General features: G+C 32.7%; 3 protein-coding genes across 4 annotated transcripts; all 3 read left to right on the top strand.

Moving 5' to 3' along the window:
* Positions 1-11,245: 11,245 nt before the first annotated feature.
* On the top strand, positions 11,246-16,091 carry LOC134717736 (carboxypeptidase A1-like). Its single transcript, XM_063580230.1, has 6 exons — positions 11,246-11,383; positions 12,511-12,592; positions 13,926-14,056; positions 14,623-14,704; positions 15,134-15,238; positions 16,074-16,091. Exons 1-6 carry the CDS (start codon positions 11,283-11,285, stop codon positions 16,089-16,091), a joined length of 519 nt encoding a protein of 172 aa, XP_063436300.1. The 5' UTR covers positions 11,246-11,282.
* A 965-nt stretch (positions 16,092-17,056) lies between these two features.
* Positions 17,057-29,457, top strand: LOC134718646 (carboxypeptidase A2-like). The gene is made up of 6 exons (XM_063581295.1): positions 17,057-17,206; positions 20,670-20,792; positions 21,557-21,644; positions 22,736-22,932; positions 23,475-23,559; positions 29,133-29,457. The coding sequence occupies exons 1-6, from the start codon at positions 17,075-17,077 to the stop codon at positions 29,342-29,344; spliced, it is 837 nt and encodes a 278-aa protein (XP_063437365.1). The 5' UTR covers positions 17,057-17,074; the 3' UTR covers positions 29,345-29,457.
* Positions 29,458-33,177: 3,720 nt separating this feature from the next.
* LOC134718645 (uncharacterized) lies at positions 33,178-49,134 on the top strand. 2 transcript variants are annotated; one of them, XM_063581293.1, is made up of 13 exons: positions 33,178-33,291; positions 36,660-36,909; positions 37,834-37,967; positions 38,539-38,619; positions 40,412-40,510; positions 41,438-41,683; positions 42,207-42,456; positions 43,748-43,878; positions 44,867-45,008; positions 46,372-46,590; positions 47,007-47,100; positions 47,951-48,017; positions 48,916-49,134. In XM_063581293.1, exons 2-13 carry the CDS (start codon positions 36,660-36,662, stop codon positions 49,006-49,008), a joined length of 1,806 nt encoding a protein of 601 aa, XP_063437363.1. In that variant the 5' UTR covers positions 33,178-33,291; the 3' UTR covers positions 49,009-49,134. The 2 variants fall into 2 exon arrangements, with proteins under 2 accessions (XP_063437363.1, XP_063437362.1); XM_063581292.1 differs by having other exon boundaries at positions 43,745-43,878.
* The last annotated feature ends 7,413 nt before the right edge of the window (positions 49,135-56,547 follow it).

Here is a 56,547-nt window from a genome sequence, read left to right as displayed (position 1 = left end):
GGAAGAGAGTAAAAAAAACTCAAGAGAACTTTTAATGTATTTTTGTTATAACGCAATTTTCATTTGTCTATTATACTGTACAATGTTTCATGTATGTTGCTTATACTATCATAATTGTATATGCCCCCTGTGGGACCTTGCTTTGAATAATAAAATATTTGATTTGAAAAAAAGTTAAAAAAAAAAAGTTAAAAAAAAAAAAAAAAAAGCAGCAATCCCATCAACGCTGCATATTATTGCAGATTAAATGACAACAATACAATAGATCCTATGATCATCCACTGTAAATATCAATGAATAATAAATGAACTTTTCCCCGTTCCCAGACACAAACGTTTCAAGTTTTTATTGGTATTTTACGCACGAGGTATAATACTTCGAGAAAAAGACACAAAATGATAACGTTAACAGAATATGAAATCAATCTGCCATTGCATAACATATTGTATATAAAAACTGATTCATACCAGCTAATATACTGATCTGATCCATAAGATGGACAATGTTTTAATACATGTATTCATTGTAAATTTCATACCTTGTGTACATGGCGCTTTGTCTGGTAAGTTCTTAATTATACAGTGAATCTGTTCTTGTTGTTGTTGGAATTACTGTAAACCAAGTTATTTTCGCGAGCGGTTTATTTTAGCGACTTTCGCGAGTAGAAAACTAACGCGAATATAAATCGTCGCGAATGTGTAAAACTTTGATCTTTCCATTTTAAACTACAACAAATAAATCACGTAATCGCGAAATTAAATAGCCGCGAAGTGGTCTTCACAGTTTAAAACGCGAAATAAAGTATCCGAGAAAATAAGTTGGTTTACACTATTTGAAAGGTTAAGAGGGGTAAAAGATATCAGGGGACTATCAAATTCATGGAATCGTTTGTTTAACAAAAGGACTTTCTGCTACTGTTTAACACACTTATTCATCTTGAAAGTCTAGCTGGTTTAGTACATCATATTTTTTAATCGGACCTGTGTTTTACACTCGTACAAATCGAAGTAATGATGAAAGAAAACGAATTGACGTTTGCTTCTGACCTGGGGTAATTATAAATGTAATGATAATTTCCTGTTATTAATTACACTTTATAATTAAAAAAGTAAAATCACAAAAATACTGAACTCCGTGGAAAATTCAATGAATGGACAACTGTCATATTCCTGACTTAGTACAGGCATTTTCAAATGTAGAAAATAGTGGATGAACCTGGTTTTATAGCACTTGTTTATCAAAGGTAGCAAGATTATAATTTAGTACACCAGAAGCGCTCAATTCAAAATAGTTAAGCCAAACAAGTACAAAGTTGGGAACCCAAAATTTCAAAAAAATGCCCCAAATACGGCTATGGTTATCAATTTCTGGTATAAGAAAATCCTTATTTTTTTTTCTCGAAAATTTCATAGTTTTGTAACAGGATATTTATAACAATGACCATATAATTGATATTCATGTCAACACTGAAGTGCAGACCACTGGGCTGGTGATACACTCGGGGATGAAACGTCCACCAGCAGTGGCATAAACGTTTATCTGACATAAGTTTTCATGAAAAACATTCAATGTAGATACCATAGTGTATTATCCCACAGCGGATATACAATAACGTTTTAATTGTTTTAACTGCGTCACCTAAATTTCATTGGGGTTTTATGAAGTCACGTCTACATTTAATTAGGAACTAATCTATTAATGTTGTGGTATTTCAGTCTTTTTTCTACAACATGTGTACAAAACGCAACAGGAAAAGTCCCGCGTGCGATAAATTCGTTATACGGTTCACTACTGACCCTATACGGACCATAAAGGGCAAGTGAAAGTCATAGGAGATTCAGCCTTTGGCATCACCCCCTTTGGATTTTACTAACCTTCTATTAAAGGATTCGTTTGGGGTCATTTGCGAATCATATAACTTATACTGTGTTTAGATAATTTCAAATTCTTTTTTTTTGTAGACCATTTGGAAAATGTTGCCCTTGGAAAGGAAAGCAGACAAAGTTCTATCCGATGGAATTCAAGCTTAAATGGACCTCTACAAGCAAATGATGGCAACAGAAACTCAAGATCTGTAGGCGGAGGGTGCTCCCATACAGAATTTGATACAAATAATTTTTGGTGGGCTGTCGACCTAGAAGTTGAATTTATTATAGAGATCGTTACAATCTACGGACGTACAGATTGCTGCAGTACGACACATGTTTAATATAACAAATACTGTGGATTAATTTTTTTTCGTGGGTATCAATGTTGGTGGATACAGTAAACATTACATTTTAGTGAATATTTGATTTCGTGGTTTTGACAAGGTCTGCTTCCTAGCTTATAGAACATTTGTATTTTGTTGAACATTTAAATTTGTGGTTCGCCTTTACCCACAAAATCCACGAAAAGTGATATGCTACGAATAATAATGAATCCACAGTATACACTGCTACTTTTGCATAGGTACTTTTTCTGTACAAAAAATCTGTGGTACTGGAAAATTACTTTTAAAATATGGTACTTTTTTAGTACCTTAAATTTATTGTAATATTTAGGTACCTGTTTTTTAAAGTACTTGATTTGTACCTAATATTTGAGGTACACATTTAGTACTACACAATTAAAGTACAAATTGAGTACTTAAAATTTGAAGTACAAATCAAGTACTGTAAAAAACAAGTACTTAAATATTACAATAAATTTAAAGTACTAAAAAAGTACTATATTTTAAAAGTAATTTTCCAGTACTACAGATTTTTTGTACAGAAAAAGTACCTATGCAAAATTAGCAGTGTATGTCTATATTGTAAGAAAATCTATCAACCTCCTTTCATAATGGTAATATGATTAAAATGTATTAACAAAATAGTCTACAAACGTTATTAAGTTCAAAATAACGGTGGTATTACATAAGCGAAGTTGTGGTGCATTAACAAATGAAAGCTCACAAAATAAGACAAGTCCTATATGGAAGAGACACATTCTCTATGTTAAAATAAAAATGCATGCATCTTTTGATATTTTTCCTCAATTGAAATTAATTAATATTTCATGCAATCGGTACCTGTAGTTACACTCTATAATTGATTAGTTAATCCTTATTCTGAATTATGAATGATTTTGGATCGCGCATGCGAAAAAGATACTCATAATGGTATAAAATTGGTTTAATTTTTGGAATTTTCATGTTGTAGTGACGCGTCCTACTCGCAACGAATTGCTATTTATCTTTTTATCTATAATGTGTGTACACTCCTCTCCGCTAAAGGGAAATTTGATAACATTTCAACACTTTTTGACCCAAGTATGCTACTCTAGTAAATATAGAATTTGGATGAACAATTGAAAAACCGATCATAAAAAATCGGAAACATACCTAGTAGCAACACAATTAAAAAAAACTTTACAGGACTCATAAATAGCATATAAACCATGTACAATGATTGGGAGTAATTTGGTCAACAATAAGACATTACAATATCATATAAATATCATTATATCACCATATGTCTCAGTCACAATCAAGGCCAAAACAAAACAAAATATCATATCAAAACAGTATCAAAGTCTGTTCTTCTTTATCAAAAGAACAACAACAAATGGAAGTATTTAACGACCTTGACTGGCTATAAAGCCCTTGCACGGTCGGTTAATCAAAAGAACTACCATTTTTTACACAAATAAGGCCGTTAGTTTTCTCGTTTGAATTGTTCAACATTGTCTTATTGGGGCCTTTTATAGCTGACTATGCGGTATGGGCTTTGCTCATTGTTGAAGGCCGTACGATTACCTTTAGTTGTTAATTTTTGTGTCATTTTGGTCTTTTGTGGATAGATGTCTCATTGGCAATAATACCACATCTTCTTTTTTATACCAATTAAATCACAATTATTTACCATAATAGGAAAGTCTTCTCATGTTTACACTCATACAAATTTGGAAGATTCAACTAAAATATCAAAGTTCCTACAAGTGCTAGAAGTATGCTAAAAAAATTCCCCCCTACAGTTATTATAAAAGGAGCTTTCGATTAAAAAATGACGATCATCTTCATCAAATGTACAATTGTACAGTCACTATCGAACCTTTATGAAACTCCTACGAGGTCGAATTATAGTAGGGTTAAAGCTGACCATACTCTATATGTTTTCTCATTATTGAAGGCCGTCTGTTACCCGATTATTGCTTACATTCACTTTGTTTGAACTTAAGGAAAGTTGTCTCCTTGCCAATCATACAACATCTTCTTATTTTCTATATTAACACCAACGACCAGTTTATCAACCATGTAGAAGTCGAGTGATCTATAAGTGTGGGCTTTTCTTACTCATTAAGTTGCAACTGATGCATTTTGTGCATTACAATTCCTATCCAAAGGCTCCTTTTAATGTCAACATGATAAAAAGACATTTTCATATGAGTTTATTTAAATTTTTCAGCTGAGCGACTTCGAGATTTTGATGTTCTATTGTACAATCCTATAGATGCATCGTGGGACGGATACGATCAGGGAACTTCAGAATTGTGTTATTGTCAAATCGGGGAAGCTCCGACAATTTTAAACGTTACTTGTCAGGATGTAAACAATAGGGGTCGATTTGTCAAGATTTATATGACAAAAAACAAAGATGTAGAAAACCATTGCCTTACATTGTGTGAAGTTGAAGTTTACGGTAGGCAAACAACTGGTGAGTTTAAAAATGTTCTCTAAAACTATTGTTAGTTTGATAATGTGTTCTGAAAATCTAAATACCGAACAGATTTTTTATCCAATGATAGATGAATACTCAAGTTTTAAATGTTCCTTGGAGTTCAGTTCTTTTGTGATTTTACTCTTTTTAAGTAAACCATACATATCTTCTCAGTTTAAAAACCGGTAGCTTAATCCTAATGGAATTGATGCATAAAAAAAATCGTAAAACCGCAGGATTCAAATTTCAAATCCAGTTACAAGAAGATATTGTTCATGATTTTTCTGCATATAGGGAGACGCCTAACAAGTTTAATTTTGAGGTGAACTAGCTTTAATTTAATCTGCTTCTTACATTTTCAGCTAATTTCTATTAAGAAAACATGATTTCATACTACCCATTTCTTAAATAGTCAAGCGGATCAGGCAAGAAACTCAATCTTATTTAGACGATCAACGATAATCTATAAATAACATCGACTCGTGTTTTTTTTTCTTTCATCAAAATGTACATGCATTTGTCTACTCTTTTTTTAAAATACGTATTGTTTTGCCAATATTAACTACCATTTTCCTTTCATGTATCATACATTTTTGTAACCTAGAAAAACCTGACTGTCCATGCTCGTGTGAAAACCAACAGACCAAACAACCCAATACTTCACAAGATATGCAAAAGCCCTCCAAAGAGGAATTGAGACAAATACTTCAACCACGACTTACTGGGCTACAGAATAAAATGAAACTGGATAAGAAAAATATCTCAAGATGGAAGCAGAACTATATATCTGTTGTCGACAAAAGGGAGAGTGCTAGATATATGGGAATTGTAGGAGTTGTCGTTCTGTGTGCTGTTGTTGGTACAGACATTCTGCTTGATTTACTTTCTCTCCAAAAACACATCAGGCAGATCAGAAGAATACGTGGTCAATGATTATATATATACTTTTTATTGTAGTTTTACAACACTGCATACAACATATTACACTCACAGTATACTTAGCTTGTAGGTTACGATACACCATTAGATCGTATGGGCGCAGCCATTTAGGAGATATTCAGAATTAAAAGTATGGCTAATCCTAATTGGTTGGTATGTGCGCCCGTTTTATTTTTATTCTTAGAGACGTCGATCGTGCATTCTGCATTATATGATAGACCAAACAAATTATTTTCCTTAACTTGTCGGAAATAGGATTTCTTTTCAACGCTAGGACGAGACACGTATTGTTAAGATTTCTTTTCAACACTAGGACGAGACACGTATTGTTAAGTGCAAAACTGGTAGGCATGAGAGATAAGTACAAAATACGTTAAGTAAAGCAAAAAATACTGTTCGAATAACTTTTCTGTAATTCTGGCAAGGTTTCGTTAAAAAATATCACTTTCTAAAGTCTTTATCTAAAAAAAGGCTATTATTGTAGCCTATGAGGAAAGATATGTTTATCTTAATCTGTAGTACTAAAAATTGAGCGTCATCGGTTAATCATACCATTTAACCTGAATATATTCCTATAAACTTAAAATATATTTGAATATGTCTTAAAATTGTTATGTCTATCCCTCTAAGCATGGTAAATGGCCCTTCACTTCTTCATTCTTTAAATTTTGAGACCATTTGTCTATTTTCTTTATTTATTTTGCTTATCATTTTCTGTTACTCATATTCGGCACCACAATATGTTATGTTCTATATTTGTGTCTTGCCTCTTGTTAACCGTTCGTTATTTTATTCTTGCAATTTATTCTTCCCTTTTAAGCACATTATTTTCTATCTAAACACATGCAAATGAACACTCCATTTACGATAGCAGATACTTTTTATTTCTCTTTGAATAAGGAAACTTATGAAACTTGACTAATGAGCTGTATTTAAAGGCCAATAAAGACGTTTGTATATACCTTTGGGTGTAAATTCCTCACAATCAGTTGCTTCTTTAACCGTAAAGGTATCCAACTTCATATAGTTAGGCTTTGTTGTTGCAACAAGATAGCTGTAACATTCATAACTTGAAAAAAATACCCAATACTGTGAATATGCAAACAACAAATCTAAAAAGTTTGATAAAGAAATTAAAATGGTATTATGATTTGTCTATGTAATGGGGACTTCCACTATAGTGTAAAAGTGATTTGATTTGTACGCAAATGAGACAATAACATAAACGTCTTAAAAAGAAACGATGTATAGAGGCCAAACGCATAGCAAAGGTTTGGATGGACACGACACCCACCTTTACCTCTCCTATCTTGAATTAAAATAATTACTGAAGGGTGAGAGGGTGGTACATCTATTGTATAGTTTAAACGAATGACTTGCATGCCCCAGTGTAAGTCACAGCTTTTTAACTGATAAACATGTCAGAGATGGGCCCTACATGCAACTTATTCTTCAAACGGGACGGAATGCTTCTTTGGTTTTAAGTATACAACTTTACACAAATAATACAGTCGTTATTTTTTGCCACTTCTGCGATGGCTTGCTTTGACCTTGTAACCAATTATATGTCACCGTACAATGAGAAGCCCACAACTCATAGTCAGCTATAAAAGGTCACGAAAAGACAAATCTTAAACAATTCAAACGGGAAACAAAACAAATATGACGTTAGAACGAACGACAACCACCTAATCACAGGCTCCTGAATTTTGACAGACCCTTGCAATTTGTGGAGAGGTTAAACATTTTTGAAAGCTCAAATCCTCCCCTTAACCTACGACAATGGTGCAGCGTCACAACACAAAAAACAAACTACGTAAAACAATAAACGATAATAATTTCATTTTTATTTTATATGAAAACAATGAATAAACGACAACCGTTAAATAATATGCTCGCGCCTTTAGACGTTTTATGTATATATTGAAAGATCTATCCATTTTTTTTATAGATAAGACCGTTTTTTTTTCGTTTGAATGAATTTACATTACTAATATGTGGGGTTTATAGCTTGCTGTTCGGTGTGAGGCAAGGCTCCATGTTGAAGACCGTTACTTGACCTATGATGATTTATTTTTATAAATTGTTATTTCACAAATTTGCATTCCAAAATCAGTATTTACTATTTTCTTGGTTCATTTTAACAATTTCAGTTTTATAAAATGAAAATGTTTTCGTACATTTAAATTTAAAATCTCATCCGGAATTACAATGCAATTTTTGTCACCATAAACTTTAAGCAAGCAAAAAATATTCGTATTTAAAACTCGGCTTCTGTTTAAACAGCATCCACATATAAATATATGAATTAAAATACAGGTCATGCGCAAGAGCTAAAATATTCACGATTTCATTGTTTTCTCTGCTAGAAACATCACGATCTTCCTAAGTATAACAAGTTTATAAAGTATTGTTGAAATAACAGTGAATGGCCTTTGATATGAATTTATTATTCATAAACTTTCAATAAATAACCGGTCATTTAAACACTACAGATAATACAGAATGACTTGCACACGAATAGTTACAAAAACAAATGGATCATATATCATCGTCTGTTTTCCCATGCTACTTGGTCTTTATTTCTCTGACAGATTTAGATAAGTTTCAGAAAACAATGGATTGTAAATAAGTGGGTTATAGAAAACACACTTCAAGATCCAAGGTACAATCTAAAAGGCACCTTGTGTTGCATATAGTAAAGGCACCTCTTTCGGGGATACAGTATTTTATAAACAGTTCGTTGTGTATCGTGAGAGTGTTTAGTAAATACAAAGTTTGGGTATAGTAGTTGTCGTTTGTTTATGTGGTTCATAAGTGTTTCTCGTTTCTGTTTTTTTATATATATTTTGGCATTGATTTTCCCTTTTGAACGGTTTTACAAGTTAGTAATCTTTTTGGTATCCTCTATAGCTTGCTGTTTGCTGTAAGTCAAGGCTCCTTGTTGAAGACCATACCTTGACCTATTATAATAACGTTTTACCTTTATAAATTGTGACTTGGATGGAGAGTTGTCTCATTGGCACTCATACCACATCTTCCTATATCTTTATAGTTAAGAAATCTTTTTGTGAATATTATATAATTATGCAGATAAGGGTATCACAAGGAGGCTTGATAAAATGATCGGGTCTTATTTAATTACGACATTTTATGGTATACGATAAAGACACATAACGAAGGTATCATGTAAAAAAAGTAGGGGTATCTAGTAAATACATCCTGTTTGGGGTCTGTATTACGTAAATCCATCGTGTGATAGTTGATAAATACAGCTTGAGGGTTCGTAAAGTATCGATACCTTGTGGATGTATTTAGTTAAGATAGCTCTTTGGTTTACGATACAGACAAATAGCGAAGGTATAAGGTAAATGATATTGGGTATCAGGCAAATAGTAGTTTCAAATTACTTATATTCTGGCACAGAATAAATTACGTTCATATTTGAAGAAGGAGAATATACATGTACCATATGGATGGAATCAAAAGGTATAAATCATAAACAAATAGACAATACCATGGCCAAACCAATAAACGACAAATAACAACCAGCAGTCCCCAACACGACACAGAAAACCAAAGATTGAGGAACCCAAACACTACTATAAAATTAAGGTGACATTTTTGTTTTTGATTTTGATTTTGAAATCGCTATTCTAACATTTAATAGGAAGTTTTTCACGGATCTAGTGTTTCGGTTGATGAATGAAATAGTGGTTCGTTGAAAGATACCACAAACAAAGGCAACAGTAGTATACCTATGTTCAAAACTCATAAATCGATAGCTAAAACACAATAGCACATACTTGTGTATATACATATGGTTATCACGGTAAAACATATAAAAATGGCGAGTAAGCTAGTAATTATCTATAACTTGCATGCTTACTCAAAGGATTCATTTTTAATTAAACGCACTCATATTACCAATATTGCAAAAAATCTACGACCAAATTTTCTAAAAATACAGTTGCGATCTGTTTTGACCTGTCCATGTATAATTTCTTATTCGTGCAAGTAATTATCGATCCTTCAAGTTGGTAACTATTGTTATTCTCCTACAATTACTAATGTTCATATACTACCTAACTCTAGACACATAACACTAATAAAAACCAAATTAAAGCACAAATTGAATATCCACACGATCATGTCATGGGCTGCTTTCAATTGCACATTATGATCCATAATATCGTGTCGACAAAATATAGTCAGTAATGTATAAATACTTCTGAAATCAAAACATTAAAATAACATCTAATACATTAACACAAGCAAGATTGCAATTTTAACTGGAAAACACGTCTAATCGAGTCGTCCCTGTCGTTTTGAAATATACCAAATGCTTATATCACTTGAGGCGCGGGAATACAAATAACGATCTATGAGCAGACATTTATTTCAATATTATTCAGTTCCTTCATACAGTTGATATTACATGTTGTTCGATTATAGCAAGCCGTCGCAAGCATTGAGGAAGTAATTATAAAATGTAAATTAATGACCTTGTGAAAGCTTTGAGGTTGACTTGATCCTTACTTGTAAGAAACATAATTTGGCTTGTTTTGTGGTCTTTAGACATGTTGTTTGTTATTCAATTCATGAATTAAATAGGGTAATAACAAATCCAAATTAAAGAGTTACAACTAAGCGATAACGTACATCGACCTCAAACAATGTGTTCAACTAGTCTGTCTCGTCGTGATAGATTTTTGGGTTGCATTGATTTAGTTTGGATACATTTATTTATAGTGGATAAGGAGACAAGTTATTGCGACTAATATTAATTCCTGTTCACTTTGCGGGTGCTAGAGCTGCCGTGTAGCGGCATTCGAAATCTACAAGGATGTCTTTTATATGCAGGATATATGGCTCTCTCTTAACACGAGTAAGCCATTTATTGTCGGATTATCATCGTTTCTCAATACCATACTTGCAAATGGCGGCAAGGGAGAGGCGAAAATTCAGTCCCTGAAATCATCATCCATGAATGGGAATCAAACCAGGAACCTTTGCAGTTCGAGGCACTAACAACTTCACCACGAAATCATTATCCATGAACGGGGATCAAACCAGGAACCTTTGCAGTTCGAGGCACTAACAACTTCACCACGACATTCCTTATTTTGTACTGTTTTTTTTTTTTAATCCGAAATAAATGGTAATATTATACCATTTTATGAGTACATGTAACAACTTATGCTTCGTTCACACGTACATTTAATTCGAATCGAATTCTCTAATCGCGGTCACACACTCTTCTATTTTAATTCGAATTGATTCGAATTGGCTAATCCGAATTATCTAAATCGCAAAGAAATACGCTTTTGTTAATACGAATTAAAAGTTAACGTCGTTTGGACAGTAAGCGAATTTGACGCGCATTACAATTCGAATTATAATTGACGTTTGGACGTAAAACGATTCGAATGCAATTAAACTAATTCGAATTATTTATTGCGAATCGAATTCGAATTACGTGTGAACTCAGCATAAGTAATCTTTGATGCCGACGTAGTTGTCCGCGTTATGTATGCGCAACAAACTGTCAACGTGTGTACTTTATGCATATCAAACGAAGGTTACAATTGAACGCAACTGTACTTAGAAATTCAGCTTTAAAACCGAAGAAGTTCTTGTCGGGAGTTCATTTATCTGGGAACGATGAAGGTTGTTATATTACTATGTGTCTTGATAGGAACTGTGTGTTGTAAATCTGTGAAAGAAAAAGAAAAAAGCAGACCACCAAGAGTTTCATATAGAGGGTATGCTAATCTATTACTATTTATCATTATATCAATTTATTCCTTGGATTGATAATTATTTACTCTTTTATTTATTTATCTTATACATTTATGTACTGTTAATTAACAAAAATGCAAGATTAGTTTTTGTGATTTCTGAAAAATTTGCGAAGTTTTATTTTTTCGATTATTACACATATTTATTCTGACCGTATTCCTATATTTTGAACTTTAAAGGTAAAATAGTAAAATTTTATGTTTGAGTTCCCAGAATTTTTATGTAAACAATGGGATTATGTAGGATAATGTTGTTCCAACACTAAACTAGTGAATCAAGTTAAATCTTGTGGAAAATGAAGAAAAACAATAGTTTCTTTTACGATATCTTATTAAAAAATTTCATAGCAAATTTTGTGTAACAAAGGTTCAAACTTTTTTAGAATCGAGCGTCACTGATGAGTCTTTTGTAGACGAAACGCGCGTCTGGCGTATATACTAAATTTAGTCCTGGTATCTATGATGAGTTTATTTATAGGCACATTGTTATTCACAAACAATTGAAATCATTGAGGTGAAAATATTGATATATACAAATAAATAATATTATTTTAAACTGTAGTAATTTTCTGTAAAACTTTAGTACTAAATTTGGAGTTACACTTCTACATATTCATTCGTACAAAACACAACGAAAATACACTAAATTGACTTGTAAACAGAGCACTAACACAGTAATACAATTTTAAAAAATGCAATTTTTCAGAATAATCTCCATGGAAATGGAATATGACAATGCATATACAACTGCATACCAAATATCATTGACCTAAGTTTCAAAGTCAATAGACCAGGACTGAGGTGGCAAGGCCTGAGATTCCCCATGGAAATGAGATTTGCTAATGCTGATACAACTGCATACCAAATATGATTGACCTATAATTACTTGTCACTATTAAATGGACCTTATTACAAACTAATACAATGTTGACTCCGCCGCCAATGCTGGAAAAATCATTCATGCGTCTTGCTTTTTGACAATGTCAACGCGAGACAAAACTCCTGCTTTCTTTGTAGCAATAGTTATCAGATTATTGCATCATTTTATAATCACCTCACATTATTTCAATTGTTATAACCTTGTTTTTCAGACACAAGTTATTGTCAGTGAAAGTACAAACACAACTCGAAGTTGAGTTTTTGCGGGAGCTTCAAAATGATCCGGACTTGGAGGTATATACACATTCATATCAATCATATGATCTTATGTCATTAATCCAATGATTGTACAAAATCACCAATTTCCACTAAAAATCATATTTGAAATTGATATTCAATGGTCAGATCAGTTTATCAAAAGCTGCCGCCGAACGTCTGTAATAATTTTTGCGCTCAAATGTTATGGCAAAGCGCAGAAGCGTAATTCCCTGATATTTACGGTTGAAATAGGTTCCGGTTTAGACCGGTTTCGGTATAAGTTGGTTTTGTATTTGAAATTTGAAATAAATGCTATCGACTATCGTGTCAGTGCTGTCGAAACGCAATAGTGGTGTATTGTACAAATTGTAGTTTTGTGAGATAAGAAAACAGATCTGTTTTCTTTTATAATTTTTTTTTTTATTTATCTTTGATCAGTTAGGTAAGGTACTTTCCATTTATACAGTTCAGATTTAATATTTTTTTTAATCATTTGTCATGTTTGTTGTTATTATAATTTGTGGTTTCTAAAATGAAAATCTAACTATAAGATTGATTTGTAAATATGTTTTTCTTTTCTTGAATTTTGGTTTTTAATTATTTAGTACTACATGTATTCATTACATCATTGATGACTTAAAATTTATTTATATTTTCAATAAACGCAACAACAAAAAAACACCATGATAATAAAATTAAAATCAGATTGACAGACGTTTATATATTTCTACGGAAGCCGGTTAGTGTCAGGATAGAGTTTTATTTTTAAGTCGTTATAACGACTTAGCATACTTGTTTAAACGACTTAGATAACTCGTTTAAACAACTTAGATAACTCGTTAAAACGACTTAGCTAGCTTGTGTTAACAACTTAGCTAACTTGTGTTAACAACTTAGCTAACTTGTTATAACGACTAAGCTAATTTAACTTGTTATAAAATCTTAGCTTGCTCGTTCTAACGACTTAGCTAAGTCGTTTAAACAACTTAGCTATCCCGTTTAAACAACTTAGCTAAGTTGTTTCAACGACTTAACTAACTCGTTTAAACAACATAGCTAACTTATTTAAAAAACTTAGCTTACTCGTCTAAACAACCTAGCTAACTTGTTAAACAAGTAAGTTAAGTCGTTAAAACAAGTAAGATAAGTTGCTATAACAGTATAAGTATGCTAAGTCGTTATTTCAACTAAGCTAAGTCGTTTAAACAAATTAAATATTATAAAACTCAACCCTGACACTAACCGGCTTCCGTATATTTCTTTTAAAGCTTCAATATTAAAATTAAAGCTTCAATATTAAAAATTAAAATATAAATAAGTGTGTACTACTTATTTCAGCTTGTACTAACGAATATTGATTTTATTTTAGCTTGATTTCTGGAAACAACCAATGAGGGGAGATGTTCATATACACATTGAACCAAAACATGAGAAGAAATGTATGGAGACACTTGAACGAGCAGGACTCAAATACTCCGTCTTACAAGAAGATATTCAACGGTGAGTTACTGAAATACTCAGTATAACAGTAAGTTATTCAACAGTAGGTCACTGAAATACACCGTCTTACAAGAAGATATTCAACGGTAGGCCACTAAGCACGAGATACGAAGGTCAAGATTGAGGGTCTTTCATTCTTTTTTTCTTTAACTTTTTATTTCATAATTCTCTACGCTTTATTTCTTCAACCATTATTTTCCATTCTTTTTATTTCAAAACCAATTATTCTCTTTTTTTCTTCTTTTTTTGACTTTTTATCTCATTTTTTAGGCTTTTCTATTCTGCACCGTCCATAAACTACATTGTTTTACTATCCCTATCATCTGCAAACCTGATCATAAGCTTAAAATTGAAGCGCCATCTTAGTAGTAACCGGAATCTATCATCTAACATCCGGCATAAAGATACACACTGCCTCACAAAATGTACAGGAATAAACTCTTAATCACCTGGAACGGGAAACAAGTGTGTGGGATTAGATTTATTACACTATCAAATTATAATTACTGTTGTATTAAACTATTTTACATAATATACGTTTTTATCATAAAACATTTCATTTGCAGCGGAATTGATACTGAGTGGCAATCTATATCTAGACATGCTGGATCAAGAGATTACACCCAAACCTACCTAGATTTAAATGGGGTGAGTTTTAAAAAAGTAACGGCTTATTTAATGGTTACCAGTGAAACAGCTACATGTACCAGTACAAGGACGCAAGCACATTCATGTCACCGTAAGATGCCAACGACACAAGTAATTCAAAACTGAAATATAAGGGAATAATTTTTTAGCAAAAGCGCAGATTGTTTTAAACATTTCACTATAGGTACATCATTCATGAAAAGTAGGGATCAGTACGGGGTTTGGAATCAACGCCTGATATTTAATAAATGTATTGCCGAACAGCAAAACACATTTTTCATTACATCAAATACCCGTCATTTCAACACACGGCTTTAACATGACTTTTCTGTTAAGTACAGTGGCAAGTATTCCAGAAATATTTACAAAGATACGTTTTTTGTTTTTGTCTTACATTGTGTAATTGAGTTCAATTGAACTTTGTTTTAGATAGATGATTTCCTTAGCACTTTGGAGGCAGAGGTTCCTCAACGATTGCAACGATTTAATCTAGGGGGAACAACTACAGAAGGACGACAAATATGGGCGGTTAAGGTAAATATACTAGTTCAATTTACAACATCTTAGACAATCAAATACAGGAACCAGTTGTTTCCCTAGTGAACTTATAAACTTAGTATTTATATGTTAATAGTTATCAGAAGTACCAGGATTTCAGTTTAGAACGCCAGACGCGCGTTCCGTCTACATAAGACTCATCAGTGACGCTCATATCAAAATATTTATAAAGCCAAACCAGTACAAAGTTGACAAGCATTGAGGACCCAAAATTCCAAAAAGTGGTGCCAAATACGGCTAGGGTAATCTATGCCTGGGAAAAGAAGATCCTTAGTTTTTTGAAAAATTCAAAGTTTTGTTAACACAAAATTGATAAAAAAAGACCAATGAAGGTTTCCTTACATTGTATTCTGTTCAATTGGTCATTAGTTATTTGTTCGACCACACACAGAAGAAGATATTGTGCATGAATACGGTTTTCTGAATTCAGAAGTCGAGAATCAAGTTCTGTGATCATTTGATCCATAAACGGATACTAGTAGTAGAGAGAAATTCGTCAGTAATCGTTCCAAACATTATCAGTATTTTGCTCGGAACGCAACATTCCAGTAACGGACTAGTACTGCGGAACTTGATAAAGTCTTGAAAGGCTATTTTATTTTATTCTTAATGCGCTAACGCCTTAATATTTCATCGACAGGAAGGTGTCAAAACAGAACAATGTAAAGTAGCCTTTCAAAACAATAACTTAAAGAGGGAATTCAGATTTGTATTTACCGTTATCTTAATTTACATATAAAAGAGAGGCGGAAGATAACAAAGGGACAGTCAAACTCATATAAAGTTCACTGTAATTCATTAAATTGTTCAGGGTCGGAAACAAAGTTGAGAGCTAAAAATGGAACAAAAGTCAATTAGTCATTTTTTGGCCCAAATAATTTACGAAATTAACAACCCTTATCTAAACAAAAACGTGGGTTTACAACCCCTACAGCCCTGCTAGTTCAGCGACGCGCATTATATATTTTTTAATGGAAATGGAGTTAATATACCTTGTCGGAAATTTGAACGTGTGGACATCTTTCCATTTGTCGGGCAAAAGTTGTAACTTTACATATTTTCCTAATGATTTCGAATCTTCTAACAAAGAAATATCTGGATGGATAAGATGGTCCCAGATGTTTTTGTATTGGCTTTGACAAGACAGTGGTGTGGCACTTAAGCCAAGTTCAATCATCGTCATTTTTTGACGTTTCAGGGATCTAAATTGTCCTGATTTGTTGATTGGTATGTTTCTGCATGACTATCACTGTTGGTAGTCATTTTTGTGAGAGAGAGACAAAAATGTTTACCGTTTGCCCTTTAGGCTTGTCACGCTTTGAATTGTTCATGTTTTATACGCTGCTTTTTACGACGAGTACCAGAAGAAATTCTCGCAAATAAACTAAAACGATTTCGGTCAGGGTTGATTTTACAGACGGAAATATTATTGTGTCGTTTATTAAAATAGTTAAACTGTATCATTTCCTACTTTGCTTGGCTAAGTTAGATTTAATATTTTTTACTCGTTCGTATTTTTATTTTATTTTTCGGTGTAAATTATTTTTTAGACCCCGCGATGTGGGTTTCCCATAAGAGTCTAAGAATAAGCAGTAACGTTCGAAAAAGGGCTAAAGCATAAAGTTGAAAAGCAATTAGGAATTAAATTTCAGAAAGGTTTTGAAAAGTACAGCACAGGTAAACAACAAGTTGAGACATCCCCTAATATCATAGTTCTTTGTCATCGCCTTCAAATCAATAGCATGCAGTACTTTGTTTGGATGATCAAGTCATATTTAAGGCTTTCAAAAGGGTCACACCGGTATTTGACAAATGTATTTTTCTAATACATTAAAGGTATCAACCGATTTAAATGGGAGTGGAAAGAAGGCTGTCTGGATAGAATGTGGTACACATGCCAGAGAATTCATCACAATCTCAACTTGCTTGGCAACAGCTAATAATGTGAGTAACCTTTAAAAATTATTATGGCATATTGTTATTCTAAATTATTTCCCAAAATTGATCGCCCTGAAGATCATAAAAAACATTTTATTAAAATTAAGTATGTCAACAAAGGCTTTGATTTTGTAAATATTGCCGGTATATTTAACGACCATTCTGTTAAAGAACAAATTCCTGGATATTTTGACAATAATGAGCTACCTCTTATTTGTTATATTTACAAGAAATCTACCCGGAAATTTGTGTTTAATTATAGTCAATTGTGTAAAGATGTTAATATCAGTGAAAATACACCTACTTCATGTAATTGCAGTAATTCCGAATATATTTATGGACCCATTTCCCATGTTATAACAGGAGATCTTAACATCGTTCAAGACCGAGAGTTAAAATCATTTCTCAGTAAAGGACCTAAATATCGTCCCCCGTCAATTATTAATTGGAATGAGTGTCGTAATATCATCCACGACTCACTCCTTACTTACTGTATGAAATGGATAAAACGGGAAAAAGCTGACAAAAAATCTTTGGACTCTTTTTTTAATTCAGTAATGAAGATAGTTGATATACGTATTCAACATTTTAAAGAACATTTTACTATTAACAATAACCACAATAAACCTATTTCTCGTATCAAACATAAACTAAAAGAACTAGCCAAGGAATTTGTTTTTGTCCCGGCCGATAAAGCTGCTAATAATATTATTATTGTTTGACGTAAATTTTACATCGAGGTTCTGAAAAAGGAAATCACCAATTCACCAACATTCCAACTGACTCCATTTTCAGAAAACGAAATCTGTAACAAACATAAACTTTTAGCCACCGCTTTACAAGCAGAGCCAAATACAATGAAAGTTCCAACTATGTATTGGCTTCCGAAGCTACACAAAACCCCTTACAAATATAGATTTATTTCGTCTTCAAGCCATTGTTCAACTACTAAATTGTCTATTATTCTTACCAGCACACTTGGTACAATTAAAAACCTTATAATAAATTGTTCAAATAAGGCCTTCGAAAATAGTGGAATAAATTACTTTTGGAGTGTCAAGAACTCGTTGGAAGTACTTGATAAATTGCATGCTTATATTGGTGATTTTGAATCTGTTCAAAGTTTTGATTTTCTACCCTGTATACCACATTGCCTCACATTCTCATTAAGAAAAAATTCACACATCTAATTAAATGGGCATTCAAAAAATCAGAATGTGAATATATATGTTCAAACTCTTTTAGGTCATTTTTTAGTAGCAATAAACAAAAAAACTATGTTAATTGGACATGCTTTGATACTATATATCCCCCTGAATTTTTACTAGATAACATTTTTGTTCGCTTTGGGGATTCCGTATATCGTCAGATTATCGGAATACCAATGGGGACTAACTGTGCACCACTTATTGCGGACCTCTTTTTGTATTGTTACGAGTTATAATTTATGACAAAAATAAGCAAAGACCCATCAAAACAACATCTGATAAACAAATTTAATAATACTTTTAGATATTTGGATGATATTTTGGCTCTCAATAATGACGACTTCAGTATGTATATTAATGAAATTTATCCTGGTGAACTCACTTTAAATAAAGCTAATACTAACAATGACCACTGCCCTTTCCTCGATCTTGATATCTATATCACTAACGGAAAGCTGAATACTAAAATTTATGATAAAAGGGATGATTTTTCATTTCCTATCGTTAATTATCCGTTTTTAGATGGTGACGTTCCCTTGTCACCATCTTACGGTGTTTATATATCTCAACTTGTACGATTCGCTCGTGTATGTAACAATGTTTTAGATTTTAACGAGAGAAATTTATGTATTACTGAAAAATTATTACACCAGGGTTTTCGATATCACAAACTAGTCAAAACATTTACTAAATTTTATCATCGGTATAAAGACATCATTCGTAAATATAGCTCAACATGCAGACTTTTTATACGTTCAGGTATTTCACATCCATTTTTTTATGGAAATATTCTTTATAAAGCACAAAGGTGTCAGTATTCACCTCATAAACTTACAAAACCTTTAAATAGACTTATTAAGAAGGGATATAATTACGATACTGTTGTCAAGTCATTAAAGATTGCATATTTTGGCGTTAATATTGAGTCACTGATAAGGTCTTTGCGTCGGAACTAAACACATTTATTCTAAAAACAGTTGTTGGCATGGCACGGGTTATGTTCTTCTCATATATGTTATGATGGTATGATACTAAACCCCTTACGGGAAGGATTGTGCCTGATGTTCATATGATGAAATCATAATCTTTCAGTCAGTTTAATTGAAGTCTGGAGCTGGCATGTCAGTTAACTGCTAGTAGTCTGTTGTTATTTATGTATTATTGTCATTTTGTTTATTTTCTTTGGTTACATCTTCTGACATCAGACTCGGACTTCTCTTGAACTGAATTTTAATGTGCGTATTGTTATGCTTTTACTTTTCTTCACTGGTTAGAGGTATAGGGGGAGGGTTGAGATCTCACAAACATGTTTAACCCCGCCGCATTTTTGCGCCTGTCCCAAGTCAGGAGCCTCTGGCCTTTGTTAGTCTTGTATTATTTAAATTTTAGTTTCTTGTGTACAATTTGGAAATTAGTATGGCGTTCATTATCACTGAACTAGTATATATTTGTTTAGGGGCCAGCTGAAGGACGCCTCCGGGTGCGGGAATTTCTCGCTACATTGAAGACCTGTTGGTGACCTTCTGCTGTTGTGTTTTTTTTATTTTGGTCGGGTTGTTGTCTCTTTGACACATTCCCCATTTCCATTCTCAATTTTATTTTATACGATAGTAATGCATGACAATTGATCAATGTTGTCACTAGAATAAAATCAGGCTGGGTATGGGAGAAAATTTATGTGATGATAGAACTGATTATGAATTAATAAAAACTGAGTTTAGGTTTTGTTGTTGCAGTAATGCAAACCTGAAAAGGATACCAAAAGAAAACAATAATTCGAAAGTCGAAGAGAACCCTAAATAAATCATGACAAAAACGGAAACAGAAACTATTAAATTATATTGATGTTGTTATTACAACGTTGATATCTGAGACCGTGAAAGAATTGTTTCAACGCATTTGCATTTGTACGTGTATTAATGCATTCTAATGATGATATTACTATAAAATCCCTTTTCATTGGGGCAAAGAAAACTTATATTTTAGGGAAATATTTTTGTAACAAAAAAGCGTATCTGCTGCAAAACTCATTGTTCATACAGTATAACTCGTACTTTACTAAAAAAAATACACACAAATGTGAACACAAACAAAATATTATGCGATTCAAAGCTTCACATTAGATGTTAATGAAATGATAATTTTGGTTATTGAAATTAAAATATTTTGGATCCTTTTATGCGGTAACGTGTAAACTCTTTCTGTTTTTATGCGGTAAACTCTTTCTGTTTTTAAATCTGTTTTTCTTCTTCAATCAACAGCTTGCAAGGTTATATGGTGGCTCCGGTGTCGTTGCTCAGAAAGCGACCGCCATGTTGGATCTTTACGACTATTACATTGTCCCTGTCCATAACCCCGATGGATATGACTACGCCTATTGGGTGGTAAGAATGAAACGAATAGTCATTAATAGGCCATTTCGCGATTAGTCAGGCCATATTGAGTAGGGCCAAATTTTTCGGAAGAGGTTCAAATATTATGAAGGAACGAAAAACCATATGCATGTTTCCAAGCAACTTCTGTTTAAATTATGTTTTCTCGTATTTATCAGACTATATTTAAGTCAAATTGAAAATCTGACCCCTATTCAATGTGGCCGAACTACCCCTGGAGTGTATATTAAAATGTTGTACAAGTGTTATCATTCGTTAAGTACGGAGTGCTTTGCAGTATTACAAAAGACATGCAGCAATAATTGTCAAAAGGAAATATAGAATACCAATATTGTAACTTTATTCATTGCATCTTTATTCACTTTTATTAAAGATATTCTCTTGTCCAGGACATGTTCCAAATTTACACTCATTTAGTTAATTGAACCATTCATGTATGCACTGTGAAATCATAATACAATACTATATGAACACCTAAGAAAAATGACGCATAGCAATGTTTGGGATGTAACTTGTACGTTTTTGAAATATTACTCAGAATGCGTTACACTCTAAACAAAGAATTAATTAAATCCTAACCCAGAACTCATTACTCTGAGATGGTCAATTGTTTATGAGATATAAGAAATAAAATAACATAAAGAGCTGTTATATAGAAAAGCACAAGATTTAAGAGCAATTAGCCTCATTATATAAACATTCAATGTTACTAGGAAAAAAGTTCGCTAAAATATCTGGTTTTTTTCAAATTCTAGTCAAGACTTTGGAGAAAGAACAGACGTCAAAACAATGGCATTTGTCTTGGGGTTGACTTGAACAGAAACTGGAATGCTAATTTTGGAGGTATTGTGGATATAAAATATTATAAACGAAACACAAAAATATGTCCATATTTAAAATTGTAACATAACCTAAATCTAAGTTGCAAAACTATTTATAGCGGTATTTGATTTTTTCGGAATTTAAAATTGCAAAGTCATGACAAATATATATTTGCCTGAAAATGTTGAGTCAGAGAGCTGTATGCAGGTTAGAAAATATCAATGCATAAGGTTTATCCATTGTTATCGGACAACTATTATAAGTTTTTCATCGCATATGGACTTTTTCAACTTTAGCCTGTAATTACTAGTACATAATATATTAGGTAGAAGTCGCCGACCCTCGTGAGCTTCGGTGAAGTATTATATCTCTATAGCGATGTTACAGTTATTAATTCGATTATTATTTTTATTTTACCAAAAAATATTTGAAATACACAATGATTCGCTTACATCAGGGAGTATTAAAGGTTTAAGAAGGTCCAGATTGAGTAAACATAATAGTGAATAATGGGCAAAATTTCTCGTTTTTTTATATAGATTAGACCGTTGGTTTTCCCGTTTGAATGGTTTTACGCTAGTAATTTTAGGGCACTTTATAGCTTGTTGTTTGGTGTGAGCCAAGGCTCTGTGTTGAAGGGCGTACATTGATGGTTTACTTTTTTAAAATTGTTATTTGGATAGAGAGTTGTCTTATTGGCACTAGCCCACATCTTCTTATATCTTAATAGTGCAAAATATTTTTTTTAAATATAAAATCTTTGATTATAGAAATAAGAAGTGTGCCAATAAATCATCTATCCATTCAAGTCCCAAAAACTGTGTAAAAAGTAAACAATTATAGGTCAAAGTACGACATTTAACACGGAACATTGGCTCAAACCAAACAGTAAGCTATCAATGTTTCCAAAATTATCAGACTGAGTGTAAACAATTCAAACATAAAAAATAATGAATATGAGAAACGAGAAATACTCATGAACCACATCAACAAACGACAACCACTGAACAACAATTTAATGACTTAGGACAGGTGCAAACAAATGCAGTGGTTTAAAACGTTTGAACAGGCACCAACATGTAAATGAAACAACTATTACTTTTGATTGTTAGGATCTGGTTCATCCGGACAGTCCTGCTCAGACACGTACCGTGGAAACAGTGCCCTCTCAGAACCGGAAACAGCAGCACTCAATGCAGCAGTCCAAACTACTAACAATGTAGCGTTTATATCAATTCACAGCTATTCTCAGTATATACTGTTGCCATGGGGATACCAGAGTTCCAAACCTAGTGATTATAACACATTGGTAAGACAATAATCATAAGAAGAAATCTACAAGCAGAGACTGGAATATCTGCAAACCAGTTAATAAACAAATGAACAAGTATATGTAATATGTAATCAGGTCACCAAAAATCAACAGAAAAAACAAGATTGTGTTCTAATAGGTTACATGTATATGATTATGTATTTTACAAAACAGTGGAGTATATCATTAAGCTCCGTCCGTATATCGTCGTCTGTGACGTTGATAATGTTTTCTTGTAACTGCCTCTCTTCTATTTTGGCAAATGTGCTGAAATTAATATGGAAAAACTGCAATATTGTTAGAGTTATCTATAGAGTTAATCAAAAATACTCAGTGTTTGTTGACATGAGGGTAATTACTATTTCCTTGACGTGAGGGTCATTACCTTTTCCATGACTTCATCGTCATTTCTTTTTCACCTAGATGAGGGACATCCACGATATTTTGTATTCACCAGACGTATCAATTCATCTTATTGTATCAAAAACGAGCACAGTAACTACATGTTGTTAAATTGTGTTTTAATATTTTTTGTTTAGTTAAGGATAGCTCGGAGTGCAGAGGCTGAACTGGAATCTTACTATAACACTGCCTACCTTGTTGGAACACCTCCAGATATACTGTGTAAGTGAAAAATAGATAGTGTAGGAAATAGCAGTAATTCAATCTTCGACAGTTGTCCTTTTGTAGCAATGCCCATATTACACCTTCTATATACCAATTCATAAGACTTGAGGCGCGCACACACACATTGTTTTCAGTTTGATAATAATTCCGTACAAACCATTCAATTGGCTGTAGTGACACTAAGACTTAAGGATGTACTTAGTTCAGGTTTTGGAATACGTTTGAAATGCTCGGACTCCTTGGTGTTTTTCCATAGATAATGTACAAGGTAAAATATTTCCCCCAATAACACCTATTAATCTTTCAACATAAGACTAAATAGCTCATAAAAAGGTTATTCGACAAAGTTTAAACAGATTCTTGATTTTCTTACTTTTGGTTTGAGACAATAATAGTACCAATGCAAACATAAGGTAGAAGTCCGAGTCGGTCTTTTCTCGTCATCTTTTATGAATCAATTATCTCGTAAAGGTGCTCCATGACCTATCAATATTTTAGCTTATTTTGATCATTAACTAATACTCTTCGGTCAGAAAGTATCAATTTAGAATTTTTTATTTAATTTTACCTTAGATCATTTAAGACAATCCTTAATAAAGACTATAGAATTGTTCTAGCAAAAACACAAGAACTCATTTGATTCCGGCTATTCACAAAATTATATTCTTCAAATAAAGACATCAAACGTCACTCAAGAGGTTACTCACTAATGATCGATTGATTGATTTTTGTAATTTAAACGTTCAGCGGCCAATATGTTCTGCATCTACAGGATAAGAACAAACTAACAAGCAGTATACTAGGCAGGTCCTGTAATAGGGTTGCAACCAGATAAAGGATGTGAATTTGGAAAAAAGTTAGATGCAGGAAGATGTGGCATAAGTGCCAATGAGACATCTCTCTATTCAAGTCACAATTTATAAAAAGTAAACCATTATAGGCCAAAGCACTGCATTCAACACGGCGCCTTAGCTTACACCAAAAACACCAAGATATTAACCCCCAAAACTACCAGTGTTAAACAATTCAAGCACGTATGAATCACACCAACAAAGGACAAACCCGGGACATGTGCAAACAAATTCAGCTAGTTAAACGTTTGTATAGGCGCCAACCTTAACTCAACCGAAAACAAAAATGAAACATAACTACAGTGGAGATCAGTTCTAACCTCTCATTAGAACTGTCAGAATAATCTGTCATAGAACTGTTCTAACCTGTCCTAGAACAGTTCTAGCTAGAACAGTTCTACCCTAGAACTGTTCTAGGTAGAACTGTCAGGATCAGTTCTAGGTAGAATTGACTAAATCAGTTCTAGGTAGAGCTGTCAGGATCAGTTCTAGGGTAGAACTGTCTAAAACTGTTCTAGGTAGAACTGACCAAATCAGTTCTAACTGTAGAACTGTCAGCAGAACTGACCAAATCAGTCAGGACTGAAGAACAGTTCTAAATGACGTCACTGCAGGAAGGGCACTTTAGAATTTAGAAGAAAGAATCAGTTCCAATTACTTTACTATATACAGAGACATATAATACATGTATTATATGTCTCTGCTATATATAATAGCGGATTTTTCTATATTTTTACTGATCAAAATTTACATACATGTACAAATATCGAAGTGGATAGGAGGTTATCCAACTCATCGGAGAAATATTTTTATAAGATTGCAAATGAAACATCATTATTTACGTTTCTTCGTTCCCCGTTTTTAACAGTCTCTTCATAAATATAACTCGGCATTTAATTCATGGAAAATTAATCTTAATTTACCTTGTTTGCCTTGGATTTACATTCATGATTTAGGATTCTGTTTTGACAAATGTTCAAACGAAAATTGTACAGTGGATGGATTATGGGATTAATGAAATCAGTGTTGTTAAACGTAAAAAAAAACTACATGTCATTGTGTATGTACATTTGCATTAGCTCGTTGCCAAACTTATCCATAACGATAATGAATAATATCTGGGAGTCCTGAAAGTCTGAAAAATATACTCGATCTGAACATAAATGAAATATTTGCCACTGGACGTTAGGCTACAAACAAAACCAATCATTGTCCTTTTTCAAATTATATATTAACAGTATAGTCAGTATACTATTCCAAGAAGAGAACTTCTCATACATGTACTTTTCATTTTAAAATAAAGTATATGAATCAGTCATGTGAGTGTTGGATTATGCCGTTAAATAGTTTTGTTTAAAAAAAGCATCATGAACTAATTACTGACTTAAAAGTCACTTTTGTGACGGTTCAATATTTAATAATATAAGTTTGGATGTAACGGGTCTTCTGACGTTATTTTGTTATCAACACCCATAGACATAAGTTAGTCATGTGAACGTAACATCATCAATTTTTTTTTATGGTTCGCCAAGGTTTAAACATTTTGTTAAAATGAAATTTAGAATTAAATTATAAGAAATGACTGTAATATTTTTTCTGTCTATTCGAAATAACGTAAAAAATGTGGTGCACACTGTTTAAAAACCCGCTACGCACATTTATCAGTGTGCACCAAATTTTTTATGTTATTTCTTCATAGACAGAAAAAATATTACAGTCATTCCTTAAATAGTAATATTATCGAGAACAGAGAGGAAATAATGGCGCTCTAAAATGTTGTGGATAAAATTTGGTGTCCTCTTTATCATTCAATATCTGTCCTGACTTAGAAATATTATTGGTTTACAATGAAGCCATATATATATATTTACATGATAAAGAATATATATAGATATAAGATCATGAAGATGTGGTGTGAGTGCCAATGAGAAAACTCTCCATCCAAATAACAACTTAAAAATAAGTAAACCATTATAGGTCAATGTACGCCCTTCAACACTGAGCCTTGACTCACACCAAACAACAAGCTATAAAAGGTCCCATATGTTCAGTTTTGGTTGATGCGGTCAAATAATTTTGTCATTAAAACGACTCAGTCTGATATATCGAAACTTCTGAAATTTGTTAACAATTCAATATTTTGAATAAAAAGAGGACACGCTGTCATTTGAATTATACAATCCATCGTGATCGGTTGTTGTCTGCTCTATCATTGTCTATGGTTTGGTTGTTGTTGCCCAGACACATATTTTTGTTCCATGAGTCAGTCTGAGCTATGAAAACTAGCTGATGTTTGTTTCTGATGCGATATTTTGAATAAAAGTAGGAAATGATGGCACTCTCAATCAATGCGATTTTTTTTTGTGGTTGTTGATTTCCAATATATTGCAGTTATTTATAAACTACAATCCCTCTGGACCTAAAATTATAACTGATGTACTGTCCAACTATATAGACTTGCATAAAAAAAAAGAAAATATGGTAATTTTTGGTTGATGCGGTCAAACAATTTATTACACGACTCAGTCTGAAGTATGAAAACTACTGATATTTGTTTACGATTCAATACTTTGAATAAAAAGAGGATATGCTGGCACTATAAATTCATGCGAACAAAATTTTGAGGTCATTGTTTTCCAATATTGCTGTAACTTGTATATTATAGTCCCTCTTGACCTAAAATTATAACTGAATTACTGTGCAGCTATATACTAAGCAGATTTGTAGAAAGAAAGAGCAAATAAGGTCAGTTTAGATTGGTGCGGTCAAAATATTTTATTACACGACTCAGTCTGACAAATGTCTGAAGTATGAAAACTACTGATATTTGTTTACGATTCAATACTTTGAATAAAAAGAGGTCATGCTACATGTAGCACTTTAAATTCATGTGAACAAAATTTTGAGGTCATTGTTTTCCAATATTGCTGTAACTTGTATATTACAGTCCCTCTTGACCTAAATTTATAACTGAATTACTGTGCAGCTATATAGATTTGCAGGAAGAAAGAGGAAATAAGGTCAGTTTAAATTGATGCGGTCAAAAGATTTTTGTATAACAGGTCCGTCTAAGGTATGAAAACTACTTGTAAAAAGATATCACATTTGTTTACAATTCAATATTTTAAATAAAAAGAGGACATGCTAGTACTATCATAAATTGAGTGCAAATAAAATTTTGAAATCATTAATGTTTTCCAATATAATTGGTATCCTTGCCTAAAGATAAACTGGATTCCTACAGTTTGCAGCTAAATGTATATAGATTTATATGATGAAATCAAATATGATCATTTTAAGTTGATAGTGGCTCAATGGCAGATCCAGAGCGGTGGGGGACCCCCTTTTTGACGATCAATGCATTTGAATGAGGACATTTAGTTGGACCCCCCCCCCCCCTTTTAAAACTGCTGGATCCGTCTCTGGTGGTTTGGGCCAGAATAACATTTTACACAAAGATTAAGGTCAGATAATTTTTTTATGTAAAATGAGCCATCCTGACTCCCCAAATGACAAATGTAAAACAATTGAAATAAAAATGCCCCCCCCCCTTTTTTTCCTAATATTAACGGCTTAATCTATGTTCAAAAATGAAAGAAAACCAAATAATTTATGTAACACATTAACAAAAGAAAATCACTGAATAACAGGCTCCAGACTTGGAACAGTCACATACATGCAGAATACGACGGGGTTAAACATGTTCTCTTGCCGACGAAAAATTTGAAATAAAACCGGCAAAATAGCAAAACTCTTTATAATATTAATCGCTATTTTGCCGAAGCCTTTATATTTAGACAAAGAGTTCTTAAAACATATAAATCAATTCTAGACGTAGAATTTATAAATCAATATTTGCCGTCGGATTTAAAAATCAATTCTAGCCGTAGAATTTATAAATCAATTCTAGCCGTAGAATTTATAAATCAATTCTAGCTGTAGACTTTATAAATCAATTCTAGCCGTAGAATTTGTAATCAGAACTGTTCTAGAGTAGAACTGTCAGGATCAGTTCTAGGTAGAACTGTCCAAATCAGTTCTAGGGTAGAACTGTCAGGACCAGTTCTAGGTAGAACTGTCCAAATCAGTTCTAGGTAGAACTGACCAAATCAGTTCTAGCTAGAACAGTTCTAACCTAGAACTGACTAAAAGGTGTCAGGCTGACAGTTCTACGTACTGTCCTAGAACAGTTCTCCTGACAGATTCTGACAGATTTAATGAGAGGTTAGAAGTGATCTCCACTGTACCTAGAAAGACCAACTAATACGATACAAGCGTTACCTGTGAAAGGGAACGAAGTCCGTATAATTTTGTTTTATTCTAATATATTTTAATGTTAGAAAGGAAACGGAAATACCGTAAATTTATCGATGTTGTCCTGTTGTAAGGGATACTCAAAGTCTCATAACAAACGAGACCAAAAGAAAGAAAGAGATTTCTGCGCAAATACGGGAAAATAAAAAAGTTAGAAAATAAAAATTTGAGTACACCTTTCATCTGCCTGCAAGTTGAAGACAATCCCTAGCACAGGTTTGAGATGGATTCTTTGCAAACTAACAAACACGCTACAACTATTGGTATTCAACGAATAATAATGAATCCCCAGTATATTGATTTTTACAATAGAAAGCAATGGGGGTGAATAAATGTGGTTCGTGCCTTATTAAGATTTTAGTATACAGTTTGGCATAAACATTAGTTGAGTCTTTTACTTTGTAGATGTTGCTTCCGGAGGAGCATATGACCATATGAAGCTGAACAACGGCATCAAATACTCTTTCACTTATGAACTTCGACCTGGAAGCGGGAGCTCGTGGGGTTTTGAACTTCCGGAAAACCAGATTGCTCCTACAATTGAAGAGACATTTGCCTCGCTTTGGAAATTTGCTGAAGAGATCTATGCAGATGATAACGCCACAGGCCGAAAGTAGAAAAATCAAAAAATGATAAATTGACCCGTACAACCGAACGAGAACAGAACTTATTTGATTTAATATATTATATTTAATTTATATTGTTTCCAATTAAATAGAGACGCATCCAATTCACTTTTCATTACTTTTAAAATGTCATTTTAATAGATATAGGAAGATGTGGTGTGAGGAAATATCAAGAATGTCGTCATAGTGGGAGGATTTATCCTATTTTCAACAGTGTAAAATTAGTTAAAAAATCGAAATGGAAGAACCCTTAAAATCATGCATAAGGATGTACTCAGATCAGACTCAGGATTTTTGTTAAATATTTTGACTCCTTGGTAATTTTTCTACGATAAAGCGTGTTTTAAACGGGATATCAATCCTTTTTTTACCGAGATGTTGTGTATCGAGCGCAGAAGTTTAGAAACGATCCCGGTAAATTTATTGATCCTTTAAATAAACGAATTACAAAAATTTAAGGTTCATTGTCATTAGTACTTTGCATATGTTTTTTTTTTTTTTTTGGTATTACTATTAATTTTGTTCAAATCAAACTAAATATTTATGTTGAATACAAACGCACATTCGTGGCTCTACAATCTGTGCATACCTGTACCTTAGCATTGAACAAGTTCATGACCTTAGCATTGAACAAGTTCATGTTGTTCTTGGACCGTTACTGATGTCCTTCCATTAAATCCATTGAATGTTGGATGTGAACAGATTGATAATATAGCATTAGATGCATGCATTTGTTTTTGAAGTTGTTATTGGTTTTGAATAGCTATCAGTAACTGCGAGTACTCTCAGATCTGTACTTTTTGTTATCGGGATGTAAAAGTACCCGTCCACGTCCACTCTGTGTTTTTGTTAAATGTATTTCTATTTGTATTAGTCTGATGAGTTAAGCCTTTAAATTGTCAACTGATTTTTACAGTTTGTTCTTATATGATACAAGATACATATTGTAACAATTATCCACTTAACCATTACGTATACAACTACAATAGATTTTTTTTCACTATGAACAGGGTTAAATTAAAGAATGTTTTTTTTCGATGCTGATACATGTATACATAAGTTGACGATACTTCTATTCACTTCAATAGAATTAAAATATATGTTGATTTTATGATATTTTCTATTTCAATTAATGCTGAATTACGGCAAGTTTCATCATACAAAATATAAAACATAAAATTCAAATCTTACGATTTCGTTAAATTCAGAATTCCCCAAAAAAGAATAAGTGATTTGCAAATTAAGTTTAAAAATTCCATATTTGAAGTAAGAAATTTTTAAGTTATGACTGTTAAATGAACAAGTAGCAAATGGTCCCGTATATGAAATTGCAGTTGCTTGTTTGGTGGATTGGTGTTTGTTAAACGTTCAGTGATAAATATTTCATGGAAATTCAGCACTTGGACAAATTATTAATACCAGTTTGAACGTTCGAATAAGGGTAACAACGAGAATGAAGGTCAGGAATTTTTACTGATACTGATAAATGATATTTTACGAAAGCTTCCTTTGATCTTAATGACTGATAAATTCCATTCTCAGCAGAGTAGAGTGATATGAAAAAAATATTGCTACAAACCAAGGACACATTTGCCCGTTGTCAATTAAATTAATAACGTCGTGGTAGGTAACAAAGCAATAGACAGATTATCATTGGTCATCTCAACTCGATTGCTTTTCTCTCTTTCGCCGTACCGGTTCAAGCGAGAAAATCTTACCCGTTGGATGACCAATAATAATCTATAAGTCTATCAAGGACGCAATGTTCCTATAACAATGAACAGATCATGGCGTGGTGCAAGGATCCATGAACTGATAGAAATTCACTTAATTCCACGTGTATAGATTCAAACCTGGTGTGATTTTTAAGGTGGTACCTAACACCACAAGGAGATAACTCTGTAAAATCAGATAAACGCTATAGGTTGCGTGTCTGTAAATTTGGACAATACAATTTCCCATAGGAACTCCTTTTACTGCTAAAAGAGTGTACCACTTTAACTATGAAGTTTTGAAAAAAATCTTATCCTATAATTGAAAGTTCATAAGCACTACATTTTTTTCAAAGGTCAAAATATAGGAGTGTGCGGAATATTTTAACGTGTATATGCCATGAACGTCTCAGATTTTAAACTGACACTAATTTTCTTAACTACTCCTACCTCGAATGAAGAGTTACAACATATTTCAATATAAACAATATACACATGTATATTTACTGGTAACATTCCCATGTTATGTTTCTATGAGATGCAACATACATATCAGAACTGAGAACCAGTATGTAAACAACATTAATTTTCTATGAATATTCTAGATTCCCCAAACAAACCAAAAGAGGCGTGGTTTGAGAAACTTTTTACAGTTATATTTAATTACTTTGTGTTGTTAAGGGGTTATAATGCTTCTCAATGATCAACATTAGTGTTTGTCAAACTGTTAGATAGCCAGTGTAATTTCATGAAAAAACGGTTGGTTAAATTTTTTTGAAATTTTCATATTTTTGTCAACGGGTCACAGTAAATACTTTGCCAAAATTTCATGAAAATTAAACGTGCCAATTTTATTAAGGGGAGGGGTGGAGTACCACCTTAATACATCCAACATACCGAAATGGACACCATCTTTAACTGTACTATCGGTTATGAAAATTTCAGGTTTGAACGAATTTTCATACTCCAGTCAATTCTAGGGCTAATTAATTAAAGTAGGTTATACATTGATTCAAGTAGGTCAAAGCTTTGGTAAGGGTTTAACAATAATGGTTTAAACACCATACAAATCACCTAAAGTTTAACCCTCTGCAATGTGTAGTGAATAAATTGATAAGGTATTTACCATTTGATTTTTATTGGTAAAGGGTGTGTGTGGATAGTGGCTAGGATGAAATTTAAAAAAAGGCAGGACAGAAGTTTTGAGTAAAAAATAGGCATGATAAGGCAGCAACCATTTGATTGTCTGGGGGGGGGGGGGGGGGGGTATGGTTTTTTTTCTGTGCAAACTTTTTTTTTGCCTTCGGCGAAGAACCATCTATTTTTTTTTAGCGACAAACCGAAAACAATTTTTTTTCTTTCAATTTTAGCATTACATATAGTGGCAGCTGAGGGTGAAACAAACAATTTTTTTTTCTCAGGGTCTAAAACAAATTATTTTTTTCACCAAAACCTGGAAACTTTTTTCCAGAAAAAAACCATAGCCCCCCCAGAAAATCAAATGGTTGCTGCCTAAGTGGCGGATTCAGAACTTTTCATAAAGGGGGCCCACTGACTGACCTAAGAGGGGTTGATGAGCAATTTGACAAAAACGGCAGGATGACAATTTATGAAAAGATCGAAAGTCAGGATAAGCTTATAAAAAAGATAAGACCGAATAGAGTGAAAAATGAAAAGGCAGGACATAGATTACAGGTTAAAAAATGCAAGATAATATTATCAATCCTAGCCCCCCCCCCCCTCCCTTCCCCCATTAAAAATCAAATGGTAGCTCCCTAAAAAGAATCACATTGTTCTCCTGTCTTCAAAGAAAAGAAATACATTCTAAAAACTTTTCAGTTGTCTCTAATAAAGTAAATAAAAAGGAAATACAATACCCACTCTAACACCATATGTATAAGATAGAAGGATTATTCGATGACAAAAAGAGGAAAATAATATTTCAGGACACTAATAATAAAATCTAAAAAAATAATAAAATTTTCCGTCTCAGAATACATTCGCTCCAAATTAAGAATCATTCATCCGAATCCAAATAACTTTTCAAACTTCAATGTTCTCTTTAAATTCGTCACGTCAACATATTTATTCAGAAATTTAAAAATAGAATAACTGACTTAAAGTCATATTTATCAATAATTGAGATCGATTTGCCTTTGCGTTTAAATGTGTATAAATGGGGTAAATATTTATTTACTACACATTATGAAGATTTAATAAATCAAGGTGAGTACGATACACATTTTAAAAATGCATGATTAAAAGTGACAAATGCTATGGCAAATTTATGGCATTATTATTTATGCATTATTATTTCATATCTAATAACCAATTGTTTGTTTACTTGTATCTAAGGACAGAAAAGGGACGTAATTATCTTATGTTAAGGTTCATCAACAAACGGACAAGTATGATGGCTGTATTTACAGACCAAAACTTACTCTTAGTACAGACTTACATGTATGTACCTGTGAACTTGGAAAAGTTTTGATACCTGGCAAGATATAATGTCCCTAAAATGACTAGTGTAAAACCGCTGTAAAACCAATCAAACAGAAAAGACAAAGGTCTGATATAAATTTAAAAAAAAACATGAAACGAGCAATACGTATGAACCACATAAACAGAAAGACTGTCAACGTATATGTGTTCCACCTAACAGAAGTTCCAGTGGAAACTTTATTATAAACAATGTCATAATACCTGTACCTGTTGGAAAAAAATATTCTATACTATTTATTCCGTTAGGAACATCTATCGTAATATTTATTCCTGTGGAAATAATGTTCCAGAATAGTTTTTCCATTTGGAACTTATATTATGAAGAAACTTCTATTCCGTGACAAGACAACCTTTGAAGAACCAGTCTATTTCAGAAAACATATACATTTTTGTCGAGCCTGCAACTTTTGTTGCATAAAGCTCGACATAGGGATAGTGATCCGGCGGCGGCGGCGTTAGCTAACGTTTTAAAACCTTTATATTTTAGAAGGTGGAAGACCTGGATGCTTTATACTTTGTATATAGATGCCTCATGTTACGAAGTTTCCGTCAGTCACATGTCAAATGTCCTTGACCTCATTTTCATGGTTCAGTGACCACTTGACAAAAAAGTTCAGATTTTTTGTAATGTTGAATTCTCTCTTATCATAAGTAATAGGATAATTACATTTGATATGTGCGTACCTTGCAAGGTCCTCATGCCTGTCAGACAGTTTTCACTTGACCTCGTCCTCATTTTAGGATCAGTGAACAAGGTTAAGATTTGGTGGTCAAGTCAATATCTCAGATACTATAAGCAATAGGGCTAGTATATTCGGTGTATGGAAGGACTGTAAGGTGTACATGTCCAACTGGTAGATGTCCAACTGGTAGATGTCATCTGACCTTAACCTCATTTTCATGGTTCAGTGGTTATAGTTAAGTTTTTGTGTTTTGATCTGTTTTTCCTCATACTTTATGCAAAAGATCTACTATATTTGTTGTATGGAATGATTGTAAGGTGTATATGTCTAGCGGTCAGATGTCATCTGACCTTGACCTCATTTTCATGGTTGAATGGTCAAAGTTAAGGTTTTGAGTTTTAGTCTTTTTATCTAATACTATATGCTATAGGTCAACTATATTTGGTGTATGGAAATATTTTATGATCTATATGTCAGTCCTGCAGGTTTATTTGACCTCGACCTCTTTTTCACGGTTCATTGCTCTGTGTTTGTGTTTTGGTCTATTTTTCTTAAACTATAAGTAATAGGTCAACTATATTTGTTGTATGGAAGCATTGTTAGCTGTACATGTCTGCTTGGCATGGTTCATCTGACCTTGACCTCATTCTCATGGTTCATTGGTCTTTGTTTAGTTATCTTGGTTAATGTTAAGTTAATGTGACAGTTTTTAATAAAGCTTTATACTTAGGACTATCAACATAATATCAGTGATAAGTAAAGAAGGCGAGATATTTCAGTGTGTGCACTCTTGTCTTATTTATAGTTTAGAACTATACGTTGGTTCTTTCTGCATTGAATTTCTGCTGAATATATATGTTGATGTAACTGTGAGAATGATGGACAATTTATGATACTATTTTCTAGATTTCAGTCACAACAACTTGTAGCGTGATCAAAATCATTTTGCTGAAACTGGATCGTATTAAACTTACAAAGACTATGAGCGGTTTTGTTACATTGTGAATGCAAGATTATGACTTTAGTTGAGGAACAACAATAACACGCCATTGCTTTCCTTTGCACTAGATTCGATCTTACATGTGTAGTATTTGTTAAACAGCTACCCGTTCCATTCGTCTCAGCTCGACCGATTCCTTACCCTCACCTAACGAGAGAAGAGGGTTGCCGAATGGTACCCGCTCGTTGTCACCAACCAATACGTATGATTGAGACAAATAGACAAATGAGATTAATCAAATAGCAAACAAGCAAGAAGTATGAGGGTCTGAATGGGTTTACAGAATATAGAGAATTATTGGTGAATTGTACTGAAAAAACAACCATAATACAAAAATTAAGGTGGTACCTAACACTACAGGGAGATAACTCTGTAAAATCAGCTTAACGTTTTAATAGACCACTTTCGAGTTCATCCGTCACCGGAAAAAAACTCGTCAATTATACGCGCCTTTATCATCGTCATTTGTGCGTTTAGGGGCGTCGTCACTTCCTTCCAATGTTGAGCGAGTGGTTGGAAAACTATAATTCTATATTGTACGAATTATTCGGCAAATTGAATTCTCAAAATTGACAATCAACACAGCTGTCATTAGGGAAATGTCAGTAAGTACCTACAGAGTAACCATTATTTCTAGTTTATACTGCACAAAGACGATCACTAAGACGCTTGATGAACGTAAATAGTGCAGGGATACAGGCGAGCCCCTCTATCTGGTAAATGACGTCATAAAGGCGTGTATAATTGACGAGTTTTTGCCGGTGACGGATGAACTCGAAAGTGGTCTATTACGTTGTGTTGTAAAGGGAATAATAAGCTTCTCAATGATCAACAATAGTGTTTGTCAAACTGCTATATAACCAGTGTAATTTTTCTGACAAAACAGTTGGTTCCAAATATTTGAAATTTTTATATTTTTGTTAAAGGGTCAAAGTAAATACTTTGTCAAAATTTTATGAAAATTAAACGAGCCAAATTTAATTTAATGAAAGTGTTGTGTACCACCTTAAAACATTATGGGATGCTCCAATATAACGAATATAAAACAAGTGGAAATAGCTGTAAAGAATAGTAAAAAAAATACCTAAAATGACAAAGAATACAGACACATGAAGGACTCTAAGCCAAAGCTTCAAGTATCCGCCTTCTCAGTTTGTGTTTTAATCTTCAGATGTTTATAAACATAAAGCCGTCAAAATATAAAAACAATCACAGTACGTAGTTGTATTTCCTACAATAATTGTATATTGAAATATAAAAAAGCGAGCAATGTATCAAACAAATAAAAAAGAAGGAAAAAATAAAACTTAAATGCAGTACCCTGTAACCTAACACTAATATTTCTCAATTAATAGCAAACTATCAAAATGTAAAAAAAACTATGAGTTGAGAATTGGTTTAAATTTCAGATGTTTAGCATAAAGCCAACAAAAGATCAAGATATCGGAAAATCAACAGCAGCTGTTATTCCTACCATAGACGTTACAGCAGACAGGAAGACGTTATGTTCAACTTTAGAAACCATCAACTCTATTCTACGACATGGCGAGACTCATCAGAAACTAGAATGTGTCGATAGGATCATGATAGCTGTGTACATTGAGGACACAAAGCAGTCTAAGAATTATGACAAAGCTTTAGTCAAGACGAAAGTATTCGGTAAGTACAAACTAGCATAGCTGGCTAAATTGTCGAGCCCAAGCAGACATGGAACTTCGGCCAAAGTTCTAGTCTACTAGCACTAGTATTCGCCAACCAGGAAAAGTTTAATAAGGCAATTGTCTGTTTACTTTCAAGATAATTATGTTAATTGCAACGTCGGCAGCTTAATTCTGCAATCTTCGCTCAGAACAATACTATAGTCCGTTTGATTTCTATAAATCTTCAAAAATTCATTTTTACTAATAATTTTTGTTCTTGCTTCATGTGTGTTAATGTATGGTATATACGAACTCTGACTATGAATATCATAATTTTGGACCAATAATGAAAAAAATTAATCATTGACTCTCCATGTTACTTCTTATTTTTTCAATAAAAAATACTCAATGGAGTAAGTATGAGTAGTGTAACAGCCTTCCATTTAAAACAAAAAACATTAGGCATGTGCTTTAAACCTGTTTCATTGTACCATGCGACTTTACTCATTTAAATAACTCTGGTCATGTGATTACTGAGCTTTCTGTATGTCATGAGAAATACGCACGCATGCTAACAGAAAACTCAGTAATCAGATGACCAGAGTTATGCTAAACATTAGAAGAAACATGCATAGAGAACCAATGAGTAACTTTTTTCATTATTGGTCCAAAATTATGATATTCAAAGTCAGAGTTCGTATATATATCATACATTAACACACATGAAGAAAGAATATACATATTTATTAGTAAAAATGAATTTTTAAGAATAAATTTTTGAAGATTTATAGAAATTAAACGGACTTATAACATATACGTCATGTTTATGTCAGAACTATTTTCACCCCACTGTTATTGTTCACGTGGTCAGAAAAAAAGACAACTTCTACATGAATCATCTTCTTCTTAATAGCAAATATCATGGCATACAATTATGTTTCAGAATCAATACTAGAACTTATGAAGTTTAACGATTACAACGACTTACTGTTCAAAGATGACGAGACACGTGACCTAAACATAGGTATAGCCTCATGTACCATGAACGTCACAAATTTTTTAAAAGGCGTTGGAGTAGTAAGTAATTATACTTTATTTTGACAAACGTCGACAATCGGAAAACCTCGGCAGATTCTGCTTTTGTATATCTAACTATTTACAAACATGTAACGGATGGACCCACAGATCAGAAAACATAATGCCCCTCTACTATCGTAGGTGGGGCATAAAAAGAAAGACAGAAAAAATAAACACTACAGAAGAAATGGATAAAAGAAAGAACATCGACAAAGTAAAAGAAAGACAGAGAAAAAAAAGAAAGAAAAAAAAAGACAGTGCAAAAGCAAAAAAGAAAGGCACAATCACTAAAAATATGTAACAGAACATAGATACGATAATTATAACTAACGGAATTCTCGATTTCTCTATAGTCTTAGAATAGATGTACTAAAACTCTATCACTGAACTAAACATATTTATGTGCAGTTACGCAGTGTTAAACACATTAATGGCAAGATACATGCATGATTTTTCTAATTTTAATGCCAAATATTAGTTTTTACCCCAATTTCATGGTCCACTTAGATTGCTTTAATTTGTAATAACATATAAATATCGTAAAGTGCATGTTTTGTATTTTTCGTTACAGGCGATAGCAGAAGCTGGTGGTATTTCATTGTTAACAGACATTTGTAGATTTAAGCCATTCCTCGACAAATTAGACAACGAGGTATGAAATTATTAATAACTAAATATTCACTTATAACAACTATGACAATAAATTTATTTAAGAAAAGCGTTGACCGAAGTGCATTTTGTAATTTGAGGAAGGCGCTACCTTAAATGCCAGCTTTATACTAAGACAATGTCCTATATATTGATTGGTCGATTAACGTCCAGTGGCAAATATTTCACGCATGTTCAGAACGAATGTTCTAGGCTACATTAACATATTGTTTATGTCTAAAATAAAATTATAAGTTCTGATGGAAAATGTTTAAGGAATGAACATTGAACTTGAAAAGGCATGAGAGGTTATGGTATTTTTCCTGAAAAAATATTCTGATTCCCAAATTGATGAATAAAAAATCTGTTCAAGCATAGGACAAAAACATATTTTGAATCCAGATCTTCACCAAAAATTATTTTGAATCCAGATCTTCACCAAAAATTATTTTGAATCCAGATCCTCACCAAAAATTGTTTTGAATCCAGATCCTCACCAAAAATTATTTTATCTTTCAGATATGCAAAATAAATTTAACTTTGATATATCTTAAAACATAAAAACTTCCCAAACCGCACATATAAGTCTGTACACAGCAGTTTTTAAGGTGATAATAAGGCCGTATTTCCCAGTTTGTTATAATAAACTTTAATACTAGTGTTAAATTTTGACTAAACAATTTTAATTGATAGCTCTGAAGGGCTTCGGTAAAAAAAAATCTGACTCGAATAAAAAAAACATTTGTATTTCTGATCATCTTCAGTTAGTGAGTTCTGACTACATCAATTTCATGTACTAATTCAGAGTCGGTTTTATGTCATTTCTTGCATATATTATTACATGTTCATGATGTAGCTTACTTTTTTAAGTTTTTATATGACAGCAAAATAAAATTGAGAATGGAAATGGAAAATACAAGCATGTCAAAAATTTGCTTTCAAGTAATGCTTAAAATCATGTCATAGTTGCTTTTAAGAAGACACATTTGGTTTCCAGACATAACTTGAGTATAAGTAAATGGATCTCTATGAAATTTTACTTAAAGGTTCAATACACAAAAGGGAGATTAGAATTGATTTTGGGATTATGTATGGTACAAAATTATTGGGGGTGTTTTTTTTTCTAAAAAAAAATGACTTTTTCTTCCAAAATTTACCTTATTTACATTGATTATACTCATCTAGGATATATATAGATGCAACAAATACTGATTTGGCAGGAGATGCACTCAAAATAGGGTGTTTTAAATATTTCATCTGTAATTTGTGCATTTTTCCTATATGTACTTCTTGATAATGTTGATGTGAGTATCATGATAAAGAAAATATATTTGGTAAACATATATTTACAATTGACCTGCGCCAGTGCCCTGCAAAATTGGCAAAATGATCTTCTTTCCCTTTAATTCCAAAAATTGCACATTATTTTTTTTCTCAAAGAAACACATGAGTTATTTGGTAAATAAAACACTTGTCAATGTTTGAAACTTTCAGTAATAAAAATTTAGTTTAGCTTGTTTGAATGTTCTGAAAGATTTTGGTGCATAACATGCAGGTGTTGCTTCCAAGAAATCTACGTATTAATGAGAAATAGAAGAAATGGAACAGTGTTTATATAGAACACGAAGTTGACAATTGCTTGGAGCGTAGTAAGATCGCGGTATGAAAGTGGTATGATCGTTGAATGATCCCATTAAGAGCGTACTATAATCGCAGTAGAGGCGTGGTAAGATCGTGTTGCGATCATGGTATGGTCGAAGTGATGAGAATAGTAATACTTTTGATTTATTTTTCAGCATATCTATTCCTTAATTCTGAGTGTTGTAGCCACATTACATAACATAGCTCGCTTGACTTCAGTACCGCAGTATTTCAATGAAAGTAAGACAGCTGAGGTAAGAGGGTCATGATGACCAGTACTTCCTTCCAAGTTGTATAGCCACTTTACATTTACTTACATAGCTTGCTTGACATCAATTTCAAAGTATTTGATTGATAAACTAAACCATTAGACCGTTGGTTTTCCCGTTTGAATGGTTTTACACTAGTAATTTTGGGGCCCTTTATAGCTTGTTGTTCGGTGTTAGCCAAGGCTCCGTGTTGAAGGCCGTACTTTAACCTATAATGGTTTAATTTTTAAATTGTTATTTGGATGGAGAGTTGTCTCATTGGCACTCACACCACATCTTCCTATATCCAACCTGCTTTTGACAGAATTAAAAAAAAATAACTTATTTTAGCGGCTAACGCATAACTCTCATCATAGCTCTCACTTATATCAAACCATGTAGACAAGAAGATATTATTAAGCAGAATTGATATAAACAACAGACAAGAATTGCCTGACTTCTAGTTAGCTTTTGTACTTTTCGTTGCTAAGTTGCATCTTAATGCACATACATGTATGTTCCAGTATTTTTAACATGTTGATTTTTATGCTATTCACTTTACACTACATCATACAAAGTAAGAGACAGCCTCAATTAGATACATAAAAACTACAAGCGACAAAAGTATAAAAAAAATAACAACGGCCAACACATAACATGATTTTTATGCTATTCACTTTACACTACATCATACAAAGTAAGAGGCAGCCTCAATTAGATACATAAAAACTACAAGCGACAAAAGTATACAAAAACCGACCACCACATAACAATTGCACATTTGGGACAGACCTTCCATTAGCAGCATAAATATAGATAAATCGCTGCATTTTCAAATATTAGGAAGCTAGTATAATCACAGAATAAAAAAAATAACACAAATACAAAATGTATATTGAAACTTAATATTTAAACGAGGACCCTTGTCTTTAGGCAATGTTGCCCTTCTTCGATTCTAAGGACGAACGACTAAAGATCTACGCCTTCATAGGAGCAGCTCAGACTTGTAATGATAGCGAAATTCACATGCTTGTTGATACTAAAGGAGTTATTTCTTCTATACTAAAATACTTACAAAAAGCCACAGAAAGCTGCAATTATTGTTACGGTGGAGCTGAACTAAAAGAACTGATGGAGGGGATAGAAAAATTAGCAAGCGCTGATCCAAATAAAAAGAAGGTATACAAAGTATGAATTATTGATGACATACTGTATTGATTCAAAAGAGGTAAGGGCCAATATCAGTAACAGACAGTACAACTCTATGTGTACGTTCATTTGTGAAACATATTGACTGTCGACCAATTACTTATGCCACTATAAATAACATTTTAATTGAATATATTCTTGACATATTAATGTAAGTAACTGAAGTTGTCCAAAGTTCACAGTGAACGAAACATCTATGAGATGTGTACAGCAAATGAAGGTGATGAAGGATTTAGAAAAAAGAAATCATCTATAAGGTAAATGAAAACGTTATATTTTCCTAGAGCCGTTACGAACAATCACTATTTTGATTTCATCTTTTGGGATTAATTTCAAGAAGAATGTATTTTGATTTAACATGAAAAAAAATATTTAATGTTCACTACACCGACAGTAAGACTGCAACTGAGCTAACGTTCGTAAGTACGAAAACTTGTTTGTCATGTGTATTTAGAAAAAAAAGTTAAGTCATTGAATATATCTCATTTTCCAGATTTTAGAAGCCGGTGCGTTACCAATATTTCAAACCATCTTAGATCTTGATAAGCCGGAAGAACAAGCCTTAACAGCAAGAATTTTGTGGACAATGACATTTGATGATGACGTTGCTAAAGAAGTAAAATCATCGAAAGCGTTGCTAGACAAATTAGAAATTTTGTCGAAGTCATCAGATAAAGCCGTAAGAAGTAACATCAAGGGGCTACTATATAATATTGAACAAAGATGTAAAAAGGAATTTAAAGGTATTGTACCTGTTCATTGTTTGTAATAGTGTCCAATATATCTAATTTTGTTTTACAGCAAATATAACTGTGATTGTATACTTAAAGGGACACTAGCTGTCACATTCATGTTCACCGATTTGACTCAAGATTCTAAAATAAACAATAAACAGAACATGGGTTCGATAACATGTAGCTTCATTTCGTGTGTATTTTAGTGTAGACGCCTTCTTATCAACTGTCGAGTCGACTTCGGAAAACGTCCGAAGGCCATATACGGTATATAAACATAGATATAGATTTTGTTTTAAATAAGCGATTTTGTGCAAATATTGAACAAAAATGTTAAAAGCAATTTAAAGGTATTGTACCTGTTCATTGTTTGTAATAGTGTCCAATATATCTATTTTTTTTACAGCAAATATAACTGTGATTGTATACTTAAAGGGACACTAGCTGTCACATTCATATTTATATTTAAGTGTCCCTTTAAGTATACAATCGCTTATTTAAAAAAAATTCGGTGAAAATGAATGTGATGGCTAGTGTCCCTTTAAGTATACAATCGTTTATTTAAAAACAAATTCTATATCTATGTTTATATACCGTATATGGCCTTCGGACGTTTTCCGATGTCGACTCGATAGTTGATAAGAAGGCGTCTTCACTAAAATACACATTTGTCTAGGTCTACTTAAAATGATTTACCTTTGTTTCATTTTCAATGTTGACATTCCTTTCCTTAAAATGACTGATCACCCACGATTCATGCGTTATTAATTGCTAGCTAAGTATTAAATTGAAGTGTACATGCATACGGATTCAATGAGGTCGAATTATTCACTTTGCAAGTAAAGAAATAATCTTCCATGTTTCTTAGTTTATTTTGTCAAAATCGAACCATACTTGCTAATGATAAAAGCGAAAAAGGCTTTACTCATCAGTAATACAAATATAAATGTATCAAACAAAAACAAAAACTGGACGTGGCCGGGTACTTGTACATCCCAACAACAAACTCACGCTACGTACAGTTCTAAGAGTACTGGGATAAATATGGACTATGATAATGACATGCTCCTGCAGGATTACGAAACATCCCAACAACAAACACACGATAAGTACAGTTCTGAGAGTACTCGGATAAATATGGACAATGATAATGACATGCACCTGCAAGAATACGAACCAGTTGATGACAAGTGATAGTAATCAAGTAATAACGATATTCTAGTGAACAATTGACTTGTTTCGATAAAACTACATGATTTCATGTATGTATTTTGATGACTACAGTTTGTTTTTATAGCAGAAGATCATTATTTTGCCGAACAAAAGCCAACTGGTAAATTTAAAACGGGAAAACAGCAAGACAAACATTTATTTATTAGCTATTCATGGAAGGAAAAGGAAATTGTTTTAAAACTGAAAGATCTTTTACAGGTACGTTTAATCCATTGAAACATCTACACATTAGAAAAAAACCACAAGTGATATCATATGTTTTATTCCTTGCCAATAGATAAAAGTCTATACATTATATGAAAGCAGTGATACAATAACAGAAATATACCAAAGATACACCCGACTCATGTTTTATATTTTAAAACATATTTTTCTAATCAACATCACGTAATCGAGAACCAACTCCCGTGCCTATGTTAATGTTATTACATTAATTCTTTTAAATATTGTTAAATTTCCAGAATTACTTTCAGAGGGGATGATGGAAATGCAATTTTTTCCATAGGGTTTCAAATGAAATTATGTGCCATTAAGCACCTAATCAACATTGCAACGTTATGTTTCGTAGAGGCTCCAGATTCAGAACGGATGTTTTTAAAAATTTTCAACCCGAGAAACTAACGTCCATCTCTGTCGGTCATTGTTTGCAGTAATTCTGGATACTACATTTTTTTGTGGTTATACATAGAGCCTGTCATATATTAATCATGCTAATTGTAATTTCTAATTAGATGATGTATATGTAAATGTTTGGACGACGGTCGCAGACAGAACAGGCTCAATTTTATGGTGATAATTAGCATGACATGGACAGATGAGCTAAGACCCATCTGAAAATCATTGAACTACCAAACCAGTAAAATTTAATAAACGACCTCTAAAATTAACATGCTTATGGCATACAAAAAAAAAAGACATAAGTAGATAGGGCTGACACATATGATAGCTAACAATGTGGTATGATATTTGCTTATTGGTGAAGGCCGTACGATGGTGGTTTATTGATGTATAATTTTGGTCTCTTGTGGAGGGTTGTCTCATAGACAATCATACCACATCTTATTTTTACATATTAAGCTAATTGAACAAGAACAAAAATGATTCAAGTATACGTGGCTGGGACTGACATATACGATAATTAAAAATGATGAATATTGAACACTTAATCTTAATAAACTTGTTTTAGGAAAAAGGGCTACCAATATGGATTGATACAGAACAAATGAGAGGATCCACTTTACAAGCCATGGCTGAAGCGGTAGAGAATGCATCACTTGTACTTATTTGTATGTCAGAGAGTTATAAACATAGTCCGAACTGTCGATTAGGTTAGTGCTTAACACATTCCGGAAGTAAGAATTCACGATGAAATACTCCCTTATCTGTGTATTATATCTCCACCAGACACAAAAATGACGTATAACTAATCAACTATAGTTCAATTTAAAACCTTCAAAAATGAACAAAAACAAAGCTTACTATAAAAGGAAATAACTGAAATTTTTGTTTTAAATACAATTCATCACATTATCCTTTTCAGAGGTACTATAAAATTACAAACCGAACTTTACGAATAAAGGAAACGTGATAAAAACTTCGAAATGTTTTGAATTTTTTACTACCTCTTACTGTAACTCATACTTTGAAATAAATAAAACGTAATTTTTACTCATAATACGGATCAAAACTAGCGCGACAAACAATGCATTTTCTACAATTCAGTCTGATGAATAATAAACACTTATATATATATTTACACTTCTTTTGAAAAATAATTTGAATCGACGAGACAAAGCTATTTTTTTATTCTAAGATCATGCAATATTCCCGTTAACGCATGAGTAAGTAAACTCATCATAGAAACCAGGATAACATTTTGTATTAACGCCAGACGTGCGTTTCGTCCTTAAAAGACTCACCAGTGACGCTCGAATTCAAAAACGTTATAAAGGCCAAATAAAGTTGAAGAGGATTGAGAACCAAAATTCCTAAAAGTTTTGTCAATTTCAGCTTAAGGTGATATGGGAGTCTAAAATAAAAATGATAGAATTTGTTCATACTTTGGCAAAACGTAGTATCTATTGATATATGTTGAAAAATATAATAAAAAATGATAGGTCACCGCGCATTTTCTCAAGCTACAAGATGTGACAAAATGACACATTTTGTATGGACTATACAGGCAAAAACACCATTTTGGGATTAGAAACTAAACAAAATGATAGAATTGTTAAATACTTAGGGAAAAGATAGCTTTCAGACAATGCTTTGAGAATATCAAAAGAAAAGATAGGGTCACCGTACGTTTTTTCCGGCTAAAATACAATATAGGAAAATTCCATGTAGAATCCTTCAGAAAATGCACTGTTTTAGAGTTACCTCCCCTTATAATGCCAATTTAAAAAAGAAATAAAAACAACAAAAAATAATCAACATTTGCAAAAATATTAATATTTATAATTTATATTCTTATAAATTGGTTCTTTTAAATAAATACACATTAAATATCTGCATTCCTGCATAAAATTTTGCTAACTTGATAGAAAATCTGGACCTTAGATTCTCTGTTTTTTACATTCGAAGATGGAGGAAGACACCCATACCACCTTAAGTAATCTCTTTTTGAGGTAGAAAAGCTAGTAAAACACACTATGCCAAATAGACTATAAGTGTCACTTGATTGACTTTCAGAATCAGAGTACACATATAGATGCGGCAAAGAGTATATTCCACTAATGGTTCAAAAATATTATAAACCCGATGGCTGGTTAGGGGCTCTGCTAGGAACAAAACTATTTATAGACTTTAGTGGAAAATACCAGTTTGAACCAAAATGGAATGAACTAATCAAAGAACTACAACAACATAAAATGTTAGGAAATGAGGAAACAAACCAGGAAACTGCCATTGGTAAGTAACAAGAATACAACTCAGCATGTTCTCTTACGTCAATAAAAGGATATAGATAATTCACTATCTTATCCAAGACCACGAATGCACTTTAAAAAAATATTTAAACTAAACTGACAACAAGATCATCTACAAAAAGTAAAATCACAAAAAAACTGAACGGCAAGGAAAATTCAAAAAGGCATGTCCCTTATTAAATGGCAAAAATTAAACGTCCAAGCACATCAAACAAATGGACTTGAACAGGCATTTTTCTATGTTGAAAATTGTAGATTAAACCTGGTTTTATAGATATCTTAACCTCTCACTTGTTTGACAGTCGCATCATGGACCTACTTGCACAGTGCGTTAACATGTGGTTGAAGGCATTCAACAAAAACATGATATAACACACATTTTATCTATTTTTGTTGTGGTTGCGACGCCTGTGGAATCTAAATCATCGACAAAACTAAAGATATCTACAATTGATGAGGTGAAACAATGGCTGATCTCAAATAAATTAGAAAAGTAAGTAAATTTATGAAAAAAAGGACACCTGTTTGCATTGGTTGGTCATGTTGATGGATAAAATATTATTATGTAACACGTGTATTGATCTTTGAGTACTAATTGACATTTAAGATAATAGGTAAATGCAAACGTATCATGTATTTGATCTATTAGTTGGTGATATTGACGTCAGAATAACCAACAAAAGGAGGTATGTAAACCACAAAAGACTGATTTCCCCAAACTAGGTCCCTCCAAGATCGCGAATGATTACAAAGGTTAAACACACGTGAAAATAAAGATGACTCTTGTTAAATTTAAGTAAACCTTAATTGAAGGATTCTTGAATCAGAAAGACATAACAATAACGTTACACCCTTTTTACAGCCAATCATATGTTTTTGTCAATTCTGATTTAAGGGGCCAGCAACGACAGTGATAACAACCCAGTCAGTATTTAAACATCGATTTCTGACAGACTCATCTCATTGTACTTTCATTCAATTGGAAGGGCGTGGAAAAAAATCACACGTACACATTAAGTAATGTCAAATGAAAATAATGTCATCTCATTGGTTGAGTTTCAATTACTTCTGTCGTCGTTATCAATTTAAAAGTATTGTGTGTACAATTGTACCCAGACTGCATCAGATTATAAACTAGCGACGTTTAAATGGCTTTAAAATTTAGATATTTTCTGTAAAATTATGGCTTATTGTCGTTAAGTTGTTCCTTAATAGACAGACAAATTACATACATGAATTTATACAACAATAAACTTTATTTCGGAAAACCAAATTCAGAATATCTTCCAATTTTGTTTCAAATAAAATGAGTGTCTTCACCAATTCAAACACTGTTTTTGTAGATGTTGTCATCATTTTGAAAATGTTAATGGTGAAGGACTTTTACAACTAAAGTATATGCGACATGATGTAAGTATACATGTAAATAAAAAAGGACGATGTGGGATATATAGGCAACAGTAGTATACCGCTGTTCGAAGGCCATAAATCGATTGGGAAAAAACGAATCCGGGTTAAAAACTATCTTGCCACTAAGACGACTTTCCACAAGATATTAACTGAAATATAGATTAACAACAATATGTCACAGTAAGGCCTTCAACAATAAGTAATATCTATATATAGACAGCTTTAAAATAATATCAAACAAATCATATGTACAAGAAAAATGATGTACATAACAAAACAATATGATATACAGCAACATACAACCACTGAGTATCAGGCTCTTTGGACTGTTATTGTTTTTACTCATTGGTGTATTTATAATAAACATTAATGTTTGTTTTTTTTCAAGACAGTTATCAGTTCTTATGCATGCACCGCAATAGTGGCGTTATGAAAGTTGGAAGTTTGATCTTAATCAAGAACGGTCAAACCAAAACATTTTGTAGATCTGTTGTCTGCGGGAGAAGGAGATCGCAGTGTCTAAGTAATGTCTTAATTTACAAGTCGAAAATTAAAAAATCATGACCGAAGATGATCAATCCCTTGATGACTATTGGTAAATCTGTAGGGTATCGGTAAAGTACTATTAAAAAAAACAAAAAAAACAATACACGTTTTAAATTGCTTGTCTGACACGCTTTTCTGGTTTTACCGTCATTAAGAGCAAACGTGATGGTTTGAAAAGTGAGGAGAAAGATTCCAAAGATATATATAAACTCATAAGCCGAACAAAGAACGATAACGCCATGTAAAAGAGGAAATGATCAGAAGACAAACTATTAACAACAATTCTGATACTTTTGAATAATTACACCTAATTTTCAGCAGAACTATACATTTATAGGCTAATATTTTACAGGCACCAGAATGTTATTTCAAAATGCTCAGTAGAAAGTTAAAACTCAGCGTTGGTGAAACACTCAACTTTACTGCAGCCCTTGAAAAGTTATGAGCACCAACATAATGATTTTTCCAGCAGCAATGTTCTACAAACAGTGTATTTTTGTCAATCGTTTATTACTAAGTGTTAAACAAAATATGCTATATTTGATTGATAAAAAAACCTATCTCGCTCAAATTGTTGTAGTTAAATGTATTAATATTTCAAAAGCCTAAAAATTTTCAATTTATCCTTGTTATTGTGGATAGGTTATCTAGCAGAGCTAGCCAATGTATGTGTGCTAGGTTTAACAGGAATGCTACTATACCATCTGAGGATATTGCATGAAACATCAAGTTATTTATTTTCTCCTCGCAATCATATAAGTAGTGCTAGAGGCATATGGTGCATACATCGGGTTGTTGTCTCTTTGATACATTCCCCATTGCAATTCTCAATTTTATAAAGAAAACCAAAACCAACGAAATTGTATGACTCACTGATAAGAGTCTACATTCCTTCATATACAGGTTTGCTCTCCGCGGTACACTAAATCTAATGTGTTTATTCATTGAGGTTCAGGAGCAAAATAAGTCACGTCCAATATATATAGAATAATAGGTAGTTGAGTTTTTGATACTGACTTATCATGTGGAATATCTAGACGAGCTCGTTAGGGAGAGTTAAGATATTTAACATGATATAGTCAGTATCAAAAACTCAACTACCTATTATTCTGTTTATCAGTAATTATGACGTCACGCAATGTATTGCCTAATATTTTCAGTGATACAGCCAGTAGTACATTGATACTCGAAATATTAGGCAGTAAGATCAAAGGGAAAATATACGAATTACAGATAAGGGGATTTAAGATCAAAGGGAAAATATACGAATTACTGATAAAGGGATTTATCGGTAATTCGTATATTTTCCTTTTGATCTTACTGCCTAATATTTTCGAGTATCAACGTACTGGCTGTATCACTGAAAATATTAGGCAATACATTGTGTGACTTCATAATGACCGATAAACAGAATAATATGAAGTTTCGTATTTAATACTGACTATATCATGTGGAATATCAAAAACGAAACTACATATTATTCTATGTATATTGTATACAGTAAAAGCAAGTAAGATGAGAGGACCGGAACGAGTTCGAGTGCGCATGCTGAAAACAAACAGCTTGAGTCTTGTTCCATGATAAGAGTTTCTCAAATCCGTTGTATGCCATTGTTTCCGACTACGTCATGGGCAGTGACATATGCTAAGGTCAACTACGACCAGTGCTCAAAACAAAGCCAGTAAATGGGACAACCTAAATGACAAACCTCACTGTTGTAGATTAAATCAGGAAGGGGTACGCCAAATGCACGTTTTTGAGAATTCTGTATTTTATTTGGTAGACAAATGCCTTGTCATATAATTAGTAATTAGTCATCAGGTATAGCAGGGTGTATACAATAAATTTTCCGTCTTCACAAATGGTCACAAGCGTAGATAAAACTAAAATGGTACAGTTTTGTTCCAGAAATATTCATGCAACAGGTTGGACACAAGAGGAAAAATTGAATTTTAATCCGCTAGTTATAAAGTGAATGGAAGAACTTCGGTCAAAATTTAAATGATTTATCTATCAAAGTTTTCTCTATTTTTTAACCAGACATTTACTTTTCTACATTGGTTAGAGGTATAGGGGGAGGGTTGAGATCTCACAAACATGTTTAACCCCGTCGCATTTTCGCGCCTGTCCCAAGTCAGGAGCCTCTGGCCTTTGTTAGTCTTGTATTATTTTAATTTTAGTTTCTTGTGTACAATTTGGAAATTAGTATGGCGTTCATTATCACTGAACTACTATATATTTGTTTAGGGGCCAGCTGAAGGACGCCTCCGGGTGCGTGAATTTCTCGCTACATTGAAGACCTGTTGGTGACCTTCTGCTGTTGTTTTTTTTATTTGGTCGGGTTGTTGTCTCTTCGACACATTCCCCATTTCCATTCTCAATTTTATTTACGTTTACTACGTGATGTATATGGCTGCTTTTCCCTGGGAAAATGATTTTGTCGTTTGTTCGGAAGAACTTACAAAGAATAGGTAAAACTCTTCAACCATGACTTTGGTAAAAAAAAATTATGATAGGTAATGCATTGCCCGATCTTTTACGATCAATTTAGATAAAAAAAAATTCAAAAAATTCAATGTTTTCAAAAATGAATTGACAAATTTAAGAGAAACACTTGTAATTTACTATACTACTTTACACACCAAAGATAGTTTCAAATATATATTAAGAGAATATGACCATTTTTAATGAATTCCATAAACTTGTGATGCACTGTTTGAGTTTTCTCATAGAGTATTGCATATTTCTTTTATCTTATAGCACAGTATTATTGAAACAGTTGAATCACTTTGACAGACATAATTATTTTATTGGATTTAATAAAAATTTAGAAAATAAAGCAGATTTTTCACAGATTTTGAAAAAGAATCACGAAAGTCTATGCAGGTTGACATTTTGTCTACGAGGGCAACATCGGAAATGTTATTAGAACTTCAGGAATATTTATTAAATTATCTTGAAAAGTTAAAATTCTTTCGATTTTCAATGGGTTATTGACGCTTTTGCTAAGCTTGATTTGTCATGTAATAACTCATATTGTAACTTTCGATTTTCAAAGCCCTTCAGCATTATTATTTACTAACTGTTTTAATTTTGAAGGAAAATATGTAATTAACGAAGATGAAAAGCTCGTACGGACTATCATAAGCCAGGAAGGTATTCTTTTACACGCAATTAGATATTTCGAAATGAATATGAAATATTGTGATAGTGGTCGTTTGTGATTGAGATACAACCGTACATATCATATTATGGATTAACACATGTCAATTAGTTTTAGTAACTTTTTGGTTTCAATTCTTTTTCACTTATTTATTTATTAAAACTCCCATTAAAATTCCTATCCTTAAAACGCCAATGATAATTAGTATAATAATACACTTATTTCTTCTGTGGGTACTTATAATCCTAGCTCGAATTCTATAGTCAACAACATTGTACCTGGTACATCAGTGATTCAGTGGTGGCATCATACATCATTGTACCTGTTGTAGAACACAGGTAATTGTTTCCACAGATAATATTTGTGCATCGCTTGCAATGCAATTTTGCGTTTTAACTAAATGATGGTAATCTTTTTCGATATGATTTAGTCCAAAATTTGCGAAAATACTATGTTACTTATGCAAATTTATGAGGGTTGAATTTTGAAATTGTTTTGATTGGTTTTCAAGTTATTGGCGGAATGTTGAGTTTTCCCTTTGTTCTCCATGACACTTGTGACAGAAAGTTTTCAATTTATGTATGTCAGATTGAATATTAAAAAAATCCTGAGTTTTCAGATTATAATTATTAGATTCAATTTTAAAGGCACGACTTTTTTACTGACAACAAGAGTTGAACCTTTGCCTTATTAACACTAAGAGAAGAACTGATAATTTTGGTAATCTTTCCTTTTACAGAGTATACCCGCTAAAGCCCTGGTCACAACAGATCGTTCAATTTTTTGTGGTGGAAGATCTATAAAATAGTTGTCGTGGCACTGTCGTGCAAAATGACAAAAATATATTTTGAGTAGTCACATCAGCTCATACATGTCCACTATGGTTCCACAATGGGCAAAGTACAGAAAAAAAGAATTGTGATTGTATTGTCGTAAGTTTGTCGCAAGTGAGTCGTGTGACAGTCGTGAGTTGTTGTGGGTTATTTTTCAAGTTTTCATGTCATGGAATGCGAGTGTTACTGTTTTGTCACTGTCGCACAACTGTCTCACAACAGCCGTGGGTCACTCGCGCGTTTGACTTCGAACTACTAGACTAGTATATAATTAGATAAGATGTATGTTTCAATATAAAACGTTATTCTGATTGGCTACACTGTAATCTCGCATTATTCCGTAATCAACTTCATTACACAAGAAAATTTATCATTCATGATGACACGAGGTCCAACAAAAAAGTACACAGGTAAATTAAAATAAAAACTTGCTAAACATCATGTTTGCATGATCCTAGATAAAATATGTAATTATAAGTAATGAATGCTTCTTTTTGTAACTCGATATGGTTGTAAAAGCGTTGACTGTGCGCATATTTTTAGAATGAAGCGCTTCATACAAAATGTACTTCGGTAAACGATTTTACACACCGATGAAGTTACAAAAAGACTCTTTCTTAAATAAAGAAGGCCCGATTTATTGCGTGCCATTTGCCACTTGCTTTCAATATTGTTCAGTGTCATTATAAGTTCGGTCCAAGTAAACGACGTTTTTCGTATTAATTTATATTATAATTATTCAGCGAATTCAAACCAGGATGTCCCCGAGAAGTAAAATAAACAAAAGAAAGGTGTTAGCAGTAAACTTTGATGATGTTGACCAGATGGAGAACCCCCACAAGCTGAAACAAATGACGATTCAGAAACTGCTAGAGATGACCCTGCTGATAGTGACGTCCCTATGACGGGGGACGGGAAGGAGTCTACAGACATTCCCGCCGAATTGTTATTTTTCTAATAAAAACAAAAATATGTTGCACGACGAACGTTAAAGAAATCATCGACAATTCTCCTAAGATCATGTGAGTATGATTATCAATGCTGTTTATATTTTTTTTTAATTATAATTTTTTTTAGTATTTGTGTGATTTTACTGTTTACACGAAAACCATAGATCAACATACTTCCATTTAGGTGCAGCTTATACCAAAATAAGTTTGGGAGAAACCTTAATGATAACACATTTAGTATTTTTTTAGAGTTGGTTATAAAAATATGTGGATTATGTTGTTCAATTCTAATGACAAATTCTAATGGTTTCTACCTATAGTAACCCTTTGTTATTCTTTGTTAGGTAATTAGGAGAACAACTGCGACTATACTACGAGTGTCTTGCGACAGTCGTGAGATTGTCGTACAACAGTCGTGCATTTTTTTTTTTATTAAAATGGTTTATTTTTGTACCCATGACAATGTGTTTATCGCACGACCGTGGTAAGACCCTCTCACGACAGCCACAAGACAGTGACACGACTAAAAATCGTAGAGCAAAATATTTTATGTTCATTTTTCGTCCCACGACTCCCGACAGCGCCACGATGCTAGAAATATCGTGAGACTGTCGTGCGACGATCACAGCCTGTGTTTCACAGGTGCCCCGTGATTTGAAAAAATTTCATGTCGTGGCGATGCATAGTTGTGTCGTGAGTTCGTTGTGACCAAGGCTTAAAGATTGCATGTTTATAATACCGGAATGAAAAATTTTAATTAGCGTTTTATGTGAAAGAATGTCAATCCTTGTTTAATAGTCAATGATAACCAGAATAAAATAATCTTATATACTGAGTGCCAATGAAAACGCAACACTTGGTTTTTCATTTTTTTTTTTATTAGAAAGGATAATCTTTCACATTTAATTATTCATGAACATTTACAATTTAAACAATAGATCAATATCAAACAAAAATGTTTCATTGTCATCTTTCGGACACAATAGGTAAAAGAAACATCCGATGTCGAATTATCAACTCATAGTCCTAAAAAAACGTGTCACAACCCTGTGGCGCAGCCCAATATGGACAGTGCCGTGGAATTAATTACCCGGACGTTTAAAATGATCCCGATGAATGTTATTTCACTTTCCCGCAATGCAAACAAAAGCGGACTTTATGATATTGGCGGTTGTTTTCATCGTCTAAACCATGTCAAGTTTGATGCAAATTTTGATCGATCGGACCAAATTCCGGCGATTAGCATGACTTTTGGCCAATGCAAGTGCTCATGTCTATGTTACCACCACTGACGATTTTTGGTACATAATGGATGTTTTCGGGTGTTCAGAATTCCATGTTTACGCCAGACGGCCGTTTACCTGTCACTAAGAAAAGACTGTCGTTAACAATGTTTGCGCAAACGGTGTTTTACTGAAATTACTCCAAAGGTTCTACAGTGACTACCATTGAACTCTCATGACGCTTGGCCAGCCATCAGAGTTAATATCGAATATGTTAAAGACCAAATGTATCAGTCTTGCTGAGTGTTTCTTGCTTTTTGTACCCCGGGAAGTGGCCTATCATTAAATAATCCATTTTGGTTGAATTTGTGAATTATTTGGGTTATCGAAGACGTTACAACTGCTGTCTTCAAGTAATTTTATGCTGTGAAAGTTTCATTGTATCATGCATAAAACTGCATGTCGCTGGTTGTCAGAAAGTCTTGGCATTAGTTTTACTCAGTTATTTATTGCAGTTTCTTAACAATAAAGACGGGGAAAATTCATGACATCGGCCAATTTTTAAATGACAAATTCGTGAAAATCGTGCGTAAGTTGAAAAGCAGTGAACTCGAATATGTTTCATTTCAGATATGTTGGTTTACAAATGCAAAATAGCCGTTCAAAATATACCCTGTACTTGGCATTTGTTCCAAAAATCACTCAACCGTAAAGTTGTCAACAATTTTCTTAAAAGTCATTTTCAACCAACCATACAAAGTTCTAATATTAATAAAATAGAAAATATAAGATTTTTTTTTAAACAAAAGTGTTGCGTTTTCATTGGCACTCAATATATAATAATGTTAAATTTGCCGCTATTCACGGATGAAGATAGCTTTTTATACGTTGTTCATGGTTCCTTATTTACTCAAATAAAAGTCGCTCCACAAACAATTAATAGTTTCTTCCTGTCTTTTATGTATTTGGGGTTGAAATTGACAGAAAAAAGTTAAAGAAATCATCGACAATTCTCCTAAGATCATGTGAGTATGATTATCAATGCTGTTTATATTTTTTTTTAATTATAATTTTTTTTAGTATTTGTGTGATTTTACTGTTTACACGAAAACCATAGATCAACATACTTCCATTTAGGTGCAGCTTATACCAAAATAAGTTTGGGAGAAACCTTAATGATAACACATTTAGTATTTTTTTAGAGTTGGTTATAAAAATATGTGGATTATGTTGTTCAATTCTAATGACAAATTCTAATGGTTTCTACCTATAGTAACCCTTTGTTATTCTTTGTTAGGTAATTAGGAGAACAACTTGATTTTGACCTAGTTAAAAATGTAATTAAAATATTTTGAAAACTATTTTATAAAGGTATGGAATTGGTTATTTAAACTATCAATACACACATATTACGCAAACAAAAGGAACCAAACAACACAACATTTTTATCACTATTTATGTTTATATAAAATATCTACACAAGGTAAGCTTGTTACATTTTTCAAAAACAAATGTTTCTTTTATTGTTTTTTTTATCTAGTCAAACAGAATAATGAATGGTTGATTAGCCATTATTCGCACTGTAAATCTCCATTGAGACATTAGCTTACACTTTAAATGTTCAACGGGGAAAAAAATATGTTAAGCCTTAAGATACTTTCAATCTTAAACGATTTCCACACGTAACATATGTAAAAGGAAAATACATATATTCTTTGCATTTGTAAACCAAAAAATCTGAATTAAAACATATATACACGTCAATTGCCTTTTCTCCGGACAACAATCTCTGTTTGTGCATTAAAAAAAATAATG

The sequence above is a fragment of the Mytilus trossulus genome, chromosome 5 (genome assembly GCF_036588685.1).
Source record: "Mytilus trossulus isolate FHL-02 chromosome 5, PNRI_Mtr1.1.1.hap1, whole genome shotgun sequence".
NCBI lineage: Eukaryota > Metazoa > Mollusca > Bivalvia > Mytilida > Mytilidae > Mytilus > Mytilus trossulus.
The sequence above is the reverse complement of the archived record's forward strand: the minus strand, read 5'-3'. Positions and strand labels throughout refer to the sequence as shown.

Coding starts and splice junctions, on each gene's coding strand:
- LOC134718646 (XM_063581295.1), top strand. CDS start 17,075: ATGTATTTTTCTAATACATTAAAGGTATCAACCGATTTAAATGGGAGT. Junction 20,793..21,556: donor ATGACTACGCCTATTGGGTG/GTAAGAATGAAA, acceptor TTCAAATTCTAG/TCAAGACTTTGGAGAAAGAA. Junction 23,560..29,132: donor AACACCTCCAGATATACTGT/GTAAGTGAAAAA, acceptor TTTACTTTGTAG/ATGTTGCTTCCGGAGGAGCA.
- LOC134717736 (XM_063580230.1), top strand. CDS start 11,283: ATGAAGGTTGTTATATTACTATGTGTCTTGATAGGAACTGTGTGTTGT. Junction 14,057..14,622: donor TTACAAGAAGATATTCAACG/GTGAGTTACTGA, acceptor TTTCATTTGCAG/CGGAATTGATACTGAGTGGC. Junction 14,705..15,133: donor CCTACCTAGATTTAAATGGG/GTGAGTTTTAAA, acceptor ACTTTGTTTTAG/ATAGATGATTTCCTTAGCAC.
- LOC134718645 (XM_063581292.1), top strand. CDS start 36,660: ATGTTTAGCATAAAGCCAACAAAAGATCAAGATATCGGAAAATCAACA. Junction 37,968..38,538: donor TTTTAAAAGGCGTTGGAGTA/GTAAGTAATTAT, acceptor TTTTCGTTACAG/GCGATAGCAGAAGCTGGTGG. Junction 41,684..42,206: donor CTGATCCAAATAAAAAGAAG/GTATACAAAGTA, acceptor CTCATTTTCCAG/ATTTTAGAAGCCGGTGCGTT.